This window comes from Equus caballus, chromosome 16 (assembly GCF_041296265.1).
Source record: "Equus caballus isolate H_3958 breed thoroughbred chromosome 16, TB-T2T, whole genome shotgun sequence".
NCBI classification, from domain to species: domain Eukaryota; kingdom Metazoa; phylum Chordata; class Mammalia; order Perissodactyla; family Equidae; genus Equus; species Equus caballus.
This window is the reverse complement of record NC_091699.1, coordinates 2,106,962-2,174,791: the sequence shown is the minus strand read 5'-3', so window position 1 is coordinate 2,174,791 and position 67,830 is coordinate 2,106,962.

Genomic DNA, 67,830 nt, shown 5'->3' with positions numbered 1-67,830 from the left:
ATAGCCAGCAGTTGATATTGGCCTGTCCGGCAGGTGGTTCCAGCGAGTCGAACAGGTGGCTCCGGCGTTCTTGGCAGGTGGTTCCGGTCTGTCCGGTAGGTGTTTCCGGCGTGTCCGGCACGTGCTTCCGGCACGTCTGAGAGGTGGTTCCAGCATGCGCGGCAGGTGATTCCGTAGTGTCCGCCAGGTGGTTGTGGCGTACCCGGCAGTTGATTTTGGCGTGTCCGGCAGGTGTTTCTGGCGAGTCGAGCAGGTGGCTCCGGCATGCTCGGCAGGTGCTTCCGGCGTCTCCGGCAGTTGGTTCTGGTGTGTCTGAGAGCTGGTTCGGGCATGTCCGGCAGATGATTCCGGAGTGTCCGCCAAGTGGTTCTGGCATACCCAGCAGGTGATTTTGGCGTGTCAGGGAGGTGGTACCGGTGAGTCGAGCAGGTGGTTCCGGCGTGCTCAGCAGGTGGTTCAGGCGGTTCTGGCAGGTGGTATCCGTCTGTTCGGGGTGTGGTTCCAGCATCTCCTGAACACGTTTCTGGCACGTCTGAGACGTGGTTCCAGCCGGCCCGACAGGTGTTTCCGCAGTGTCCGCCAAGTGGTTCTGGCGTAGTTGGCAGGTGATTTTGGCATGACTGGCACGTGGTTCCAGCAAGCCCGGCAGGTGATTCCAAAGTGTTCACCAACTGGTTGTGGCGTAGCCGGCAGGTGATTTTTGCGTGATCGGCAGGTGGTTCTGGCGAGTCGAGCAGGTGGTTCCGGCGTGCTCGGCTGGTGCTTCCGGGGTCATTGGCACGGGGTTCTGGCATGTCTGAGAGGTGGTTCCTGCATGCCCGGCAAGTGATTCCGGAGTGTTCGCCAAGTGGTTCTGGCATAGTCGGCAGGTGATTTTGGCATGTCCGGCAGGTGGTTCAGGCGAGTTGAGCAGGTGGTTCCAACGTGCTTGGCAGGTGCTTCCGGCGTCTCCGGCACGTGTTTCTGGCACATCTGACAGGTGGTTCCGGCATGCCCGAAAGGTGATTCCGGTCTGTCCGGTAGGTGGTTCCAGCCTGCACGGCATGTGGTTCTGGTACGTCTCAGAGGTGGTTGCGCATGCCCAACAGGTGATTCCGGACTGTCCGCCACATGGTTCTGGCACGTCTGAGAGGTGGTTCCGGCATGCCCGGCAGGTCATCCCAGAGAGTCCTCCAAGTGGTTCTGGCATAACACGCAGGTGATTTTGGCGTGTCTGGCAGGTTGTTCCGTTGTGCTTGGCAGGTGGTTCAGGCTTGGCCGGCAGGTGGTTCCAGACTGTCCAGGACGTGTTTCCAGCTTCTCCGGCAGGTGGTTCTGGTACGTCTGAGAGGTGGTTCCGGCATGGCTGGCAGGTGATTCCGGACCGTCCCCCAGGTGGTTCTGGCATAGCCAGCATTTAATTTTGGCCTGTCCGGCAGTGGTTCCAGCGAGTCGAACAGGTGGCTCCGGCGTGCTCGGCAGGTGGTTCCGGTCTGTCCGGTAGCTGATTCCGGCGTGCCCGGCACGTGCTTCCGGCACGTCTGAGAGGTGGTTCCGGCATGCGCGACAGGTGGTTTCGGAGTGTCCGCCAGGTGGTTCTGGCGTACCCGGCAGGTGATTTTGGCGTGTCCGGCAGGTGTTTCTGGCGAGTCGAGCAGGTGGCTCCGGCATGCTCGGCAGGTGCTTCCGGCGTCTCCGGCACGTGGTTCTGGTGTGTCTGAGAGCTGGTTCCGGCATGTCCGGCAGATGATTCCGGAGTGTCCGCCAAGTGGTTCTGGCATACCCGGCTGGTGATTTGGGCATGTCAGGTAGGTGGTTCCGGCGAGCCGAGCAGGTGGCTCCGGCGTGCTCGGCAGGTTGTTCAGACGGGTCTGGCAGGTGTTTTCCGTCTGTTCGGGGTGTGGTTCCAGCTTCTCATGCACATGGTTCTGGCACGTCTGAGATGTGGTTCCGGCTGGCCTGACAGGTGTTTCCACAGTGTCCGCCAAGTGGTACTGGCGTAGTTGGCAGGTGATTTTCGCATGACCGGCAGGTGGTTCCAGCAAGCCCGGCAGGTGATTCCGAAGTCTTCCCCAACTGGTTGTGGGGTAGCTGGCAGGTGATTTTTGCGTGTCCGGCAGGTGGTTCTGGCGAGTCGAGCAGGTGGTTCCGGCGTGCTTGGCAGGTGCTTCCGGGGTCATTGGCACGTGGCTCTGGCATATCTGAGAGGTGGTTCCGGCATGCCCGGCAGGTGATTCCGGAGTGTTCGCCAAGTGTTTCCGGCGTAGCCGGCTGGTGATATTGCATGTCCAGCGGTCGTTCCGGCGGGTCGAGCCGCTGGTTCCGGCTTGTCCGGCAGGTGGTCCCGGTCTGTCCGGCAGGTGGTTCTGTGGTGTCCGGCACGAGGTTCAGTCTGAGAGGCTGTGCCGGCATGCCCCTCACGTGATTCCGGCTTGTCCCCGAAGTGGTGCTGGTGTAGCGGGCAGGTGATTTTGGCGTGTCCGGCAGGTGGTTCAGGCGAGTTGAGCAGGTGGTTGCGACGTGCTCGGCAGGTGCTTCCGGCGTCTCCGGCACGTGTTTCTGGCACATCTGACTGGTGGTTCCGGCATGCCCAAAAGTTGATTCCGGTCTGTCCGGTAGGTGGTTCCGGCGTGCACGGCACGTGGTTCTGGTACGTGTCAGTGGTGGTTGCGTATGCCCAACAGGTGATTCCGGACTGTCCGTCACATGCTTCTGGCACGTCTGAGAGGTGGTTCCAACATGCCCGGCAGGTCATTTCGGAGAGTCGTCCAAGTGGTTCTGGCGTAGCCCGCAGGTGATTTTGGCGTGTCCGGCGGGTGGTTCCGCCGTGCTCGGCAGGTGGTTCAGGCATGGCCGTCACGTGGTTCCAGTCTGTCCAGGACGTGTTTCCAGCTTCTCCGGCAGGTGGTTCTGGTACGTCTGAGAGGTGGTTCCGCCATGGCTGGCAGGTGATCCCGGACTGTCCCCCAGGTGGTTCTGGCATAGCCAGCAGTTGATATTGGCCTGTCCGGCAGGTGGTTCCAGCGAGTCGAACAGGTGGCTCCGGCGTTCTTGGCAGGTGGTTCCGGTCTGTCCGGTAGGTGTTTCCGGCGTGTCCGGCACGTGCTTCCGGCACGTCTGAGAGGTGGTTCCGGCATGCGCGGCAGGTGATTCCGTAGTGTCCGCCAGGTGGTTCTGGCGTACCTGGCAGGTGATTTTGGCGTGTCCGGCAGGTGTTTCTGGCGAGTCGAGCAGGTGGCTCCGGCATGCTCGGCAGGTGCTTCCGGCGTCTCCGGCACTTGGTTCTGGTTTGTCTGAGAGCTGGTTCGGGCATGTCCGGCAGATGATTCCGGAGTGTCCGCCAAGTGGTTCTGGCATACCCAGCAGGTGATTTTGGCGTGTCAGGGAGGTGGTACCGGTGAGTCGAGCAGGTGGTTCCGGCGTGCTCAGCAGGTGGTTCAGGCGGTTCTGGCAGGTGGTATCCGTCTGTTCGGGGTGTGGTTCCAGCATCTCATGAACACGTTTCTGGCACGTGTGAGACGTGGTTCCAGCCGGCCCGACAGGTGTTTCCGCAGTGTCCGCCAAGCCGTTCTGGCGTTGTTGGCAGGTGATTTTGGCATGACCGGCAGGTGGTTCCAGCAAGCCCGGCAGGTGATTCCAAAGTGTTCACCAACTGGTTGTGGCGTAGCCAGTAGGTGATTTTTGCGTGATCGGCAGGTGGTTCTGGCGAGTCGAGCAGGTGGTTCCGGCGTGCTCGGCTGGTGCTTCCGGGGTCATTGGCACGGGGTTCTGGCATGTCTGAGAGGTGGTTCCAACATGCCCGGCAAGTGATTCCGGAGTGTTCGCCAAGTGGTTCTGGCATAGTCGGCAGGTGATTTTGGCCTGTCCGGCAGGTGGTTCAGGCGAGTAGAGCAGGTGGTTCCAACGTGCTTGGCAGGTGCTTCCGGCGTCTCCGGCACGTGTTTCTGGCACATCTGACAGGTGGTTCCGGCATGCCCGAAAGGTGATTCCGGTCTGTCCGGTAGGTGGTTCCAGCCTGCACGGCATGTGGTTCTGGTACGTCTCAGAGGTGGTTGCGCATGCCCAACAGGTGATTCCGGACTGTCCGCCACATGGTTCTGGCACGTCTGAGAGGTGGTTCCGGCATGCCCGGCAGGTCAGCCCAGAGAGTCCTCCAAGTGGTTCTGGCATAACACGCAGGTGATTTTGGCATGTCTGGCAGGTTGTTCCGTTGTGCTTGGCAGGTGGTTCAGGCTTGGCCGGCAGCTGGTTCCAGACTGTCCAGGACGTGTTTCCAGCTTCTCCGGCAGGTGGTTCTGGTACGTCTGAGAGGTGGTTCCGCCATGGCTGGCAGGTGATTCCGGACCGTCCCCCAGGTGGTTCTGGCATAGCCAGCAGTTGATATTGGCCTGTCCGGCAGGTGGTTCCAGCGAGTCGAACAGGTGGCTCCGGCGTGCTCGGCAGGTGGTTCCGGTCTGTCCGGTAGGTGATTCCGGCGTGTCCGGCACGTGCTTCCGGGACGTCTGAGAGGTGGTTCCGGAATGCGCGACAGGTGGTTTCGGAGTGTCCGCCAGGTGGTTCTGGCGTACCCGGCAGGTGATTTTGGCGTGTCCGGCAGGTGCTTCTGGCGAGTCGAGCAGGTGGCTCCGGCATGCTCGGCAGGTGCTTCCGGCGTCTCCGGCACGTGGTTCTGGTGTGTCTGAGAGCTGGTTCCGGCATGTCCGGCAGATGATTCCGGAGTGTCCGCCAAGTGGTTCTGGCATACCCGGCTGGTGATTTGGGCATGTCAGGTAGGTGGTTAAGGCGAGTCGAGCAGGTGGCTCCGGCGTGCTCGGCAGGTTGTTCAGACGGGTCTGGCAGGTGTTTTCCGTCTGTTCGGGGTGTGATACCAGCATCTCATGCACATGGTTCTGGCACGTCTGAGATGTGGTTCCGGCCGGCCCGACAGGTGTTTCCACAGTGTCCGCCAAGTGGTACTGGCGTAGTTGGCAGGTGATTTTGGCATGACCGGCAGGTGGTTCCAGCAAGCCCGGCAGGTGATTCCGAAGTGTTCCCCAACTGGTTGTGGCGTAGCCGGCAGGTGATTTTTGCGTGTCCGGCAGGTGGTTCTGGCGAGTCGAGCAGGTGGTTCCGGCGTGCTCGGCAGGTGCTTCCGGGGTCATTGGCACGTGGTTCTGGCATATCTGAGAGGTGGTTCCGGCATGCCCGGCAGGTGATTCCGGAGTGTTCGCCAAGTGTTTCCGGCGTAGCCGGCAGGTGATTTTGCATGTCCAGCGGTCGTTCCGGCGGGTCGAGCCGGTGGTTCCGGCGTGTGCGGCAGGTGGTTCCGGTCTGTCCGGCAGGTGGTTCTGTGGTGTCCGGCACGAGGTTCAGTCTGAGAGGCTGTGCCGGCATGCCCCTCACGTGATTCCGGCTTGTCCCCGAAGTGGTGCTGGTGTAGCGGGCAGGTGATTTTGGCGTGTCCGGCTGGTGGTTCAGGCGAGTTGAGCAGGTGGTTGCGACGTGCTCGGCAGGTGCTTCCGGCGTCTCCGGCACGTGTTTCTGGCACATCTGACTGGTGGTTCCGGCATGCCCGAAAGGTGATTCCGGTCTGTCCGGTAGGTGGTTCCAGCCTGCACGGCATGTGGTTCTGGTACGTCTCAGAGGTGGTTGCGCAGGCCCAACAGGTGATTCCGGACTGTCCGCCACATGGTTCTGGCACGTCTGAGAGGTGGTTCCGGCATGCCCGGCAGGTCATCCCAGAGAGTCCTCCAAGTGGTTCTGGCGTAGCCCGCAGGTGATTTTGGCGTGTCCGGCAGGTGGTTCCGCCGTGCTTGGCAGGTGGTTCAGGCATGGCCGTCACGTGGTTCCAGTCTGTCCAGGACGTGTTTCCAGCTTCTCCGGCAGGTGGTTCTGGTACGTCTGAGAGGTGGTTCCGCCATGGCTGGCAGGTGATCCCGGACTGTCCCCCAGGTGGTTCTGGCATAGCCAGCAGTTGATATTGGCCTGTCCGGCAGGTGGTTCCAGCGAGTCGAACAGGTGGCTCCGGCGTTCTTGGCAGGTGGTTCCAGTCTTTCCGGTAGTTGATTCCGGCGTGTCCGGCACGTGCTTCCGGCCTGCGCGGCAGGTGATTCCGTAGTGTCCGCCAGGTGGTTCTGGCGTACCCGGCAGGTGATTTTGGCATGTCCGGCAGGTGTTTCTGGCGAATCGAGCAGGTGGCTCCGGCATGCTCGGCAGGTGCTTCCGGCGTCTCCGGCACTTGGTTCTGGTGTGTCTGAGAGCTGGTTCCGGCATGTCCGGCAGATGATTCCGGAGTGTCCGCCAAGTGGTTCTGGCATACCCAGCAGGTGATTTTGGCGTGTCAGGGAGGTGGTACCGGTGAGTCGAGCAGGTGGTCCCGGCGTGCTCAGCAGGTAGTTCAGGCGGTCCTGGCAGGTGGTATCCGTCTGTTCGGGGTGTGGTTCCAGCATCTCATGAACACGTTTCTGGCACGTCTGAGATGTGGTTCCAGCCGGCCCGACAGGTGTTTCCGCAGTGTCCGCCAAGCGGTTCTGGCGTAGTTGGCAGGTGATTTTGGCATGACTGGCAGTTGGTTCCAGCAAGCCTGGAAGGTGATTCCAAAGTGTTCACCAACTGGTTGTGGCGTAGCCGGCAGGTGATTTTTGCGTGATCGGCAGGTGGTTCTGGCGAGTCGAGCAGGTGGTTCCGGCGTGCTCGGCTGGTGCTTCCGGGGTCATTGGCACGGGGTTCTGGCATGTCTGAGAGGTGGTTCCTGCATGCCCGGCAAGTGATTCCGGAGTGTTCGCCAAGTGGTTCTGGCATAGTCGGCAGGTGATTTTGGCATGTCCGGCAGGTGGTTCAGGCGAGTTGAGCAGGTGGTTCCAACGTGCTTGGCAGGTGCTTCCGGCGTCTCCGGCACGTGTTTCTGGCACATCTGACAGGTGGTTCCGGCATGCCCGAAAGGTGATTCCGGTCTGTCCGGTAGGTGGTTCCAGCCTGCACGGCATGTGGTTCTGGTACGTCTCAGAGGTGGTTGCGCATGCCCAACAGGTGATTCCGGACTGTCCGCCACATGGTTCTGGCACGTCTGAGCGGTGGTTCCACCATGACTGGCAGGTGATTCCGGACCGTCCCCCAGGTGGTTCTGGCATAGCCAGCAGTTGATATTGGCCTGTCCGGCAGGTGGTTCCAGCGAGTCGAACAGGTGGCTCCGGTGTGCTCGGCAGGTGGTTCCGGTCTGTCCGGTAGTTGATTCCGGCGTGCCCGGCACGTGCTTCCGGCACGTCTGAGAGGTGGTTCCGGCATGCATGACAGGTGGTTTCGGAGTGTCCGCCAGGTGGTTCTCGCGTACCCGGCAGGTGATTTTGGCGTGTCCGGCAGGTGTTTCTGGCGAGTCGAACAGGTGACTCCGGCATGCTCGGCAGGTGCTTCCGGCGTCTCCGGCACGTGGTTCAGGTGTGTCTGAGAGCTGGTTCCGGCATGTCCGGCAGATGATTCCGGAGTGTCCGCCAAGTGGTTCTGGCATACCCGGCTGGTGATTTGGGCATGTCAGGTAGGTGGTTCCGGCGAGTCGAGCCGGTGGTTCCGGCGTGTCCCGCAGGTGGTTCCGGTCTGTCCGGCAGTTGGTTCTGTGGTGTCCGGCACGAGGTTCAGTCTGAGAGGCTGTGCCGGCATGCCCCTCACGTGATTCCGGCTTGTCCCCGAAGTGGTGCTGGTGTAGCGGGCAGGTGATTTTGGCGTGTCCGGCAGGTGGTTCAGGCGAGTTGAGCAGGTGGTTGCGACGTGCTCGGCCGGTGCTTCCGGCGTCTCCGGCACGTGTTTCTGGCACATCTGGCTGGTGGTTCCGGCATGCCCAAATGTTGATTCCGGTCTGTCCGGTAGGTGGTTCCGGCGTGCACGGCACGTGGTTCTGGTACGTGGCAGAGGTGGTTGCGTATGCCCAACAGGTGAATCCGGACTCTCCGCCACGTGGTTCTGGCACGTCTGAGAGGTGGTTCCAACATGCCCGGCAGGTCATTTCGGAGAGTCGTCCAAGTGGTTCTGGCGTAGCCCGCAGGTGATTTTGGCGTGTCCGGCAGGTGGTTCCGCCGTGCTCGGCAGGTGGTTCAGGCATGGCCGTCACGTGGTTCCAGTCTGTCCAGGACGTGTTTCCAGCTTCTCCGGCAGGGGGTTCTGGTACGTCTGAGAGGTGGTTCCGCCATGGCTGGCAGGTGATCCCGGACTGTCCCCCAGGTTTTTCTGGCATAGCCAGCAGTTGATATTGGCCTGTCCGGCAGGTGGTTCCAGCGATTCGAACAGGTGGCTCCGGCGTTCTTGGCAGGTGGTTCCGGTCTGTCCGGTAGGTGTTTCCGGCGTGTCCGGCACGTGCTTCCGGCACGTCTGAGAGGTGGTTCCGGCATGCGCGGCACGTGATTCCGTAGTGTCCGCCAGGTGGTTCTTGCGTACCCGGCAGGTGATTTTGGCGTGTCCAGCAGGTATTTCTGGCGAGTCGAGCAGGTGGCTCCGGCATGCTCGGCAGGTGCTTCCGGCGTCTCCGGCACTTGGTTCTGGTGTGTCTGAGAGCTGGTTCCGGCATGTCCGGCAGATGATTCCGGAGTGTCCGCCAAGTGGTTCTGGCATACCCAGCAGGTGATTTTGGCGTGTCAGGGAGGTGGTACCGGTGAGTCGAGCAGGTGGTTCCGGCGTGCTCAGCAGGTGGTTCAGGCGGTTCTGGCAGGTGGTATCCGTCTGTTCGGCGTGTGGTTCCAGCATCTCATGAACACGTTTCTGGCACGTCTGAGACGTGGTTCCAGCCGGCCCGACAGGTGTTTCCGCAGTGTCCGCCAAGCGGTTCTGGCGTAGTTGGCAGGTGATTTTGGCATGACTGGCAGGTGGTTCCAGCAAGCCTGGCAGGTGATTCCAAAGTGTTCACCAACTGGTTGTGGCGTAGCCGGCAGGTGATTTTTGCGTGATCGGCAGGTGGTTCTGGCGAGTCGAGCAGGTGGTTCTGGCGTGCTCGGCTGGTGCTTCCGGGGTCATTGGCACGGGGTTCTGGCATGTCTGAGAGGTGGTTCCTGCATGCCCGGCAAGTGATTCCGGAGTGTTCGCCAAGTGGTTCTGGCATAGTCGGCAGGTGATTTTGGCATGTCCGGCAGGTGGTTCAGGCGAGTTGAGCAGGTGGGTCCAACGTGCTTGGCAGGTGCTTCCGGCGTCTCCGGCACGTGTTTCTGGCACATCTGACAGGTGGTTCCGGCATGCCCGAAAGGTGATTCCGGTCTGTCCGGTAGGTGGTTCCAGCCTGCACGGCATGTGGTTCTGGTACGTCTCAGAGGTGGTTGCGCATGCCCAACAGGTGATTCCGGACTGTCCGCCACATGGTTCTGGCACGTCTGAGAGGTGGTTCCGGCATGCCCGGCAGGTCATCCCAGAGAGTCCTCCAAGTGGTTCTGGCATGACACGCAGGTGATTTTGGCGTGTCTGGCAGGTTGTTCCGTTGTGCTTGGCAGGTGGTTCAGGCTTGGCCGGCAGGTGGTTCCAGACTGTCCAGGACGTGTTTCCAGCTTCTCCGGCAGGTGGTTCTGGTACGTCTGAGAGGTGGTTCCGCCATGGCTGGCAGGTGATTCCGGACCGTCCCCCAGGTGGTTCTGGCATAGCCAGCAGTTGATATTGGCCTGTCCGGCAGGTGGTTCCAGCGAGTCGAACAGGTGGCTCCGGCGTGCTCGGCAGGTGGTTCCGGTCTGTCCGGTAGGTGATTCCGGCGTGTCCGGCACGTGCTTCCGGGACGTCTGAGAGGTGGTTCCGGAATGCGCGACAGGTGGTTTCGGAGTGTCCGCCAGGTGGTTCTGGCGTACCCGGCAGGTGATTTTGGCGTGTCCGGCAGGTGCTTCTGGCGAGTCGAGCAGGTGGCTCCGGCATGCTCGGCAGGTGCTTCCGGCGTCTCCGGCACGTGGTTCTGGTGTGTCTGAGAGCTGGTTCCGGCATGTCCGGCAGATGATTCCGGAGTGTCCGCCAAGTGGTTCTGGCATACCCGGCTGGTGATTTGGGCATGTCAGGTAGGTGGTTAAGGCGAGTCGAGCAGGTGGCTCCGGCGTGCTCGGCAGGTTGTTCAGACGGGTCTGGCAGGTGTTTTCCGTCTGTTCGGGGTGTGATACCAGCATCTCATGCACATGGTTCTCGCACGTCTGAGATGTGGTTCCGGCCGGCCCGACAGGTGTTTCCACAGTGTCCGCCAAGTGGTACTGGCGTAGTTGGCAGGTGATTTTGGCATGACCGGCAGGTGGTTCCAGCAAGCCCGGCAGGTGATTCCGAAGTGTTCCCCAACTGGTTGTGGCGTAGCCGGCAGGTGATTTTTGCGTGTCCGGCAGGTGGTTCTGGCGAGTCGAGCAGGTGGTTCCGGCGTGCTCGGCAGGTGCTTCCGGGGTCATTGGCACGTGGTTCTGGCATATCTGAGAGGTGGTTCCGGCATGCCCGGCAGGTGATTCCGGAGTGTTCGCCAAGTGTTTCCGGCGTAGCCGGCAGGTGATTTTGCATGTCCAGCGGTCGTTCCGGCGGGTCGAGCCGGTGGTTCCGGCGTGTGCGGCAGGTGGTTCCGGTCTGTCCGGCAGTTGGTTCTGTGGTGTCCGGCACGAGGTTCAGTCTGAGAGGCTGTGCCGGCATGCCCCTCACGTGATTCCGGCTTGTCCCCGAAGTGGTGCTGGTGTAGCGGGCAGGTGATTTTGGCGTGTCCGGCTGGTGGTTCAGGCGAGTTGAGCAGGTGGTTGCGACGTGCTCGGCAGGTGCTTCCGGCGTCTCCGGCACGTGTTTCTGGCACATCTGACTGGTGGTTCCGGCATGCCCGAAAGGTGATTCCGGTCTGTCCGGTAGGTGGTTCCAGCCTGCACGGCATGTGGTTCTGGTACGTCTCAGAGGTGGTTGCGCAGGCCCAACAGGTGATTCCGGACTGTCCGCCACATGGTTCTGGCACGTCTGAGAGGTGGTTCCGGCATGCCCGGCAGGTCATCCCAGAGAGTCGTCCAAGTGGTTCTGGCGTAGCCCGCAGGTGATTTTGGCGTGTCCGGCAGGTGGTTCCGCCGTGCTCGGCAGGTGGTTCAGGCATGGCCGTCACGTGGTTCCCGTCTGTCCAGGACGTGTTTCCAGCTTCTCCGGCAGGTGGTTCTGGTACGTCTGAGAGGTGGTTCCGCCATGGCTGGCAGGTGATCCCGGACTGTCCCCCAGGTGGTTCTGGCATAGCCAGCAGTTGATATTGGCCTGTCCGGCAGGTGGTTCCAGCGAGTCGAACAGGTGGCTCCGGCGTTCTTGGCAGGTGGTTCCGGTCTTTCCGGTAGGTGTTTCCGGCGTGTCCGGCACGTGCTTCCGGCCTGCGCGGCAGGTGATTCCGTAGTGTCCGCCAGGTGGTTCTGGCGTACCTGGCAGGTGATTTTGGCATGTCCGGCAGGTGTTTCTGGCGAATCGAGCAGGTGGCTCCGGCATGCTCGGCAGGTGCTTCCGGCGTCTCCGGCACTTGGTTCTGGTGTGTCTGAGAGCTGGTTCCGGCATGTCCGGCAGATGATTCCGGAGTGTCCGCCAAGTGGTTCTGGCATACCCAGCAGGTGATCTTGGCGTGTCAGGGAGGTGGTACCGGTGAGTCGAGCAGGTGGTCCCGGCGTGCTCAGCAGGTGGTTCAGGCGGTCCTGGCAGGTGGTATCCGTCTGTTCGGGGTGTGGTTCCAGCATCTCATGAACACGTTTCTGGCACGTCTGAGATGTGGTTCCAGCCGGCCCGACAGGTGTTTCCGCAGTGTCCCCCAAGCGGTTCTGGCGTAGTTGGCAGGTGATTTTGGCATGACTGGCAGGTGGTTCCAGCAAGCCTGGCAGGTGATTCCAAAGTGTTCACCAACTGGTTGTGGCGTAGCCGGCAGGTGATTTTTGCGTGATCGGCAGGTGGTTCTGGCGAGTCGAGCAGGTGGTTCCGGCGTGCTCGGCTGGTGCTTCCGGGGTCATTGGCACGGGGTTCTGGCATGTCTGAGAGGTGGTTCCTGCATGCCCGGCAAGTGATTCCGGAGTGTTCGCCAAGTGGTTCTGGCATAGTCGGCAGGTGATTTTGGCCTGTCCGGCAGGTGGTTCAGGCGAGTTGAGCAGGTGGTTCCAACGTGCTTGGCAGGTGCTTCCGGCGTCTCCGGCACGTGTTTCTGGCACATCTGACAGGTGGTTCCGGCATGCCCGAAAGGTGATTCCGGTCTGTCCGGTAGGTGGTTCCAGCCTGCACGGCATGTGGTTCTGGTACGTCTCAGAGGTGGTTGCGCATGCCCAACAGGTGATTCCGGACTGTCCGCCACATGGTTCTGGCACGTCTGAGCGGTGGTTCCACCATGACTGGCAGGTGATTCCGGACCGTCCCCCAGGTGGTTCTGGCATAGCCAGCAGTTGATATTGGCCTGTCCGGCAGGTGGTTCCAGCGAGTCGAACAGGTGGCTCCGGTGTGCTCGGCAGGTGGTTCCGGTCTGTCCGGTAGTTGATTCCGGCGTGTCCGGCACGTGCTTCCGGCACGTCTGAGAGGTGGTTCCGGCATGCATGACAGGTGGTTTCGGAGTGTCCGCCAGGTGGTTCTCGCGTACCCGGCAGGTGATTTTGGCGTGTCCGGCAGGTGTTTCTGGCGAGTCGAACAGGTGACTCCGGCATGCTCGGCAGGTGCTTCCGGCGTCTCCGGCACGTGGTTCAGGTGTGTCTGAGAGCTGGTTCCGGCATGTCCGGCAGATGATTCCGGAGTGTCCGCCAAGTGGTTCTGGCATACCCGGCTGGTGATTTGGGCATGTCAGGTAGGTGGTTCCGGCGAGTCGAGCCGGTGGTTCCGGCGTGTCCCGCAGGTGGTTCCGGTCTGTCCGGCAGTTGGTTCTGTGGTGTCCGGCACGAGGTTCAGTCTGAGAGGCTGTGCCGGCATGCCCCTCACGTGATTCCGGCTTGTCCCCGAAGTGGTGCTGGTGTAGCGGGCAGGTGATTTTGGCGTGTCCGGCAGGTGGTTCAGGCGAGTTGAGCAGGTGGTTGCGACGTGCTCGGCCGGTGCTTCCGGCGTCTCCGGCACGTGTTTCTGGCACATCTGGCTGGTGGTTCCGGCATGCCCAAATGTTGATTCCGGTCTGTCCGGTAGGTGGTTCCGGCGTGCACGGCACGTGGTTCTGGTACGTGGCAGAGGTGGTTGCGTATGCCCAACAGGTGAATCCGGACTGTCCACCACGTGGTTCTGGCACGTCTGAGAGGTGGTTCCAACATGCCCGGCAGGTCATTTCGGAGAGTCGTCCAAGTGGTTCTGGCGTAGCCCGCAGGTGATTTTGGCGTGTCCGGCAGGTGGTTCCGCCGTGCTCGGCAGGTGGTTCAGGCATGGCCGTCACGTGGTTCCAGTCTGTCCAGGACGTGTTTCCAGCTTCTCCGGCAGGGGGTTCTGGTACGTCTGAGAGGTGGTTCCGCCATGGCTGGCAGGTGATCCCGGACTGTCCCCCAGGTTTTTCTGGCATAGCCAGCAGTTGATATTGGCCTGTCCGGCAGGTGGTTCCAGCGATTCGAACAGGTGGCTCCGGCGTTCTTGGCAGGTGGTTCCGGTCTGTCCGGTAGGTGTTTCCGGCGTGTCCGGCACGTGCTTCCGGCACGTCTGAGAGGTGGTTCCGGCATGCGCGGCACGTGATTCCGTAGTGTCCGCCAGGTGGTTCTTGCGTACCCGGCAGGTGATTTTGGCGTGTCCAGCAGGTATTTCTGGCGAGTCGAGCAGGTGGCTCCGGCATGCTCGGCAGGTGCTTCCGGCGTCTCCGGCACTTGGTTCTGGTGTGTCTGAGAGCTGGTTCCGGCATGTCCGGCAGATGATTCCGGAGTGTCCGCCAAGTGGTTCTGGCATACCCAGCAGGTGATTTTGGCGTGTCAGGGAGGTGGTACCGGTGAGTCGAGCAGGTGGTTCCGGCGTGCTCAGCAGGTGGTTCAGGCGGTTCTGGCAGGTGGTATCCGTCTGTTCGGCGTGTGGTTCCAGCATCTCATGAACACGTTTCTGGCACGTCTGAGACGTGGTTCCAGCCGGCCCGATAGGTGTTTCGGCAGTGTCCGCCAAGCGGTTCTGGCGTAGTTGGCAGGTGATTTTGGCATGACTGGCAGGTGGTTCCAGCAAGCCTGGCAGGTGATTCCAAAGTGTTCACCAACTGGTTGTGGCGTAGCCGGCAGGTGATTTTTGCGTGATCGGCAGGTGGTTCTGGCGAGTCGAGCAGGTGGTTCCGGCGTGCTCGGCTGGTGCTTCCGGGGTCATTGGCACGGGGTTCTGGCATGTCTGAGAGGTGGTTCCTGCATGCCCGGCAAGTGATTCCGGAGTGTTCGCCAAGTGGTTCTGGCATAGTCGGCAGGTGATTTTGGCATGTCCGGCAGGTGGTTCAGGCGAGTTGAGCAGGTGGTTCCAACGTGCTTGGCAGGTGCTTCCGGCGTCTCCGGCACGTGTTTCTGGCACATCTGACAGGTGGTTCCGGCATGCCCGAAAGGTGATTCCGGTCTGTCCGGTAGGTGGTTCCAGCCTGCACGGCATGTGGTTCTGGTACGTCTCAGAGGTGGTTGCGCATGCCCAACAGGTGATTCCGGACTGTCCGCCACATGGTTCTGGCACGTCTGAGAGGTGGTTCCGGCATGCCCGGCAGGTCATCCCAGAGAGTCCTCCAAGTGGTTCTGGCATGACACGCAGGTGATTTTGGCGTGTCTGGCAGGTTGTTCCGTTGTGCTTGGCAGGTGGTTCAGGCTTGGCCGGCAGGTGGTTCCAGACTGTCCAGGACGTGTTTCCAGCTTCTCCGGCAGGTGGTTCTGGTACGTCTGAGAGGTGGTTCCGCCATGGCTGGCAGGTGATTCCGGACCGTCCCCCAGGTGGTTCTGGCATAGCCAGCAGTTGATATTGGCCTGTCCGGCAGGTGGTTCCAGCGAGTCGAACAGGTGGCTCCGGCGTGCTCGGCAGGTGGTTCCGGTCTGTCCGGTAGGTGATTCCGGCGTGTCCGGCACGTGCTTCCGGCACGTCTGAGAGGTGGTTCCGGCATGCACGACAGGTGGTTTCGGAGTGTCCGCCAGGTGGTTCTGGCGTACCCGGCAGGTGATTTTGGCGTGTCCGGCAGGTGTTTCTGGCGAGTCGAGCAGGTGGCTCCGGCATGCTCGGCAGGTGCTTCCGGCGTCTCCGGCACGTGGTTCTGGTGTGTCTGAGAGCTGGTTCCGGCATGTCCGGCAGATGATTCCGGAGTGTCCGCCAAGTGGTTCTGGCATACCCGGCTGGTGATTTGGGCATGTCAGGTAGGTGGTTCCGGCGAGTCGAGCATGTGGCTCCGGCGTGCTCGGCACGTTGTTCAGGCGGGTCTGGCAGGTGTTTTCCGTCTGTTCGGGGTGTGGTTCCAGCATCTCATGCACATGGTTCTGGCACGTCTGAGATGTGGTTCCGGCCGGCCCGACAGGTGTTTCCACAGTGTCCGCCAAATGGAACTGGCGTAGTTGGCAGGTGATTTTGGCATGACCGGCAGGTGGTTCCAGCAAGCCCGGCAGGTGATTCCGAAGTGTTCCCCCACTGGTTGTGGCGTAGCCGGCAGGTGATTTTTGCGTGTCCGGCAGGTGGTTCTGGCGAGTCGAGCAGGCGGTTCCGGCGTGCTCGGCAGGTGCTTCCGGGGTCATTGGCACGTGGCTCTGGCATATCTGAGAGGTGGTTCCGGCATGCCCGGCAGGTGATTCCGGAGTGTTCGCCAAGTGTTTCCGGCGTAGCCGGCAGGTGATTTTGCATGTCCAGCGGTCGTTCCGGCGCGTCGAGCCGGTGGTTTCGGCGTGTCCGGCAGGTGGTTCCGGTCTGTCCGGCAGTTGGTTCTGTGGTGTCCGGCACGAGGTTCAGTCTGAGAGGCTGTGCCGGCATGCCCCTCACGTGATTCAGGCTTGTCCCCGAAGTGGTGCTGGTGTAGCGGGCAGGTGATTTTGGCGTGTCCGGCAGGTGGTTCAGGCGAGTTGAGCAGGTGGTTGCGACGTGCTCGGCAGGTGCTTCCGGCGTCTCCGGCACGTGTTTCTGGCACATCTGACTGGTGGTTCCGGCATGCCCAAAAGTTGATTCCGGTCTGTCCGGTAGGTGGTTCCGGCGTGCACGGCACGTGGTTCTGGTACGTGTCAGTGGTGGTTGCGTATGCCCAACAGGTGATTCCGGACTGTCCGCCACATGCTTCTGGCACGTCTGAGAGGTGGTTCCAACATGCCCGGCAGGTCATTTCGGAGAGTCGTCCAAGTGGTTCTGGCGTAGCCCGCAGGTGATTTTGGCGTGTCCGGCGGGTGGTTCCGCCGTGCTCGGCAGGTGGTTCAGGCATGGCCGTCACGTGGTTCCAGTCTGTCCAGGACGTGTTTCCAGCTTCTCCGGCAGGTGGTTCTGGTACGTCTGAGAGGTGGTTCCGCCATGGCTGGCAGGTGATCCCGGACTGTCCCCCAGGTGGTTCTGGCATAGCCAGCAGTTGATATTGGCCTGTCCGGCAGGTGGTTCCAGCGAGTCGAACAGGTGGCTCCGGCGTTCTTGGCAGGTGGTTCCGGTCTGTCCGGTAGGTGTTTCCGGCGTGTCCGGCACGTGCTTCCGGCACGTCTGAGAGGTGGTTCCGGCATGCGCGGCAGGTGATTCCGTAGTGTCCGCCAGGTGGTTCTGGCGTACCCGGCAGGTGATTTTGGCGTGTCCGGCAGGTGTTTCTGGCGAGTCGAGCAGGTGGCTCCGGCATGCTCGGCAGGTGCTTCCGGCGTCTCCGGCACTTGGTTCTGGTGTGTCTGAGAGCTGGTTCCGGCATGTCCGGCAGATGATTCCGGAGTGTCCGCCAAGTGGTTCTGGCATACCCAGCAGGTGATTTTGGCGTGTCAGGGAGGTGGTACCGGTGAGTCGAGCAGGTGGTTCCGGTGTTCTCAGCAGGTGGTTCAGGCGGTTCTGGCAGGTGGTATCCGTCTGTTCGGCGTGTGGTTCCAGCATCTCATGAACACGTTTCTGGCACGTCTGAGACGTGGTTCCAGACGGCCCGAGAGGTGTTTCCGCAGTGTCCGCCAAGCGGTTCTGGCGTAGTTGGCAGGTGATTTTGGCATGACTGGCAGGTGGTTCCAGCAAGCCTGGCAGGTGATTCCAAAGTGTTCACCAACTGGTTGTGGCGTAGCCGGCAGGTGATTTTTGCGTGATCGGCAGGTGGTTCTGGCGAGTCGAGCAGGTGGTTCCGGTGTGCTCGGCTGGTGCTTCCGGGGTCATTGGCACGGGGTTCTGGCATGTCTGAGAGGTGGTTCCTGCATGCCCGGCAAGTGATTCCGGAGTGTTCGCCAAGTGGTTCTGGCATAGTCGGCAGGTGATTTTGGCATGTCCGGCAGGTGGTTCAGGCGAGTTGAGCAGGTGGTTCCAACGTGCTTGGCAGGTGCTTCCGGCGTCTCCGGCACGTGTTTCTGGCACATCTGACAGGTGGTTCCGGCATGCCCGAAAGGTGATTCCGGTCTGTCCGGTAGGTGGTTCCAGCCTGCACGGCATGTGGTTCTGGTACGTCTCAGAGGTGGTTGCGCATGCCCAACAGGTGATTCCGGACTGTCCGCCACATGGTTCTGGCACGTCTGAGAGGTGGTTCCGGCATGCCCGGCAGGTCATCCCAGAGAGTCCTCCAAGTGGTTCTGGCATGACACGCAGGTGATTTTGGCGTGTCTGGCAGGTTGTTCCGTTGTGCTTGGCAGGTGGTTCAGGCTTGGCCGGCAGGTGGTTCCAGACTGTCCAGGACGTGTTTCCAGCTTCTCCGGCAGGTGGTTCTGGTACGTCTGAGAGGTGGTTCCGCCATGGCTGGCAGGTGATTCCGGACCGTCCCCCAGGTGGTTCTGGCATAGCCAGCAGTTGATATTGGCCTGTCCGGCAGGTGGTTCCAGCGAGTCGAACAGGTGGCTCCGGCGTGCTCGGCAGGTGGTTCCGGTCTGTCCGGTAGGTGATTCCGGCGTGTCCGGCACGTGCTTCCGGCACGTCTGAGAGGTGGTTCCGGCATGCACGACAGGTGGTTTCGGAGTGTCCGCCAGGTGGTTCTGGCGTACCCGGCAGGTGATTTTGGCGTGTCCGGCAGGTGTTTCTGGCGAGTCGAGCAGGTGGCTCCGGCATGCTCGGCAGGTGCTTCCGGCGTCTCCGGCACGTGGTTCTGGTGTGTCTGAGAGCTGGTTCCGGCATGTCCGGCAGATGATTCCGGAGTGTCCGCCAAGTGGTTCTGGCATACCCGGCTGGTGATTTGGGCATGTCAGGTAGGTGGTTCCGGCGAGTCGAGCATGTGGCTCCGGCGTGCTCGGCACGTTGTTCAGGCGGGTCTGGCAGGTGTTTTCCGTCTGTTCGGGGTGTGGTTCCAGCATCTCATGCACATGGTTCTGGCACGTCTGAGATGTGGTTCCGGCCGGCCCGACAGGTGTTTCCACAGTGTCCGTCAAATGGAACTGGCGTAGTTGGCAGGTGATTTTGGCATGACCGGCAGGTGGTTCCAGCAAGCCCGGCAGGTGATTCCGAAGTGTTCCCCCACTGGTTGTGGCGTAGCCGGCAGGTGATTTTTGCGTGTCTGGCAGGTGGTTCTGGCGAGTCGAGCAGGCGGTTCCGGCGTGCTCGGCAGGTGCTTCCGGGGTCATTGGCACGTGGCTCTGGCATATCTGAGAGGTGGTTCCGGCATGCCCGGCAGGTGATTCCGGAGTGTTCGCCAAGTGTTTCCGGCGTAGCCGGCAGGTGATTTTGCATGTCCAGCGGTCGTTCCGGCGCGTCGAGCCGGTGGTTTCGGCGTGTCCGGCAGGTGGTTCCGGTCTGTCCGGCAGTTGGTTCTGTGGTGTCCGGCACGAGGTTCAGTCTGAGAGGCTGTGCCGGCATGCCCCTCACGTGATTCAGGCTTGTCCCCGAAGTGGTGCTGGTGTAGCGGGCAGGTGATTTTGGCGTGTCCGGCAGGTGGTTCAGGCGAGTTGAGCAGGTGGTTGCGACGTGCTCGGCAGGTGCTTCCGGCGTCTCCGGCACGTGTTTCTGGCACATCTGACTGGTGGTTCCGGCATGCCCAAAAGTTGATTCTGGTCTGTCCGGTAGGTGGTTCCGGCGTGCACGGCACGTGGTTCTGGTACGTGTCAGTGGTGGTTGCGTATGCCCAACAGGTGATTCCGGACTGTCCGCCACATGCTTCTGGCACGTCTGAGAGGTGGTTCCAACATGCCCGGCAGGTCATTTCGGAGAGTCGTCCAAGTGGTTCTGGCGTAGCCCGCAGGTGATTTTGGCGTGTCCGGCGGGTGGTTCCGCCGTGCTCGGCAGGTGGTTCAGGCATGGCCGTCACGTGGTTCCAGTCTGTCCAGGACGTGTTTCCAGCTTCTCCGGCAGGTGGTTCTGGTACGTCTGAGAGGTGGTTCCGCCATGGCTGGCAGGTGATCCCGGACTGTCCCCCAGGTGGTTCTGGCATAGCCAGCAGTTGATATTGGCCTGTCCGGCAGGTGGTTCCAGCGAGTCGAACAGGTGGCTCCGGCGTTCTTGGCAGGTGGTTCCGGTCTGTCCGGTAGGTGTTTCCGGCGTGTCCGGCACGTGCTTCCGGCACGTCTGAGAGGTGGTTCCGGCATGCCCGGCAGGTCATCCCAGAGAGTCCTCCAAGTGGTTCTGGCGTAGCCCGCAGGTGATTTTGGCGTGTCCGGCAGGTGGTTCCGCCGTGCTCGGCAGGTGGTTCAGGCATGGCCGTCACGTGGTTCCAGTCTGTCCAGGACGTGTTTCCAGCTTCTCCGGCAGGTGGTTCTGGTACGTCTGAGAGGTGGTTCCGCCATGGCTGGCAGGTGATTCCGGACCGTCCCCCAGGTGGTTCTGGCATAGCCAGCAGTTGATATTGGCCTGTCCGGCAGGTGGTTCCAGCGAGTCGAACAGGTGGCTCCGGCGTTCTTGGCAGGTGGTTCCAGTCTTTCCGGTAGGTGTTTCCGGCGTGTCCGGCACGTGCTTCCGGCCTGCGCGGCAGGTGATTCCGTAGTGTCCGCCAGGTGGTTCTGGCGTACCCGGCAGGTGATTTTGGCATGTCCGGCAGGTGTTTCTGGCGAATCGAGCAGGTGGCTCCGGCATGCTCGGCAGGTGCTTCCGGCGTCTCCGGCACTTGGTTCTGGTGTGTCTGAGAGCTGGTTCCGGCATGTCCGGCAGATGATTCCCGAGTGTCAGCCAAGTGGTTCTGGCATACCCAGCAGGTGATTTTGGCGTGTCAGGGAGGTGGTACCGGTGAGTCGAGCAGGTGGTCCCGGCGTGCTCAGCAGGTGGTTCAGGCGGTCCTGGCAGGTGGTATCCGTCTGTTCGGGGTGTGGTTCCAGCATCTCATGAACACGTTTCTGGCACGTCTGAGATGTGGTTCCAGCCGGCCCGACAGGTGTTTCCGCAGTGTCCGCCAAGCGGTTCTGGCGTAGTTTGCAGGTGATTTTGGCATGGCTGGCAGGTGGTTCCAGCAAGCCTGGCAGGTGATTCCAAAGTGTTCACCAACTGGTTGTGGCGTAGCCGGCAGGTGATTTTTGCGTGATCGGCAGGTGGTTCTGGCGAGTCGAGCAGGTGGTTCTGGCGTGCTCGGCTGGTGCTTCCGGGGTCATTGGCACGGGGTTCTGGCATGTCTGAGAGGTGGTTCCTGCATGCCCGGCAAGTGATTCCGGAGTGTTCGCCAAGTGGTTCTGGCATAGTCGGCAGGTGATTTTGGCATGTCCGGCAGGTGGTTCAGGCGAGTTGAGCAGGTGGTTCCAATGTGCTTGGCAGGTGCTTCCGGCGTCTCCGGCACGTGTTTCTGGCACATCTGACAGGTGGTTCCGGCATGCCCGAAAGGTGATTCCGGTCTGTCCGGTAGGTGGTTCCAGCCTGCACGGCATGTGGTTCTGGTACGTCTCAGAGGTGGTTGCGCATGCCCAACAGGTGATTCCGGACTGTCCGCCACATGGTTCTGGCACGTCTGAGAGGTGGTTCCGGCATGCCCGGCAGGTCATCCCAGAGAGTCCTCCAAGTGGTTCTGGCATGACACGCAGGTGATTTTGGCGTGTCTGGCAGGTTGTTCCGTTGTGCTTGGCAGGTGGTTCAGGCTTGGCCGGCAGGTGGTTCCAGACTGTCCAGGACGTGTTTCCAGCTTCTGCGGCAGGTGGTTCTGGTACGTCTGAGAGGTGGTTCCGCCATGGCTGGCAGGTGATTCCGGACCGTCCCCCAGGTGGTTCTGGCATAGCCAGCAGTTGATATTGGCCTGTCCGGCAGGTGGTTCCAGCGAGTCGAACAGGTGGCTCCGGCGTGCTCGGCAGGTGGTTCCGGTCTGTCCGGTAGGTGATTCCGGCGTGTCCGGCACGTGCTTCCGGGACGTCTGAGAGGTGGTTCCGGAATGCGCGACAGGTGGTTTCGGAGTGTCCGCCAGGTGGTTCTGGCGTACCCGGCAGGTGATTTTGGCGTGTCCGGCAGGTGCTTCTGGCGAGTCGAGCAGGTGGCTCCGGCATGCTCGGCAGGTGCTTCCGGCGTCTCCGGCACGTGGTTCTGGTGTGTCTGAGAGCTGGTTCCGGCATGTCCGGCAGATGATTCCGGAGTGTCCGCCAAGTGGTTCTGGCATACCCGGCTGGTGATTTGGGCATGTCAGGTAGGTGGTTAAGGCGAGTCGAGCAGGTGGCTCCGGCGTGCTCGGCAGGTTGTTCACACGGGTCTGGCAGGTGTTTTCCGTCTGTTCGGGGTGTGATACCAGCATCTCATGCACATGGTTCTGGCACGTCTGAGATGTGGTTCCGGCCGGCCCGACAGGTGTTTCCACAGTGTCCGCCAAGTGGTACTGGCGTAGTTGGCAGGTGATTTTGGCATGACCGGCAGGTGGTTCCAGCAAGCCCGGCAGGTGATTCCGAAGTGTTCCCCAACTGGTTGTGGCGTAGCCGGCAGGTGATTTTTGCGTGATCGGCAGGTGGTTCTGGCGAGTCGAGCAGGTGGTTCCGGCGTGCTCGGCTGGTGCTTCCGGGGTCATTGGCACGGGGTTCTGGCATGTCTGAGAGGTGGTTCCTGCATGCCCGGCAAGTGATTCCGGAGTGTTCGCCAAGTGGTTCTGGCATAGTCGGCAGGTGATTTTGGCATGTCCGGCAGGTGGTTCAGGCGAGTTGAGCAGGTGGTTGCGACGTGCTCGGCCGGTGCTTCCGGCGTCTCCGGCACGTGTTTCTGGCACATCTGACTGGTGGTTCCGGCATGCCCAAATGTTGATTCCGGTCTGTCCGGTAGGTGGTTCAGGCGTGCACGGCACGTGGTTCTGGTACGTGGCAGAGGTGGTTGCGTATGCCCAACAGGTGAATCCGGACTATCCGCCACGTGGTTCTGGCACGTCTGAGACGTGGTTCCAACATGCCCGGCAGGTCATTTCGGAGAGTCGTCCAAGTGGTTCTGGCGTAGCCCGCAGGTGATTTTGGCGTGTCCGGCAGGTGGTTCCGCCGTGCTCGGCAGGTGGTTCAGGCATGGCCGTCACGTGGTTCCAGTCTGTCCAGGACGTGTTTCCAGCTTCTCCGGCAGGTGGTTCTGGTACGTCTGAGAGGTGGTTCCGCCATGGCTGGCAGGTGATCCCGGACTGTCCCCCAGGTTTTTCTGGCATAGCCAGCAGTTGATATTGGCTTGTCCGGCAGGTGGTTCCAGCGATTCGAACAGGTGGCTCCGGCGTTCTTGGCAGGTGGTTCCGGTCTGTCCGGTAGGTGTTTCCGGCGTGTCCGGCACGTGCTTCCGGCACGTCTGAGAGGTGGTTCCGGCATGCGCGGCACGTGATTCCGTAGTGTCCGCCAGGTGGTTCTGGCGTACCCGGCAGGTGATTTTGGCGTGTCCAGCAGGTATTTCTGGCGAGTCGAGCAGGTGGCTCCGGCATGCTCGGCAGGTGCTTCCGGCGTCTCCGGCACTTGGTTCTGGTGTGTCTGAGAGCTGGTTCCGGCATGTCCGGCAGATGATTCCGGAGTGTCCGCCAAGTGGTTCTGGCATACCCAGCAGGTGATTTTGGCGTGTCAGGGAGGTGGTACCGGTGAGTCGAGCAGGTGGTTCCGGCGTGCTCAGCAGGTGGTTCAGGCGGTTCTGGCAGGTGGTATCCGTCTGTTCGGCGTGTGGTTCCAGCATCTCATGAACACGTTTCTGGCACGTCTGAGACGTGGTTCCAGCCGGCCCGACAGGTGTTTCCGCAGTGTCCGCCAAGCGGTTCTGGCGTAGTTGGCAGGTGATTTTGGCATGACTGGCAGGTGGTTCCAGCAAGCCTGGCAGGTGATTCCAAAGTGTTCACCAACTGGTTGTGGCGTAGCCGGCAGGTGATTTTTGCGTGATCGGCAGGTGGTTCTGGCGAGTCGAGCAGGTGGTTCTGGCGTGCTCGGCTGGTGCTTCCGGGGTCATTGGCACGGGGTTCTGGCATGTCTGAGAGGTGGTTCCTGCATGCCCGGCAAGTGATTCCGGAGTGTTCGCCAAGTGGTTCTGGCATAGTCGGCAGGTGATTTTGGCATGTCCGGCAGGTGGTTCAGGCGAGTTGAGCAGGTGGTTCCAATGTGCTTGGCAGGTGCTTCCGGCGTCTCCGGCACGTGTTTCTGGCACATCTGACAGGTGGTTCCGGCATGCCCGAAAGGTGATTCCGGTCTGTCCGGTAGGTGGTTCCAGCCTGCACGGCATGTGGTTCTGGTACGTCTCAGAGGTGGTTGCGCATGCCCAACAGGTGATTCCGGACTGTCCGCCACATGGTTCTGGCACGTCTGAGAGGTGGTTCCGGCATGCCCGGCAGGTCAGCCCAGAGAGTCCTCCAAGTGGTTCTGGCATAACACGCAGGTGATTTTGGCGTGTCTGGCAGGTTGTTCCGTTGTGCTTGGCAGGTGGTTCAGGCTTGGCCGGCAGCTGGTTCCAGACTGTCCAGGACGTGTTTCCAGCTTCTCCGGCAGGTGGTTCTGGTACGTCTGAGAGGTGGTTCCGCCATGGCTGGCAGGTGATTCCGGACCGTCCCCCAGGTGGTTCTGGCATAGCCAGCAGTTGATATTGGCCTGTCCGGCAGGTGGTTCCAGCGAGTCGAACAGGTGGCTCCGGCGTGCTCGGCAGGTGGTTCCGGTCTGTCCGGTAGGTGATTCCGGCGTGTCCGGCACGTGCTTCCGGGACGTCTGAGAGGTGGTTCCGGAATGCGCGACAGGTGGTTTCGGAGTGTCCGCCAGGTGGTTCTGGCGTACCCGGCAGGTGATTTTGGCGTGTCCGGCAGGTGCTTCTGGCGAGTCGAGCAGGTGGCTCCGGCATGCTCGGCAGGTGCTTCCGGCGTCTCCGGCACGTGGTTCTGGTGTGTCTGAGAGCTGGTTCCGGCATGTCCGGCAGATGATTCCGGAGTGTCCGCCAAGTGGTTCTGGCATACCAGGCTGGTGATTTGGGCATGTCAGGTAGGTGGTTAAGGCGAGTCGAGCAGGTGGCTCCGGCGTGCTCGGCAGGTTGTTCAGACGGGTCTGGCAGGTGTTTTCCGTCTGTTCGGGGTGTGATACCAGCATCTCATGCACATGGTTCTGGCACGTCTGAGATGTGGTTCCGGCTGGCCTGACAGGTGTTTCCACAGTGTCCGCCAAGTGGTACTGGCTTAGTTGGCAGGTGATTTTGGCATGACCGGCAGGTGGTTCCAGCAAGCCCGGCAGGTGATTCCGAAGTGTTCCCCAACTGGTTGTGGCGTAGCCGGCAGGTGATTTTTGCGTGATCGGCAGGTGGTTCTGGCGAGTCGAGCAGGTGGTTCCGGCGTGCTCGGCTGGTGCTTCCGGGGTCATTGGCACGGGGTTCTGGCATGTCTGAGAGGTGGTTCCTGCATGCCCGGCAAGTGATTCCGGAGTGTTCGCCAAGTGGTTCTGGCATAGTCGGCAGGTGATTTTGGCATGTCCGGCAGGTGGTTCAGGCGAGTTGAGCAGGTGGTTCCAACGTGCTTGGCAGGTGCTTCCGGCGTCTCGGGCACGTGTTTCTGGCACATCTGACAGGTGGTTCCGGCATGCCCGAAAGGTGATTCCGGTCTGTCCGGTAGGTGGTTCCAGCCTGCACAGCATGTGGTTCTGGTACGTCTCAGAGGTGGTTGCGCATGCCCAACAGGTGATTCCGGACTGTCCGCCACATGGTTCTGGCACGTCTGAGCGGTGGTTCCACCATGACTGGCAGGTGATTCCAGACCGTCCCCCAGGTGGTTCTGGCATAGCCAGCAGTTGATATTGGCCTGTCCGGCAGGTGGTTCCAGCGAGTCGAACAGGTGGCTCCGGTGTGCTCGGCAGGTGGTTCCGGTCTGTCCGGTAGTTGATTCCGGCGTGTCCGGCACGTGCTTCCGGCACGTCTGAGAGGTGGTTCCGGCATGCATGACAGGTGGTTTCGGAGTGTCCGCCAGGTGGTTCTCGCGTACCCGGCAGGTGATTTTGGCGTGTCCGGCAGGTGTTTCTGGCGAGTCGAACAGGTGACTCCGGCATGCTCGGCAGGTGCTTCCGGCGTCTCCGGCACGTGGTTCAGGTGTGTCTGAGAGCTGGTTCCGGCATGTCCGGCAGATGATTCCGGAGTGTCCGCCAAGTGGTTCTGGCATACCCGGCTGGTGATTTGGGCATGAAAGGTAGGTGGTTCCGGCGAGTCGAGCCGGTGGTTCCGGCGTGTCCCGCAGGTGGTTCCGGTCTGTCCGGCAGTTGGTTCTGTGGTGTCCGGCACGAGGTTCAGTCTGAGAGGCTGTGCCGGCATGCCCCTCACGTGATTCCGGCTTGTCCCCGAAGTGGTGCTGGTGTAGCGGGCAGGTGATTTTGGCGTGTCCGGCAGGTGGTTCAGGCGAGTTGAGCAGGTGGTTGCGACGTGCTCGGCCGGTGCTTCCGGCGTCTCCGGCACGTGTTTCTGGCACATCTGGCTGGTGGTTCCGGCATGCCCAAATGTTGATTCCGGTCTGTCCGGTAGGTGGTTCCGGCGTGCACGGCACGTGGTTCTGGTACGTGGCAGAGGTGGTTGCGTATGCCCAACAGGTGAATCCGGACTCTCCGCCACGTGGTTCTGGCACGTCTGAGAGGTGGTTCCAACATGCCCGGCAGGTCATTTCGGAGAGTCGTCCAAGTGGTTCTGGCGTAGCCCGCAGGTGATTTTGGCGTGTCCGGCAGGTGGTTCCGCCGTGCTCGGCAGGTGGTTCAGGCATGGCCGTCACGTGGTTCCAGTCTGTCCAGGACGTGTTTCCAGCTTCTCCGGCAGGGGGTTCTGGTACGTCTGAGAGGTGGTTCCGCCATGGCTGGCAGGTGATCCCGGACTGTCCCCCAGGTTTTTCTGGCATAGCCAGCAGTTGATATTGGCCTGTCCGGCAGGTGGTTCCAGCGATTCGAACAGGTGGCTCCGGCGTTCTTGGCAGGTGGTTCCGGTCTGTCCGGTAGGTGTTTCCGGCGTGTCCGGCACGTGCTTCCGGCCTGCGCGGCAGGTGATTCCGTAGTGTCCGCCAGGTGGTTCTGGCGTACCCGGCAGGTGATTTTGGCGTGTCCGGCAGGTGTTTCTGGCGAGTCGAGCAGGTGGCTCCGGCATGCTCGGCAGGTGCTTCCGGCGTCTCCGGCACTTGGTTCTGGTGTGTCTGAGAGCTGGTTCGGGCATGTCCGGCAGATGATTCCGGAGTCTCCGCCAAGTGGTTCTGGCATACCCAGCAGGTGATTTTGGCGTGTCAGGGAGGTGGTACCGGTGAGTCGAGCAGGTGGTTCCGGCGTGCTCAGCAGGTGGTTCAGGCGGTTCTGGCAGGTGGTATCCGTCTGTTCGGGGTGTGGCTCCAGCATCTCATGAACACGTTTCCGGCACGTCTGAGACGTGCTTCCGGCCGGCCCGACAGGTGTTTCCGCAGTGTCCGCCAAGCGGTTCTGGCGTAGTTGGCAGGTGATTTTGGCATGACTGGCAGGTGGTTCCAGCAAGCCTGGCAGGTGATTCCAAAGTGTTCACCAACTGGTTGTGGCGTAGCCAGTAGGTGATTTTTGCGTGATCGGCAGGTGGTTCTGGCGAGTCGAGCAGGTGGTTCCGGCGTGCTCGGCTGGTGCTTCCGGGGTCATTGGCACGGGGTTCTGGCATGTCTGAGAGGTGGTTCCTGCATGCCCGGCAAGTGATTCCGGAGTGTTCGCCAAGTGGTTCTGGCATAGTCGGCAGGTGATTTTGGCATGTCCGGCAGGTGGTTCAGGCGAGTTGAGCAGGTGGTTCCAACGTGCTTGGCAGGTGCTTCCGGCATCTCCGGCACGTGTTTCTGGCACATGTGACAGGTGGTTCCGGCATGCCCGAAAGGTGATTCCGGTCTGTCCGGTAGGTGGTTCCAGCCTGCACGGCATGTGGTTCTGGTACGTCTCAGAGGTGGTGGCGCATGCCCAACAGGTGATTCCGGACTGTCCGCCACATGGTTCTGGCACGTCTGAGAGGTGGTTCCGGCATGCCCGGCAGGTCATCCCAGAGAGTCCTCCAAGTGGTTCTGCCATAAAACGCAGGTGATTTTGGCGTGTCTGGCAGGTTGTTCCGTTGTGCTTGGCAGGTGGTTCAGGCTTGGCCAGCAGGTGGTTCCAGACTGCCCAGGACGTGTTTCCAGCTTCTCCAGCAGGTGGTTCTGGTACGTCTGAGAGGTGGTTCCGCCATGGCTGGCAGGTGATTCCGGACCGTCCCCCAGGTGGTTCTGGCATAGCCAGCAGTTGATATTGGCCTGTCCGGCAGGTGGTTCCAGCGAGTCGAACAGGTGGCTCCGGCGTGCTCGGCAGGTGGTTCCGGTCTGTCCGGTAGGTGATTCCGGCGTGTCCGGCACGTGCTTCCGGCACGTCTGAGAGGTGGTTCCGGCATGCGCGACAGGTGGTTTCGGAGTGTCCGCCAGGTGGTTCTGGCGTACCCGGCAGCTGATTTTGGCGTGTCCAGCAGGTGTTTCTGGCGAGTCGAGCAGGTGGCTCCGGCATGCTCGGCAGGTGCTTCCGGCGTCTCCGGGACGTGGTTCTGGTGTGTCTGAGAGCTGGTTCCGGCATGTCCGGCAGATGATTCCGGAGTGTCCGCCAAGTGGTTCTGGCAGACCCGGCTGGTGATTTGGGCATGTCAGGTAGGTGGTTCCGGCGAGTCGAGCAGGTGGCTCCGGCGTGCTCGGCAGGTTGTTCAGACGGGTCTGGCAGGTGTTTTCCGTCTGTTCGGGGTGTGGTTCCAGCATCTCATGCACATGGTTCTGGCACGTCTGAGATGTGGTTCCGGCCGGCCCGACAGGTGTTTCCACAGTGTCCGCCAAGTGGTACTGGCGTAGTTGGCAGGTGATTTTGGCATGACCGGCAGGTGGTTCCAGCAAGCCCGGCAGGTGATTCCGAAGTGTTCCCCCACTGGTTGTGGCGTAGCCGGCAGGTGATTTTTGCGTGTCCGGCAGGTGGTTCTGGCGAGTCGAGCAGGTGGTTCCGGCGTGCTCGGCAGGTGCTTCCGGGGTCATTGGCACGTGGTTCTGGCATATCTGAGAGGTGGTTCCGGCATGCCCGGCAGGTGATTCCGGAGTGTTTGCCAAGTGTTTCCGGCGTAGCCGGCAGGTGATTTTGCATGTCCAGCGGTCGTTCCGGCGGGTCGAGCCGGTGGTTCCGGCGTTCTTGGCAGGTGGTTCCGGCATGCCCGAAAGGTGATTCCGGTCTGTCCGGTAGGTGGTTCCAGCCTGCACGGCAGGTGGTTCTGGTACGTCTCAGAGGTGGTTGCGCATGCCCCACAGGTGATTCCGGACTGTCCGCCACATGGTTCTGGCACGTCTGAGAGGTGGTTCCGGCATGCCCGGCAGGTCATCCCAGAGAGTCCTCCAAGTGGTTCTGGCATAACACGCAGGTGATTTTGGCGTGTCTGGCAGGTTGTTCCGTTGTGCTTGGCAGGTGGTTCAGGCTTGGCCGGCAGGTGGTTCCAGACTGTCCAGGACGTGTTTCCAGCTTCTCCGGCAGGTGGTTCTGGTACGTCTGAGAGGTGGTTCCGCCATGGCTGGCAGGTGATTCCGGACCGTCCCCCAGGTGGTTCTGGCATAGCCAGCAGTTGATATTGGCCTGTCCGGCAGGTGGTTCCAGCGAGTCGAACAGGTGGCTCCGGCGTGCTCGGCAGGTGGTTCCGGTCTGTCCGGTAGGTGATTCCGGCGTGTCCGGCACGTGCTTCCGGCACGTCTGAGAGGTGGTTCCGGCATGCGCGACAGGTGGTTTCGGAGTGTCCGCCAGGTGGTTCTGGCGTACCCGGCAGGTGATTTTGGCGTGTCCGGCAGGTGTTTCTGGCGAGTCCAGCAGGTGGCTCCGGCATGCTCGGCAGGTGCTTCCGGCGTCTCCGGCACGTGGTTCTGGTGTGTCTGAGAGCTGGTTCCGGCATGTCCGGCAGATGATTCCGGAGTGTCCGCCAAGTGGTTCTGGCAGACCCGGCTGGTGATTTGGGCATGTCAGGTAGGTGGTTCCGGCGAGCCGAGCAGGTGGCTCCAGCGTGCTCGGCAGGTTGTTCAGACGGGTCTGGCAGGTGTTTTCCGTCTGTTCGGGGTGTGGTTCCAGCATCTCATGCACATGGTTCTGGCACGTCTGAGATGTGGTTCCGGCCGGCCCGACAGGTGTTTCCACAGTGTCTGCCAAGTGGTACTGGCGTAGTTGGCAGGTGATTTTGGCATGACCGGCAGGTGGTTCCAGCAAGCCCGGCAGGTGATTCCGAAGTGTTCCCCAACTGGTTGTGGCGTAGCCGGCAGGTGATTTTTGCGTGTCCGGCAGGTGGTTCTGGCGAGTCGAGCAGGTGGTTCCGGCGTGCTCGGCAGGTGCTTCTGGGGTCATTGGCACGTGGCTCTGGCATATCTGAGAGGTGGTTACGGCATGCCCGGCAGGTGATTCCGGAGTGTTCGCCAAGTGTTTCCGGCGTAGCCGGCAGGTGATTTTGCATGTCCAGCGGTCGTTCCGGCGGGTTGAGCCCGTGGTTCCGGCGTGTCCGGCAGGTGGTTCCGGTCTGTCCGGCAGGTGGTTCTGTGGTGTCCGGCACGAGGTTCAGTCTGAGAGGCTGTGCCGGCATGCCCCTCACGTGATTCCGGCTTGTCCCCGAAGTGGTGCTGGTGTAGCGGGCAGGTGATTATGGCGTGTCCGACAGGTGGTTCAGGCGAGTTGAGCAGGTGGTTGCGACGTGCTCGGCAGGTGCTTCCGGCGTCTCCGGCACGTGTTTCTGGCACATCTGACTGGTGGTTCCGGCATGCCCAAAAGTTGATTCCGGTCTGTCCGGTAGGTGGTTCCGGCGTGCACGGCACGTGGTTCTGGTACGTGTCAGAGGTGGTTGCGTATGCCCAACAGGTGATCCCGGACTGTCCGCCACGTGGTTCTGGCACGTCTGAGAGGTGGTTCCAACATGCCCGGCAGGTCATTTCGGAGTGTCGTCCAAGTGGTTCTGGCGTAGCCCGCAGGTGATTTTGGCGTGTCCGGCAGGTGGTTCCGCCGTGCTCGGCAGGTGGTTCAGGCATGGCCGTCACGTGGTTCCAGTCTGTCCAGGACGTGTTTCCAGCTTCTGCGGCAGGTGGTTCTGGTACGTCTGAGAGGTGGTTCCGCCATGGCTGGCAGGTGATCCCGGACTGTCCCCCAGGTGGTTCTGGCATAGCCAGCAGTTGATATTGGCCTGTCCGGCAGGTGGTTCCAGCGAGTCGAAGAGGTGGCTCCGGCGTTCTTGGCAGGTGGTTCCGGTCTGTCCGTTAGGTGTTTCCGGCGTGTCCGGCACGTGCTTCCGGCACGTCTGAGAGGTGGTTCCGGCATCCGTGCCAGGTGATTCCGTAGTGTCCGCCAGGTGGTTCTTGCGTACCCGGCAGGTGATTTTGGCGTGTCCGGCAGGTGTTTCTGGCGAGTCGAGCAGGTGGCTCCGGCATGCTCGGCAGGTGCTTCCGGCTTCTCCGGCACTTGGTTCTGGTGTGTCTGAGAGCTGGTTCCGGCATGTCCGGCAGATGATTCCGGAGTGTCCGCCAAGTGGTTCTGGCATACCCAGCAGGTGATTTTGGCGTGTCAGGGAGGTGGTACCGGTGAGTCGAGCAGGTGGTTCCGGCGTGCGCAGCAGTTGGTTCAGGCGGTTCTGGCAGGTGGTATCCGTCTGTTCGGGGTGTGGTTCCAGCATCTCATGAACACGTTTCTGGCACGTCTGAGATGTGGTTCCAGCCGGCCCGACAGGTGTTTCCGCAGTGCCCGCCAAGCGGTTCTGGCGTAGTTGGCAGCTGATTTTGGCATGACTGGCAGGTGGTTCCAGCAAGCCTAGCAGGTGATTCCAAAGTCTTCACCAACTGGTTGTGGCGTAGCCGGCAGGTGATTTTTGCGTGATCGGCAGGTGGTTCTGGCGAGTCGAGCAGGTGGTTCCGGCGTGCTCGGCTGGTGCTTCCGGGGTCATTGGCACGGGGTTCTGGCATGTCTGAGAGGTGGTTCCTGCATGCCCGGCAAGTGATTCCGGAGTGTTCGCCAAGTGGTTCTGGCATAGTCGGTAGGTGATTTTGGCATGTCCGGCAGGTGGTTCAGGCGAGTTGAGCAGGTGGTTCCAACGTGCTTGGCAGGTGCCTCCGGCGTCTTCGGCACGTGTTTCTGGCACATCTGACAGGTGGTTCCGGCATGCCCGAAAGGTGATTCCGGTCTGTCCGGTAGGTGGTTCCAGCCTGCACGGCAGGTGGTTCTGGTACGTCTCAGAGGTGGTTGCGCATGCCCCACAGGTGATTCCGGACTGTCCGCCACATGGTTCTGGCACGTCTGAGAGGTGGTTCCGGCATGCCCGGCAGGTCATCCCAGAGAGTCCTCCAAGTGGTTCTGGCATGACACGCAGGTGATTTTGGCGTGTCTGGCAGGTTGTTCCGTTGTGCTTGGCAGGTGGTTCAGGCTTGGCCGGCAGGTGGTTCCAGACTGTCCAGGACGTGTTTCCAGCTTCTCCGGCAGGTGGTTCTGGTACGTCTGAGAGGTGGTTCCGCCATGGCTGGCAGGTGATTCCGGACCGTCCCCCAGGTGGTTCTGGCATAGCCAGCAGTTGATATTGGCCTGTCCGGCAGGTGGTTCCAGCGAGTCGAACAGGTGGCTCCGGCGTGCTCGGCAGGTGGTTCCGGTCTGTCCGGTAGGTGATTCCGGCGTGTCCGGCACGTGCTTCCGGCACGTCTGAGAGGTGGTTCCGGCATGCGCGACAGGTGGTTTCGGAGTGTCCGCCAGGTGGTTCTGGCGTACCCGGCAGGTGATTTTGGCGTGTCCGGCAGGTGTTTCTGGCGAGTCCAGCAGGTGGCTCCGGCATGCTCGGCAGGTGCTTCCGGCGTCTCCGGCACGTGGTTCTGGTGTGTCTGAGAGCTGGTTCCGGCATGTCCGGAAGATGATTCCGGAGTGTCCGCCAAGTGGTTCTGGCATACCCGGCTGGTGATTTGGGCATGTCAGGTAGGTGTTTCCGGCGAGCCGAGCAGGTGGCTCCAGCGTGCTCGGCAGGTTGTTCAGACGGGTCTGGCAGGTGTTTTCCGTCTGTTCGGGGTGTGGTTCCAGCATCTCATGCACATGGTTCTGGCACGTCTGAGATGTGGTTCCGGCGGGCCCGACAGGTGTTTCCACAGTGTCTGCCAAGTGGTACTGGCGTAGTTGGCAGGTGATTTTGGCATGACCGGCAGGTGGTTCCAGCAAGCCCGGCAGGTGATTCCGAAGTGTTCCCCAACTGGTTGTGGCGTAGCCGGCAGGTGATTTTTGCGTGTCCGGCAGGTGGTTCTGGCGAGTCGAGCAGGTGGTTCCGGCGTGCTCGGCAGGTGCTTCTGGGGTCATTGGCACGTGGCTCTGGCATATCTGAGAGGTGGTTCCGGCATGCCCGGCAGGTGATTCCGGAGTGTTCGCCAAGTGTTTCCGGCGTAGCCGGCAGGTGATTTTGCATGTCCAGCGGTCGTTCCGGCGGTTCGAGCCCGTGGTTCCGGCGTGTGCGGCAGGTGGTTCCGGTCTGTCCGGCAGGTGGTTCTGTGGTGTACGGCACGAGGTTCAGTCTGAGAGGCTGTGCCGGCATGCCCCTCACGTGATTCCGGCTTGTCCCCGAAGTGGTGCTGGTGTAGCGGGCAGGTGATTTTGGCGTGTCCGGCAGGTGGTTCAGGCGAGTTGAGCAGGTGGTTGCGACGTGCTCGGCAGGTGCTTCCGGCGTCTCCGGCACGTGTTTCTGGCACATCTGACTGGTGGTTCCGGCATGCCCAAAAGTTGATTCCGGTCTGTCCGGTAGGTGGTTCCGGCGTGCACGGCACGTGGTTCTGGTACGTGTCAGAGGTGGTTGCGTATGCCCAACAGGTGATTCCGGACTGTCCGCCACGTGCTTCTGGCACGTCTGAGAGGTGGTTCCAACATGCCCGGCAGGTCATTTCGGAGAGTCGTCCAAGTGGTTCTGGCGTAGCCCGCAGGTGATTTTGGCGTGTCCGGCAGGTGGTTCCGCCGTGCACGGCAGGTGGTTCAGGCATGGCCGTCACGTGGTTCCAGTCTGTCCAGGACGTGTTTCCAGCTTCTGCGGCAGGTGGTTCTGGTACGTCTGAGAGGTGGTTCCGCCATGGCTGGCAGGTGACCCCGGACTGTCCCACAGGTGGTTCTGGCATAGCCAGCAGTTGATATTGGCCTGTCCGGCAGGTGGTTCCAGCGAGTCGAACAGGTGGCTCCGGCCTTCTTGGCAGGTGGTTCCGGTCTGTCCGGTAGGTGTTTCCGGCGTGTCCGGCACGTGCTTCCGGCACGTCTGAGAGGTGGTTCCGGCATGCGCGGCACGTGATTCCGTAGTGTCCGCCAGGTGGTTCTGGCGTACCCGGCAGGTGATTTTGGCGTGTCCAGCAGGTATTTCTGGCGAGTCGAGCAGGTGGCTCCGGCATGCTCGGCAGGTGCTTCCGGCGTCTCCGGCACTTGGTTCTGGTGTGTCTGAGAGCTGGTTCCGGCATGTCCGGCAGATGATTCCGGAGTGTCCGCCAAGTGGTTCTGGCATACCCAGCAGGTGATTTTGGCGTGTCAGGGAGGTGGTACCGGTGAGTCGAGCAGGTGGTTCCGGCGTGCTCAGCAGGTGGTTCAGGCGGTTCTGGCAGGTGGTATCCGTCTGTTCGGCGTGTGGTTCCAGCATCTCATGAACACGTTTCTGGCACGTCTGAGACGTGGTTCCAGCCGGCCCGACAGGTGTTTCCGCAGTGTCCGCCAAGCGGTTCTGGCGTAGTTGGCAGGTGATTTTGGCATGACTGGCAGGTGGTTCCAGCAAGCCTGGCAGGTGATTCCAAAGTGTTCACCAACTGGTTGTGGCGTAGCCGGCAGGTGATTTTTGCGTGATCGGCAGGTGGTTCTGGCGAGTCGAGCAGGTGGTTCTGGCGTGCTCGGCTGGTGCTTCCGGGGTCATTGGCACGGGGTTCTGGCATGTCTGAGAGGTGGTTCCTGCATGCCCGGCAAGTGATTCCGGAGTGTTCGCCAAGTGGTTCTGGCATAGTCGGCAGGTGATTTTGGCATGTCCGGCAGGTGGTTCAGGCGAGTTGAGCAGGTGGTTCCAATGTGCTTGGCAGGTGCTTCCGGCGTCTCCGGCACGTGTTTCTGGCACATCTGACAGGTGGTTCCGGCATGCCCGAAAGGTGATTCCGGTCTGTCCGGTAGGTGGTTCCAGCCTGCACGGCATGTGGTTCTGGTACGTCTCAGAGGTGGTTGCGCATGCCCAACAGGTGATTCCGGACTGTCCGCCACATGGTTCTGGCACGTCTGAGAGGTGGTTCCGGCATGCCCGGCAGGTCAGCCCAGAGAGTCCTCCAAGTGGTTCTGGCATAACACGCAGGTGATTTTGGCGTGTCTGGCAGGTTGTTCCGTTGTGCTTGGCAGGTGGTTCAGGCTTGGCCGGCAGCTGGTTCCAGACTGTCCAGGACGTGTTTCCAGCTTCTCCGGCAGGTGGTTCTGGTACGTCTGAGAGGTGGTTCCGCCATGGCTGGCAGGTGATTCCGGACCGTCCCCCAGGTGGTTCTGGCATAGCCAGCAGTTGATATTGGCCTGTCCGGCAGGTGGTTCCAGCGAGTCGAACAGGTGGCTCCGGCGTGCTCGGCAGGTGGTTCCGGTCTGTCCGGTAGGTGATTCCGGCGTGTCCGGCACGTGCTTCCGGGACGTCTGAGAGGTGGTTCCGGAATGCGCGACAGGTGGTTTCGGAGTGTCCGCCAGGTGGTTCTGGCGTACCCGGCAGGTGATTTTGGCGTGTCCGGCAGGTGCTTCTGGCGAGTCGAGCAGGTGGCTCCGGCATGCTCGGCAGGTGCTTCCGGCGTCTCCGGCACGTGGTTCTGGTGTGTCTGAGAGCTGGTTCCGGCATGTCCGGCAGATGATTCCGGAGTGTCCGCCAAGTGGTTCTGGCATACCAGGCTGGTGATTTGGGCATGTCAGGTAGGTGGTTAAGGCGAGTCGAGCAGGTGGCTCCGGCGTGCTCGGCAGGTTGTTCAGACGGGTCTGGCAGGTGTTTTCCGTCTGTTCGGGGTGTGATACCAGCATCTCATGCACATGGTTCTGGCACGTCTGAGATGTGGTTCCGGCTGGCCTGACAGGTGTTTCCACAGTGTCCGCCAAGTGGTACTGGCGTAGTTGGCAGGTGATTTTGGCATGACCGGCAGGTGGTTCCAGCAAGCCCGGCAGGTGATTCCGAAGTGTTCCCCAACTGGTTGTGGCGTAGCCGGCAGGTGATTTTTGCGTGATCGGCAGGTGGTTCTGGCGAGTCGAGCAGGTGGTTCCGGCGTGCTCGGCTGGTGCTTCCGGGGTCATTGGCACGGGGTTCTGGCATGTCTGAGAGGTGGTTCCTGCATGCCCGGCAAGTGATTCCGGAGTGTTCGCCAAGTGGTTCTGGCATAGTCGGCAGGTGATTTTGGCATGTCCGGCAGGTGGTTCAGGCGAGTTGAGCAGGTGGTTCCAACGTGCTTGGCAGGTGCTTCCGGCGTCTCCGGCACGTGTTTCTGGCACATCTGACAGGTGGTTCCGGCATGCCCGAAAGGTGATTCCGGTCTGTCCGGTAGGTGGTTCCAGCCTGCACAGCATGTGGTTCTGGTACGTCTCAGAGGTGGTTGCGCATGCCCAACAGGTGATTCCGGACTGTCCGCCACATGGTTCTGGCACGTCTGAGCGGTGGTTCCACCATGACTGGCAGGTGATTCCAGACCGTCCCCCAGGTGGTTCTGGCATAGCCAGCAGTTGATATTGGCCTGTCCGGCAGGTGGTTCCAGCGAGTCGAACAGGTGGCTCCGGTGTGCTCGGCAGGTGGTTCCGGTCTGTCCGGTAGTTGATTCCGGCGTGTCCGGCACGTGCTTCCGGCACGTCTGAGAGGTGGTTCCGGCATGCATGACAGGTGGTTTCGGAGTGTCCGCCAGGTGGTTCTCGCGTACCCGGCAGGTGATTTTGGCGTGTCCGGCAGGTGTTTCTGGCGAGTCGAACAGGTGACTCCGGCATGCTCGGCAGGTGCTTCCGGCGTCTCCGGCACGTGGTTCAGGTGTGTCTGAGAGCTGGTTCCGGCATGTCCGGCAGATGATTCCGGAGTGTCCGCCAAGTGGTTCTGGCATACCCGGCTGGTGATTTGGGCATGAAAGGTAGGTGGTTCCGGCGAGTCGAGCCGGTGGTTCCGGCGTGTCCCGCAGGTGGTTCCGGTCTGTCCGGCAGTTGGTTCTGTGGTGTCCGGCACGAGGTTCAGTCTGAGAGGCTGTGCCGGCATGCCCCTCACGTGATTCCGGCTTGTCCCCGAAGTGGTGCTGGTGTAGCGGGCAGGTGATTTTGGCGTGTCCGGCAGGTGGTTCAGGCGAGTTGAGCAGGTGGTTGCGACGTGCTCGGCCGGTGCTTCCGGCGTCTCCGGCACGTGTTTCTGGCACATCTGGCTGGTGGTTCCGGCATGCCCAAATGTTGATTCCGGTCTGTCCGGTAGGTGGTTCCGGCGTGCACGGCACGTGGTTCTGGTACGTGGCAGAGGTGGTTGCGTATGCCCAACAGGTGAATCCGGACTCTCCGCCACGTGGTTCTGGCACGTCTGAGAGGTGGTTCCAACATGCCCGGCAGGTCATTTCGGAGAGTCGTCCAAGTGGTTCTGGCGTAGCCCGCAGGTGATTTTGGCGTGTCCGGCAGGTGGTTCCGCCGTGCTCGGCAGGTGGTTCAGGCATGGCCGTCACGTGGTTCCAGTCTGTCCAGGACGTGTTTCCAGCTTCTCCGGCAGGGGGTTCTGGTACGTCTGAGAGGTGGTTCCGCCATGGCTGGCAGGTGATCCCGGACTGTCCCCCAGGTTTTTCTGGCATAGCCAGCAGTTGATATTGGCCTGTCCGGCAGGTGGTTCCAGCGATTCGAACAGGTGGCTCCGGCGTTCTTGGCAGGTGGTTCCGGTCTGTCCGGAAGGTGTTTCCGGCGTGTCCGGCACGTGCTTCCGGCCTGCGCGGCAGGTGATTCCGTAGTGTCCGCCAGGTGGTTCTGGCGTACCCGGCAGGTGATTTTGGCGTGTCCGGCAGGTGTTTCTGGCGAGTCGAGCAGGTGGCTCCGGCATGCTCGGCAGGTGCTTCCGGCGTCTCCGGCACTTGGTTCTGGTGTGTCTGAGAGCTGGTTCGGGCATGTCCGGCAGATGATTCCGGAGTCTCCGCCAAGTGGTTCTGGCATACCCAGCAGGTGATTTTGGCGTGTCAGGGAGGTGGTACCGGTGAGTCGAGCAGGTGGTTCCGGCGTGCTCAGCAGGTGGTTCAGGCGGTTCTGGCAGGTGGTATCCGTCTGTTCGGGGTGTGGCTCCAGCATCTCATGAACACGTTTCCGGCACGTCTGAGACGTGCTTCCGGCCGGCCCGACAGGTGTTTCCGCAGTGTCCGCCAAGCGGTTCTGGCGTAGTTGGCAGGTGATTTTGGCATGACTGGCAGGTGGTTCCAGCAAGCCTGGCAGGTGATTCCAAAGTGTTCACCAACTGGTTGTGGCGTAGCCAGTAGGTGATTTTTGCGTGATCGGCAGGTGGTTCTGGCGAGTCGAGCAGGTGGTTCCGGCGTGCTCGGCTGGTGCTTCCGGGGTCATTGGCACGGGGTTCTGGCATGTCTGAGAGGTGGTTCCTGCATGCCCGGCAAGTGATTCCGGAGTGTTCGCCAAGTGGTTCTGGCATAGTCGGCAGGTGATTTTGGCATGTCCGGCAGGTGGTTCAGGCGAGTTGAGCAGGTGGTTCCAACGTGCTTGGCAGGTGCTTCCGGCATCTCCGGCACGTGTTTCTGGCACATGTGACAGGTGGTTCCGGCATGCCCGAAAGGTGATTCCGGTCTGTCCGGTAGGTGGTTCCAGCCTGCACGGCATGTGGTTCTGGTACGTCTCAGAGGTGGTGGCGCATGCCCAACAGGTGATTCCGGACTGTCCGCCACATGGTTCTGGCACGTCTGAGAGGTGGTTCCGGCATGCCCGGCAGGTCATCCCAGAGAGTCCTCCAAGTGGTTCTGCCATAAAACGCAGGTGATTTTGGCGTGTCTGGCAGGTTGTTCCGTTGTGCTTGGCAGGTGGTTCAGGCTTGGCCAGCAGGTGGTTCCAGACTGCCCAGGACGTGTTTCCAGCTTCTCCAGCAGGTGGTTCTGGTACGTCTGAGAGGTGGTTCCGCCATGGCTGGCAGGTGATTCCGGACCGTCCCCCAGGTGGTTCTGGCATAGCCAGCAGTTGATATTGGCCTGTCCGGCAGGTGGTTCCAGCGAGTCGAACAGGTGGCTCCGGCGTGCTCGGCAGGTGGTTCCGGTCTGTCCGGTAGGTGATTCCGGCGTGTCCGGCACGTGCTTCCGGCACGTCTGAGAGGTGGTTCCGGCATGCGCGACAGGTGGTTTCGGAGTGTCCGCCAGGTGGTTCTGGCGTACCCGGCAGCTGATTTTGGCGTGTCCAGCAGGTGTTTCTGGCGAGTCGAGCAGGTGGCTCCGGCATGCTCGGCAGGTGCTTCCGGCGTCTCCGGGACGTGGTTCTGGTGTGTCTGAGAGCTGGTTCCGGCATGTCCGGCAGATGATTCCGGAGTGTCCGCCAAGTGGTTCTGGCAGACCCGGCTGGTGATTTGGGCATGTCAGGTAGGTGGTTCCGGCGAGTCGAGCAGGTGGCTCCGGCGTGCTCGGCAGGTTGTTCAGACGGGTCTGGCAGGTGTTTTCCGTCTGTTCGGGGTGTGGTTCCAGCATCTCATGCACATGGTTCTGGCACGTCTGAGATGTGGTTCCGGCCGGCCCGACAGGTGTTTCCACAGTGTCCGCCAAGTGGTACTGGCGTAGTTGGCAGGTGATTTTGGCATGACCGGCAGGTGGTTCCAGCAAGCCCGGCAGGTGATTCCGAAGTGTTCCCCCACTGGTTGTGGCGTAGCCGGCAGGTGATTTTTGCGTGTCCGGCAGGTGGTTCTGGCGAGTCGAGCAGGTGGTTCCGGCGTGCTCGGCAGGTGCTTCCGGGGTCATTGGCACGTGGTTCTGGCATATCTGAGAGGTGGTTCCGGCATGCCCGGCAGGTGATTCCGGAGTGTTTGCCAAGTGTTTCCGGCGTAGCCGGCAGGTGATTTTGCATGTCCAGCGGTCGTTCCGGCGGGTCGAGCCGGTGGTTCCGGCGTTCTTGGCAGGTGGTTCCGGCATGCCCGAAAGGTGATTCCGGTCTGTCCGGTAGGTGGTTCCAGCCTGCACGGCAGGTGGTTCTGGTACGTCTCAGAGGTGGTTGCGCATGCCCCACAGGTGATTCCGGACTGTCCGCCACATGGTTCTGGCACGTCTGAGAGGTGGTTCCGGCATGCCCGGCAGGTCATCCCAGAGAGTCCTCCAAGTGGTTCTGGCATAACACGCAGGTGATTTTGGCGTGTCTGGCAGGTTGTTCCGTTGTGCTTGGCAGGTGGTTCAGGCTTGGCCGGCAGGTGGTTCCAGACTGTCCAGGACGTGTTTCCAGCTTCTCCGGCAGGTGGTTCTGGTACGTCTGAGAGGTGGTTCCGCCATGGCTGGCAGGTGATTCCGGACCGTCCCCCAGGTGGTTCTGGCATAGCCAGCAGTTGATATTGGCCTGTCCGGCAGGTGGTTCCAGCGAGTCGAACAGGTGGCTCCGGCGTGCTCGGCAGGTGGTTCCGGTCTGTCCGGTAGGTGATTCCGGCGTGTCCGGCACGTGCTTCCGGCACGTCTGAGAGGTGGTTCCGGCATGCGCGACAGGTGGTTTCGGAGTGTCCGCCAGGTGGTTCTGGCGTACCCGGCAGGTGATTTTGGCGTGTCCGGCAGGTGTTTCTGGCGAGTCCAGCAGGTGGCTCCGGCATGCTCGGCAGGTGCTTCCGGCGTCTCCGGCACGTGGTTCTGGTGTGTCTGAGAGCTGGTTCCGGCATGTCCGGCAGATGATTCCGGAGTGTCCGCCAAGTGGTTCTGGCAGACCCGGCTGGTGATTTGGGCATGTCAGGTAGGTGGTTCCGGCGAGCCGAGCAGGTGGCTCCAGCGTGCTCGGCAGGTTGTTCAGACGGGTCTGGCAGGTGTTTTCCGTCTGTTCGGGGTGTGGTTCCAGCATCTCATGCACATGGTTCTGGCACGTCTGAGATGTGGTTCCGGCCGGCCCGACAGGTGTTTCCACAGTGTCTGCCAAGTGGTACTGGCGTAGTTGGCAGGTGATTTTGGCATGACCGGCAGGTGGTTCCAGCAAGCCCGGCAGGTGATTCCGAAGTGTTCCCCAACTGGTTGTGGCGTAGCCGGCAGGTGATTTTTGCGTGTCCGGCAGGTGGTTCTGGCGAGTCGAGCAGGTGGTTCCGGCGTGCTCGGCAGGTGCTTCTGGGGTCATTGGCACGTGGCTCTGGCATATCTGAGAGGTGGTTCCGGCATGCCCGGCAGGTGATTCCGGAGTGTTCGCCAAGTGTTTCCGGCGTAGCCGGCAGGTGATTTTGCATGTCCAGCGGTCGTTCCGGCGGGTTGAGCCCGTGGTTCCGGCGTGTCCGGCAGGTGGTTCCGGTCTGTCCGGCAGGTGGTTCTGTGGTGTCCGGCACGAGGTTCAGTCTGAGAGGCTGTGCCGGCATGCCCCTCACGTGATTCCGGCTTGTCCCCGAAGTGGTGCTGGTGTAGCGGGCAGGTGATTATGGCGTGTCCGACAGGTGGTTCAGGCGAGTTGAGCAGGTGGTTGCGACGTGCTCGGCAGGTGCTTCCGGCGTCTCCGGCACGTGTTTCTGGCACATCTGACTGGTGGTTCCGGCATGCCCAAAAGTTGATTCCGGTCTGTCCGGTAGGTGGTTCCGGCGTGCACGGCACGTGGTTCTGGTACGTGTCAGAGGTGGTTGCGTATGCCCAACAGGTGATCCCGGACTGTCCGCCACGTGGTTCTGGCACGTCTGAGAGGTGGTTCCAACATGCCCGGCAGGTAATTTCGGAGTGTCGTCCAAGTGGTTCTGGCGTAGCCCGCAGGTGATTTTGGCGTGTCCGGCAGGTGGTTCCGCCGTGCTCGGCAGGTGGTTCAGGCATGGCCGTCACGTGGTTCCAGTCTGTCCAGGACGTGTTTCCAGCTTCTGCGGCAGGTGGTTCTGGTACGTCTGAGAGGTGGTTCCGCCATGGCTGGCAGGTGATCCCGGACTGTCCCCCAGGTGGTTCTGGCATAGCCAGCAGTTGATATTGGCCTGTCCGGCAGGTGGTTCCAGCGAGTCGAAGAGGTGGCTCCGGCGTTCTTGGCAGGTGGTTCCGGTCTGTCCGTTAGGTGTTTCCGGCGTGTCCGGCACGTGCTTCCGGCACGTCTGAGAGGTGGTTCCGGCATCCGTGCCAGGTGATTCCGTAGTGTCCGCCAGGTGGTTCTTGCGTACCCGGCAGGTGATTTTGGCGTGTCCGGCAGGTGTTTCTGGCGAGTCGAGCAGGTGGCTCCGGCATGCTCGGCAGGTGCTTCCGGCTTCTCCGGCACTTGGTTCTGGTGTGTCTGAGAGCTGGTTCCGGCATGTCCGGCAGATGATTCCGGAGTGTCCGCCAAGTGGTTCTGGCATACCCAGCAGGTGATTTTGGCGTGTCAGGGAGGTGGTACCGGTGAGTCGAGCAGGTGGTTCCGGCGTGCGCAGCAGTTGGTTCAGGCGGTTCTGGCAGGTGGTATCCGTCTGTTCGGGGTGTGGTTCCAGCATCTCATGAACACGTTTCTGGCACGTCTGAGATGTGGTTCCAGCCGGCCCGACAGGTGTTTCCGCAGTGCCCGCCAAGCGGTTCTGGCGTAGTTGGCAGCTGATTTTGGCATGACTGGCAGGTGGTTCCAGCAAGCCTAGCAGGTGATTCCAAAGTCTTCACCAACTGGTTGTGGCGTAGCCGGCAGGTGATTTTTGCGTGATCGGCAGGTGGTTCTGGCGAGTCGAGCAGGTGGTTCCGGCGTGCTCGGCTGGTGCTTCCGGGGTCATTGGCACGGGGTTCTGGCATGTCTGAGAGGTGGTTCCTGCATGCCCGGCAAGTGATTCCGGAGTGTTCGCCAAGTGGTTCTGGCATAGTCGGTAGGTGATTTTGGCATGTCCGGCAGGTGGTTCAGGCGAGTTGAGCAGGTGGTTCCAACGTGCTTGGCAGGTGCCTCCGGCGTCTTCGGCACGTGTTTCTGGCACATCTGACAGGTGGTTCCGGCATGCCCGAAAGGTGATTCCGGTCTGTCCGGTAGGTGGTTCCAGCCTGCACGGCAGGTGGTTCTGGTACGTCTCAGAGGTGGTTGCGCATGCCCCACAGGTGATTCCGGACTGTCCGCCACATGGTTCTGGCACGTCTGAGAGGTGGTTCCGGCATGCCCGGCAGGTCATCCCAGAGAGTCCTCCAAGTGGTTCTGGCATGACACGCAGGTGATTTTGGCGTGTCTGGCAGGTTGTTCCGTTGTGCTTGGCAGGTGGTTCAGGCTTGGCCGGCAGGTGGTTCCAGACTGTCCAGGACGTGTTTCCAGCTTCTCCGGCAGGTGGTTCTGGTACGTCTGAGAGGTGGTTCCGCCATGGCTGGCAGGTGATTCCGGACCGTCCCCCAGGTGGTTCTGGCATAGCCAGCAGTTGATATTGGCCTGTCCGGCAGGTGGTTCCAGCGAGTCGAACAGGTGGCTCCGGCGTGCTCGGCAGGTGGTTCCGGTCTGTCCGGTAGGTGATTCCGGCGTGTCCGGCACGTGCTTCCGGCACGTCTGAGAGGTGGTTCCGGCATGCGCGACAGGTGGTTTCGGAGTGTCCGCCAGGTGGTTCTGGCGTACCCGGCAGGTGATTTTGGCGTGTCCGGCAGGTGTTTCTGGCGAGTCCAGCAGGTGGCTCCGGCATGCTCGGCAGGTGCTTCCGGCGTCTCCGGCACGTGGTTCTGGTGTGTCTGAGAGCTGGTTCCGGCATGTCCGGAAGATGATTCCGGAGTGTCCGCCAAGTGGTTCTGGCATACCCGGCTGGTGATTTGGGCATGTCAGGTAGGTGTTTCCGGCGAGCCGAGCAGGTGGCTCCAGCGTGCTCGGCAGGTTGTTCAGACGGGTCTGGCAGGTGTTTTCCGTCTGTTCGGGGTGTGGTTCCAGCATCTCATGCACATGGTTCTGGCACGTCTGAGATGTGGTTCCGGCGGGCCCGTAGGTGTTTCCACAGTGTCTGCCAAGTGGTACTGGCGTAGTTGGCAGGTGATTTTGGCATGACCGGCAGGTGGTTCCAGCAAGCCCGGCAGGTGATTCCGAAGTGTTCCCCAACTGGTTGTGGCGTAGCCGGCAGGTGATTTTTGCGTGTCCGGCAGGTGGTTCTGGCGAGTCGAGCAGGTGGTTCCGGCGTGCTCGGCAGGTGCTTCTGGGGTCATTGGCACGTGGCTCTGGCATATCTGAGAGGTGGTTCCGGCATGCCCGGCAGGTGATTCCGGAGTGTTCGCCAAGTGTTTCCGGCGTAGCCGGCAGGTGATTTTGCATGTCCAGCGGTCGTTCCGGCGGTTCGAGCCCGTGGTTCCGGCGTGTGCGGCAGGTGGTTCCGGTCTGTCCGGCAGGTGGTTCTGTGGTGTACGGCACGAGGTTCAGTCTGAGAGGCTGTGCCGGCATGCCCCTCACGTGATTCCGGCTTGTCCCCGAAGTGGTGCTGGTGTAGCGGGCAGGTGATTTTGGCGTGTCCGGCAGGTGGTTCAGGCGAGTTGAGCAGGTGGTTGCGACGTGCTCGGCAGGTGCTTCCGGCGTCTCCGGCACGTGTTTCTGGCACATCTGACTGGTGGTTCCGGCATGCCCAAAAGTTGATTCCGGTCTGTCCGGTAGGTGGTTCCGGCGTGCACGGCACGTGGTTCTGGTACGTGTCAGAGGTGGTTGCGTATGCCCAACAGGTGATTCCGGACTGTCCGCCACGTGCTTCTGGCACGTCTGAGAGGTGGTTCCAACATGCCCGGCAGGTCATTTCGGAGAGTCGTCCAAGTGGTTCTGGCGTAGCCCGCAGGTGATTTTGGCGTGTCCGGCAGGTGGTTCCGCCGTGCACGGCAGGTGGTTCAGGCATGGCCGTCACGTGGTTCCAGTCTGTCCAGGACGTGTTTCCAGCTTCTGCGGCAGGTGGTTCTGGTACGTCTGAGAGGTGGTTCCGCCATGGCTGGCAGGTGACCCCGGACTGTCCCACAGGTGGTTCTGGCATAGCCAGCAGTTGATATTGGCCTGTCCGGCAGGTGGTTCCAGCGAGTCGAACAGGTGGCTCCGGCCTTCTTGGCAGGTGGTTCCGGTCTGTCCGGTAGGTGTTTCCGGCGTTTCCGGCACGTGCTTCCGGCACGTCTGAGAGGTGGTTCCGGCATGCGCGGCAGGTGATTCCGTAGTGTCCGCCAGGTGGTTCTTGCGTACCCGGCAGGTGATTTAGGCGTGTCCGGCAGGTGTTTCTGGCGAGTCGAGCAGGTGGCTCCGGCATGCTCGGCAGGTGCTTCCGGCGTCTCCGGCACTTGGTTCTGGTGTGTCTGAGAGCTGGTTCCGGCATGTCCGGCAGATGATTCCGGAGTGTCCGCCAAGTGGTTCTGGCATACCCAGCAGGTGATTTTGGCGTGTCAGGGAGGTGGTACCGGTGAGTCGAGCAGGTGGTTCCGGCGTGCGCAGCAGTTGGTTCAGGCGGTTCTGGCAGGTGGTATCCGTCTGTTCGGGGTGTGGTTCCAGAATCTCATGAACACGTTTCTGGCACGTCTGAGATGTGGTTCCAGCCGGCCCGACAGGTGTTTCCGCAGTGTCCGCCAAGCGGTTCTGGCGTAGTTGGCAGCTGATTTTGGCATGACTGGCAGGTGGTTCCAGCAAGCCTAGCAGGTGATTCCAAAGTCTTCACCAACTGGTTGTGGCGTAGCCGGCAGGTGATTTTTGCGTGATCGGCAGGTGGTTCTGGCGAGTCGAGCAGGTGGTTCCGGCGTGCTCGGCTGGTGCTTCCGGGGTCATTGGCACTGTGTTCAGGCATGTCTGAGAGGCGGTTCCTGCATGCCTGGCAAGTGATTCCGGAGTGTTCGCCAAGTGGTTCTGGCATAGTCGGCAGGTGATTTTTTCATGTCCGGCAGGTGGTTCAGGCGAGTTGAGCAGGTGGTTCCAAAGTGCTTGGCAGGTGCTTCCGGCGTCTCCGGCACGTGTTTCTGGCACATCTGACAGGTGGTTCCGGCATGCCCGAAAGGTGATTCCGGTCTGTCCGGTAGGTGGTTCCAGCCTGCACGGCATGTGGTTCTGGTACGTCTCAGAGGTGGTTGCGCATGCCCAACAGGTGATTCCGGACTGTCCGCCACATGGTTCTGGCACGTCTGAGAGGTGGTTCCGGCATGCCCGGCAGGTCATCCCAGAGAGTCCTCCAAGTGGTTCTGGCATAACACGCAGGTGATTTTGGCGTGTCTGGCAGGTTGTTCCGTTGTGCTTGGCAGGTGGTTCAGGCTTGGCCGGCAGGTGGTTCCAGACTGTCCAGGACGTGTTTCCAGCTTCTCCGGCAGGTGGTTCTGGTACGTCTGAGAGGTGGTTCCGCCATGGCTGGCAGGTGATTCCGGACCGTCCCCCAGGTGGTTCTGGCATAGCCAGCATTTGATATTGGCCTGTCCGGCAGGTGGTTCCAGCGAGTCGAACAGGTGGCTCCGGCGTGCTCGGCAGGTGGTTCTGCTCTGTCCGGTAGGTGATTCCGGCGTGTCCGGCACGTGCTTCCGGCACGTCTGAGAGGTGGTTCCGGCATGCGCGGCAGGTGATTTCGGAGTGTCCGCCAGATGGTTCTGGCGTACCCGGCAGGTGATTTTGGCGTGTCCGGCAGGTGTTTCTGGCGAGTCGAGCAGGTGGCTCAGGCATGCTCGGCAGGTGCTTCCGGCGTCTCCGGCACGTGGTTCTGGTGTGTCTGAGAGCTGGTTCCGTCATGTCCGGCAGATGATTCCGGAGTGTCCGCCAAGTGGTTCTGGCATACCCGGCTGGTGATTTGGGCATGTCAGGTAGGTGGTTCCGGCGAGTCGAGCAGGTGGCTCCGGCGTGCTCGGCAGGTTGTTCAGACGGGTCTGGCAGGTGTTTTCCGTCTGTTCGGGGTGTGGTTCCAGCATCTCATGCACATGGTTCTGGCACGTCTGAGATGTGGTTCCGGCCGGCCCGACAGGTGTTTCCACAGTGTCCGCCAAGTGGTACTGGCGTAGTTGGCAGGTGATTTTGGCATGACCGGCAGGTGGTTCCAGCAAGCCCGGCAGGAGATTCCGAAGTGTTCCCCAACTGGTTGTGGCGTAGCCGGCAGGTGATTTTTGCGTGTCCGGCAGGTGGTTCTGGCGAGTCGAGCAGGTGGTTCCGGCGTGCTCGGCAGGTGCTTCTGGGGTCATTGGCACGTGGTTCTGGCATATCTGAGAGGTGGTTCCGGCATGCCCGGCAGGTGATTCCGGAGTGTTCGCCAAGTGTTTCCGGCGTAGCCGGTAGGTGATTTTGCATGTCCAGCGGTCGTTCCGGCGGGTCGAGCCGGTGGTTCCGGCGTGTCCGGCAGGTGGTTCCGGTCTGTCCGGCAGGTGGTTCTGTGGTGTCCGGCACGAGGTTCAGTCTGAGAGGCTGTGCCGGCATGCCCCTCACGTGATTCCGGCTTGTCCCCGAAGTGGTGCTGGTGTAGCGGGCAGGTGATTTTGGCGTGTCCGGCAGGTGGTTCAGGCGAGTTGAGCAGGTGGTTGCGACGTGCTCGGCAGGTGCTTCCGGCGTCTCCGACACGTGTTTCTGGCACATCTGACTGGTGGTTCCGGCATGGCCAAAAGTTGATTCCGGTCTGTCCGGTAGGTGGTTCCAGCGTGCACGGCACGTGGTTCTGGTACGTCTCAGAGGTGGTTGCGTATGCCCAACAGGTGATTCCGGACTGTCCGCCACGTCCATCCGGCACGTCTGAGAGGTGGTTCCGGCATGCGCGGCAGGTGATTCCGTAGTGTCCGCCAGGTGGTTCTGGCATACCCGGCAGGTGATTTTGGCGTGTCCGGCAGGTGTTTCTGGCGAGTCGAGCAGGAGGCTCATGCATGCTCGGCAGGTGCTTCCGGCGTCTCCGGCACTTGGTTCTGGTGTGTCTGAGAGCTGGTTCCGGCATGTCCGGCAGATGATTCCGGAGTGTTCGCCAAGTGGTTCTGGCATAGTCGGCAGGTGATTTTGGCATGTCCGGCAGGTGGTTCAGGCGAGTTGAGCAGGTGGTTCCAACGTGCTTGGCAGGTGCTTCCGGCGTCTCCGGCACGTGTTTCTGGCACATCTGACAGGTGGTTCCGGCATGCCCGAAAGGTGATTCCGGTCTGTCCGGTAGGTGGTTCCAGCCTGCACGGCATGTGGTTCTGGTACGTCTCAGAGGTGGTTACGCATGCCCAACAGGTGATTCCGGACTGTCCGCCACATGCTTCTGGCACGTCTGAGAGGTGGTTCCGGCATGCCCGGCAGGTCATCCCAGAGTGTCCTCCAAGTGGTTCTGGCATAACACGCAGGTGATTTTGGCGTGTCTGGCAGGTTGTTCCGTTGTGCTTGGCAGGTGGTTCAGGCTTGGCCGGCAGGTGGTTCCAGACTGTCCAGGACGTGTTTCCAGCTTCTCCGGCAGGTGGTACTGGTACGTCTGAGAGGTGGTTCCGCCATGGCTGGCAGGTGATTCCGGACCGTCCCCCAGGTGGTTCTGGCATAGCCAGCATTTGATATTGGCCTGTCCGGCAGGTGGTTCCAGCGAGTCGAACAGGTGGCTCCGGCGTGCTCGGCAGGTGGTTCCGGTCTGTCCGGTAGGTGATTCCGGCGTGTCCGGCACGTGCTTCCGGCACGTCTGAGAGGTGGTTCCGGCATGCGCGACAGGTGATTTCGGAGTGTCCGCCAGGTGGTTCTGGCGTACCCGGCAGGTGATTTTGGCGTGTCCGGCAGGTGTTTCTGGCGAGTCGAGCAGGTGGCTCCGGCATGCTCGGCAGGTGCTTCCGGCGTCTCCGGCAAGTGGTTCTGGTGTGTATGAGAGCTGGTTCCGGCATGTCCGGCAGATGATTGCGGAGTGTCCGCCAAGTGGTTCTGGCATACCCGGCTGGTGATTTTGGCATGTAAGGGCGGTGGTTCCGGCGAGTCGAGCAGGTGGCTCCGGCGTGCTCGGCAGGTGGTTCAGACGGGTCTGGCAGGTGTTTTCCGTCTGTTCGGGGTGTGGTTCCAGCATCTCATGCACATGGTTCTGGCACGTCTGAGATGTGGTTCCGGCCGGCCCGACAGGTGTTTCCACAGTGTCCGCCAAGTGGTACTGGCGTAGTTGGCAGGTGATTTTGGCATTACCGCCAGGTGGTTCCAGCAAGCCCGGCAGGAGATTCCGAAGTTTTCCCCAACTGGTTGTGGCGTAGCCGGCAGGTGATTTTTGCGTGTCCGGCAGGTGGTTCTGGCGAGTCGAGCAGGTGGTTCCGGCGTGCACGGCAGGTGCTTCCGGGGTCATTGGCACGTGGTTCTGGCATATCTGAGAGGTGGTTCCGGCATGCCCGGCAGGTGATTCCAGAGTCTTCGCCAAGTGTTTCCGGCGTAGCCGGCAGGTGATTTTGCATGTCCAGCGGTCGTTCCGGCGGGTCGAGCCGGTGGTTCCGGCGTGTCCGGCAGGTGGTTCCTGTCTGTCCGGCAGATGGTTCTGTGGTGTCCGGCACGAGGTTCAGTCTGAGAGGCTGTGCCGGCATGCCCCTCACGTGATTCCGGCTTGTCCCCGAAGTGGTGCTGGTGTAGCGGGCAGGTGATTTTGGCGTGTCCGGCAGGTGGTTCAGGCGAGTTGAGCAGGTGGTTGCGACGTGCTCGGCAGGTGCTTCCGGCGTCTCCGGCACGTGTTTCTGGCACATCTGACTGGTGGTTCCGGCATGGCCAAAAGTTGATTCCGGTCTGTCCGGTAGGTGGTTCCGGCGTGCACGGCACGTGGTTCTGGTACGTCTCAGAGGTGGTTGCGTATGCCCAACAGGTGATTCCGGACTGTCCGCCACGTGCTTCTGGCACGTCTGAGAGCTGGTTCCAACATGCCCGGCAGATCATTTCGGAGAGTCGTCCAAGTGGTTCTGGCGTAGCCCGCAGGTGATTTTGGCGTGTCCGGCAGGTGGTTCCGCCGTGCTCGGCAGGTGGTTCAGGCATGGCCGTCACGTGGTTCCAGTCTGTCCAGGACGTGTTTCCAGCTTCTCCGGCAGGTGGTTCTGGTACGTCTGAGAGGTGGTTCCGCCATGGCTTGCTGGTGATCCCGGACTGTCCCCCAGGTGGTTCTGGCATAGCCAGCAGTTGATATTGACCTGTCCGGCAGGTGGCTCCAGCGAGTCGAACAGGTGGCTCCGGCGTGATTGGCAGGTGGTTCCGGTCTTTCCGGGAGGGGTTTCCGGCGTGTCTGGCACGTGCTTCCGGCACGCCTGAGAGGTGGTTCCGGCATGTGCGGCAGGTGATTCCGTAGTGTCCGCCAGGTGTTTCTGGCATACCCGGCAGGTGATTTTGGCGTGTCCGGCAGGTGTTTCTGGCGAGTCGAGCAGGTGGCTCCGGCATGCTCGGCAGGTGCTTCCGGCGTCTCCTGCACTTGGTTCTGGTGTGTCTGAGAGCTGGTTCCGGCATGTCCGGCAGATGATTCCGGAGTGTCCGCCAAGTGGTTCTGGCATACCCAGCAGGTGATTTTGGCGTGTCAGGGAGGTGGTACCGGTGAGTCGAGCAGGTGGTTCCGGCGTGCTCAGCAGGTGGTTCAGGCGGTTCTGGCAGGTGGTATCCGTCTGTTCGGGGTGCGGTTCCAGCATCTCATGAACACGTTTCTGGCACCTCCGAGATGTGGTTCCAGCCGGCCCGACAGGTGTTTCCGCAGTGTCCGCCAAGCGGTTCTGGCATAGTTGGCAGGTGATTTTGGCATGAGCGGCAGGTGGTTCCAGCAAGCCTGGCAGGTGATTCCAAAGTGTTCACCAACTGGTTGTGGCGTAGCCGGCAGGTGATTTTTGTGTGGGCGGCAGGTGGTTCTGGCGAGTCGAGCAGGTGGTTCCGGCGTGCTCGGCTGGTGCTTCCAGGGTCATTGGCACGGGGTTCTGGCATGTCTGAGAGGTGGTTCCTGCATGCCCGGCAAGTGATTCCGCAGTGTTCGCCAAGTGGTTCTGGCATAGTCGGCAGGTGATTTTGGCATGTCCGGCAGGTGGTTCAGGCGAGTTGAGCAGGTGGTTCCAACGTGCTTGGCAGGTGCTTCCGGCGTCTCCGGCACGTGTTTCTGGCACATCTGACAGGTGGTTCCGGCATGCCCGAAAGGTGATTCCGGTCTGTCCGGTAGGTGGTTCCAGCCTGCACGGCAGGTGGTTCTGGTACGTCTCAGAGGTGGTTGCGCATGCCCAACAGGTGATTCCGGACTGTCCGCCACATGGTTCTGGCACGTGTGAGAGGTGGTTCCGGCATGCCCGGCAGGTCATCCCAGAGAGTCCTCCAAGTGGTTCTGGCATAACAAGCAGGTGATTTTGGCGTGTCTGGCAGGTTGTTCCGCTGTGCTTGGCAGGTGGTTCAGGCTTGGCCGGCAGGTGGTTCCAGACTGTCCAGGACGTGTTTCCAGCTTCTGCGGCAGGTGGTTTTGGTACGTCTGAGAGGTGGCTCCGCCATTGCTGGCAGGTGATTCCGGACCGTCCCCCAGGTGGTTCTGGCATAGCCAGCAGTTGATATTGGCCTGTCCGTCAGGTGGTTCCAGCGAGTCGAACAGGTGGCTCCGGCGTGCTCGGCAGGTGGTTCCGGTCTGTCCGGTAGGTGATTCCGGCGTGTCCGGCACTTGCTTCCGGCACGTCTGAGAGTTGGTTCCCGCATGCGCGACAGGTGATTTCGGAGTGTCCGCCAGGAGCTTCTGGCGTACCCGGCAGGTGATTTTGGCGTGTCCGGCAGGTGTTTCTGGCGAGTCGAGCAGGTGGCTCCGGGTTGCTCGGCAGTTGCTTCCAGCGTCTCCGGCACGTGGTTCTGGTGTGTCTGAGAGCTGGTTCCGGCATGTCCGGCAGATGATTCCGGAGTGTCCGCCAAGTGGTTCTGGCATACCCGGCTCTTGATTTTGGCATGTCAGGGCGGTGGTTCCGGCGAGTCGAGCAGGTGGCTCCGGCGTGCTCGGCAGGTAGTTCAGACGGGTCTGGCAGGTGTTTTCCCTCTGTTCGGGGTGTGGTTCCAGCATCTCATGCACATGGTTCTGGCACGTCTGAGATGTGGTTCCGGCCGGCCCGACAGGTGTTTCCACAGTGTCCGCCAAGTGGTACTGGTGTAGTTGGCAGGTGATTTTGGCATGACCGGCAGGTGGTTCCAGCAAGCCCGGCAGGTGATTCCAAAGTGTTCCCCAACTGGTTGTGGCGTAGCCGGCAGGTGATTTTTGCGTGTCCGGCAGATGGTTCTGGCGAGTCGAGCAGGTGGTTCCGGCGTGCTCGGCAGGTGCTTCCGGGGTCATTGGCACGTGGTTCTGGCATATCTGAGAGGTGGTTCCGGCATGCCCGGCAGGTGATTCCGGAGTGTTCGCCAAGTGTTTCCGGCGTAGCCGGCTGGTGATTTTGCATGTCCAGCGGTCGTTCCGGCGGGTCGAGCCGGTGGTTCCGGCGTGTCCGGCAGGTGGTTCCGGTCTGTCCGGCAGGTGGTTCTGTGGTGTCCGGCACGAGGTTCAGTCTGAGAGGCTGTGCCGGCATGCCCCTCACGTGATTCCGGCTTGTCCCCGAAGTGGTGCTGGTGTAGCGTGCAGGTGATTTTGGCGTGTCCGGCAGGTGGTTCAGGCGAGTTGAGCAGGTGGTTGCGACGTGCTCGGCAGGTGCTTCCGGCGTCTCCGGCACGTGTTTCTGGCACATCTGACTGGTGGTTCCGGCATGCCCAAAAGTTGATTCCGGTCTGTCCGGTAGGTGGTTCCGGCGTGCACGGCACGTGGTTCTGGTACGTGTCAGAGGTGGTTGCGTATGCCCAACAGGTGATTCCGGACTGTCCGCCACGTCCATCCGGCACGTCTGAGAGTTGGTTCCGGCATGCGCGGCAGGTGATTCCGTAGTGTCCGCCAGGTGGTTCTGGCATACCTCGCAGTTGATTTTGGCGTGTCCGGCAGGTGTTTCTGGCGAGTCGAGCAGGTGGCTCATGCATGCTCGGCGGGTGCTTCCGGCGTCTCCGGCACTTGGTTCTGGTGTGTCTGAGAGCTGGTTCCGGCATGTCCGGCAGATGACTCTGGAGTGTCCGCCAAGTGGTTCTGGCATACCCAGCAGGTGATTTTGGCGTGTCAGGGAGGTGGTACCGGTGAGTCGAGCAGGTGGTTCCGGCGTGCTCAGCAGGTGGTTCAGGCGGTTCTGGCAGGTGGTATCCGTCTGTTCGGGGTGTGGTTCCAGCATCTCATGAACACGTTTCTGGCACGTCAGAGATGTGGTTCCGGCCGGCCCGACAGGTGTTTCCGCAGTGTCCGCCAAGCGGTTATGGCGTAGTTGGCAGGTGATTTTGGCATGACCGGCAGGTGGTTCCAGCAAGCCTGACACGTGATTCCAAAGTGTTCACCAACTGGTTGTGGTGTAGCCGGCAGGTGATTTTTGCGTGATCGGCAGGTGGTTCTGGCGAGTCGAGCAGGTTGTTCCGGCGTGCTCGGCTGGTGCTTCCGGGGTCATTGGCACGGGATTCTGGCATGTCTGAGAGGTGGTTCCTGCATGCCCGGCAAGTGATTCCGGAGTGTTCGCCAAGTGGTTCTGGCATAGTCGGCAGGTGATTTTGGCATGTCCGGCAGGTGGTTCAGGCGAGTTGAGCAGGTGGTTCCAACGTGCTTGGCAGGTGCTTCCGGCGTCTCCGGCACGTGTTTCTGGCACATCTGACAGGTGGTTCCGGCATGCCCGAAAGGTGATTCCGGTCTGTCCGGTAGGTGGTTCCAGCCTGCACGGCATGTGGTTCTGGTACGTCTCAGAGGTGGTTACGCATGCCCAACAGGTGATTCCGGACTGTCCGCCACATGCTTCTGGCACGTCTGAGAGGTGGTTCCGGCATGCCCGGCAGGTCATCCCAGAGTGTCCTCCAAGTGGTTCTGGCATAACACGCAGGTGATTTTGGCGTGTCTGGCAGGTTGTTCCGTTGTGCTTGGCAGGTGGTTCAGGCTTGGCCGGCACCTGGTTCCAGACTGTCCAGGACGTGTTTCCAGCTTCTCCGGCAGGTGGTTCTGGTACGTCTGAGAGGTGGTTCCGCCATGGCTGGCAGGTGATTCCGGACCGTCCCCCAGGTGGTTCTGGCATAGCCAGCAGTTGATATTGGCCTGTCCGGCATGTGGTTCCAGCGAGTCGAACAGGTGGCTCCGGCGTGCTCGGCAGGTGGCTCCGGTCTGTCCGGTAGGTGATTCCGGCGTGTCCGGCACGTGCTTCCGGCACGTCTGAGAGGTGGTTCCGGCATGCGCGACAGGTGATTTCGGAGTGTCCGCCAGGTGGTTCTGGCGTACCCGGCAGGTGATTTTGGCGTGTCCGGCAGGTGTTTCTGGCGAGTCGAGCAGGTGGCTCCGGCATGCTCGGCAGGTGCTTCCGGCGTCTCCGGCACGTGGTTCTGGTGTGTCTGAGAGCTGGTTCCGGCATGTCCGGCAGATGATTCCGGAGTGTCCGCCAAGTGGTTCTGGCATACCCGGCTGGTGGTTTTGGCATGTCAGGGCGGTGGTTCCGGCGAGTCGAGCAGGTGGCTCCGGCATGCTCGGCAGGTTGTTCAGACGGGTCTGGCAGGTGTTTTCCGTCTGTTCGGGGTGTGGTTCCAGCATCTCATGCACATGGTTCTGGCACGTCTGAGATGTGGTTCCGGCCGGCCCGACAGGTGTTTCCACAGTGTCCGCCAAGTGGTACTGGCGTAGTTGGAAGGTGATTTTGGCATTACCGGCAGGTGGTTCCAGCAAGCCCGGCAGGAGATTCCGAAGTGTTCCCCAACTGGTTGTGGCGTAGCCGGCAGGTGATTTTTGCGTGTCCGGCAGGTGGTTCTGGCGAGTCGAGCAGGTGGTTCCGGCGTGCTCGGCAGGTGCTTCCGGGCTCATTGGCACATGGTTCTGGCATATCTGAGAGGTGGTTCCGGCATGCCCGGCAGGTGATTCCGGAGTGTTCGCCAAGTGTTTCCGGCATAGCCGGCAGGTGATTTTGCATGTCCAGCAGTCGTTCCGGCGGGTGGAGCCGGTGGTTCCGGCGTGTCCGGCAGGTGGTTCCGGTCTGTCCGGCAGGTGGTTCTGTGGTGTCCGGCACGAGGTTCAATCTGAGAGGCTGTGCCGGCATGCCCATCACGTGATTCCGGCTTGTCCCCAAAGTGGTGCTGGTGTAGCGGGCAGGTGATTTTGGCGTGTCCGGCAGGTGGTTCAGGCGAGTTGAGCAGGTGGTTGCGACGTGCTCAGCAGGTGCTTCCGGCGTCTCCGGCACGTGTTTCTGGCACATCTGACAGGTGGTTCCGGCATGCCCAAAAGTTGATTCCGGTCTGTCCGGTAGGTGGTTCCGGCGTGCACGGCACGTGGTTCTGGTACGTCTCAGAGGTGGTTGCGTATGCCCAACAGGTGATTCCGGACTGTCCGCCACGTGCTTCTGGCACGTCTGAGAGGTGGTTCCAACATGCCCGGCAGGTCATTTCGGAGAGTCGTCCAAGTGGTTCTGGCATAGCCTGCAGGTGATTTTGGCGTGTCCTGCAGGTGGTTCCGCCGTGCTCGGCAGGTGGTTCAGGCATGGCCGTCACGTGGTTTCAGTCTGTCCAGGACGTGTTTCCAGCTTCTCCAGCAGGTGGTTCTGGTACGTCTGAGAGGTGGTTCCGCCATGGCTGGCAGGTGATCCCGGACTGTCCCCCAGGTTTTTCTGGCATAGCCAGCAGTTGATATTGGCCTGTCCGGCAGGTGGTTCCAGCGAGTCGAACAGGTGGCTCCGGCGTTCTTGGCACGTGGTTCCGGTCGGTCCAGTAGGTGTTTCCGGCGTGTCTGGCACGTGCTTCCAGCACGTCTGAGAGGTGGTTCCGGGATGCGCGGCAGGTGATTCCGTAGTGTCCGCCAGGTGGTTCTGGCGTACCCGGCAGGTGATTTTGGCGTGTCCGGCAGGTGTTTCTGGCGAGTCCAGCAGGTGGCTCCGGCATGCTCGGCAGGTGCTTCCGGCGTCTCTGGCACTTGGTTCTGGTGTATCTGAGAGCTGGTTCCGGCATGTCTGGCAGATGATTCCGGAGTGTCCGCCAAGTGGTTCTGGCATACCCAGCAGGTGATTTTGGCGTGTCAGGGAGGTGGTACCGGTGAGTCGAGCAGGTGGTTCCGGCGTGCTCAGCAGGTGGTTCAGGCGCTTCTGGCAGCTGGTATCCGTCTGTTCGGGGTGTGGTTCCAGCATCTCATGAACACGTTTCTGGCACGTCTGAGATGTGGTTCCGGCCTGCCCCACAGGTGTTTCCGCAGTGTCCGCCAAGCGGTTCGGGCGTAGTTGGCATCTGATTTTGGCATGACCAGCAGGTGGTTCCAGAAAGCCTGGCAGGTGATTCCAAAGTCTTCACCAACTGGTTGTGGTGTAGCCGGCAGGTGATTTTTGCGTGATCGGCAGGTGGTTCTGGCGAGTCGAGCAGGTGGTTCCGGCGTGCTCGGCTGGTGCTTCCGGGGTCATTGGCACGGGGTTCTGGCATGTCTGAGAGGTGGTTCCTGCATGCCCGGCAAGTGATTCCGGAGTGTTCGCCAAGTGGTTCTGGCATAGTCGGCAGGTGATTTTGGCATGTCCGGCAGGTGGTTCAGGCGAGTTGAGCAGGTGGTTCCAACGTGCTTGGCAGGTGCTTCCGGCGTCTCCGGCACGTGTTTCTGGCACATCTGACAGGTGGTTCCGGCATGCCCGAAAGGTGTTTCCGGTCTGTCCGGTAGGTGGTTCCAGCCTGCACGGCATGTGGTTCTGGTACGTCTCAGAGGTGGTTGCGCATGCCCAACAGGTGATTCCGGACTGTCCGCCACATGGTTCTGGCACGTCTGAGAGGTGGTTCCGGCATGCCCGGCACGTCATCCCAGAGAGTCGTCCAAGTGGTTCTGGCATAACACGCAGGTGATTTTGGCGTGTCTGGCAGGTTGTTCCGTTGTGCTTGCCAGGTGGTTCAGGCTTGTCCGGCAGGTGGTTCCAGACTGTCCAGGACGTGTTTCCAGCTTCTCCGGCAGGTGGTTCTGGTACGTCTGAGAGGTGGTTCCGCCATGGCTGGCAGGTGATCCCGGACCGTCCCCCAGGTGGTTCTGGCATAGCCAGCAGTTGATATTGGCCTGTCCGGCAGGTGGTTCCAGCGAGTCGAACAGGTGGCTCCGGCGTGCTCGGCAGGTGGTTCCGGTCTGTCCGGTAGGTGTTTCCGGCGTGTCTGGCACGTGCTTCCGGCACGTCTGAGAGGTGGTTCCGGCATGCGCGGCAGGTGATTCCGTAGTGTCCGCCAGGTGGTTCTGGCATACCCGGCAGGTGATTTTGGCGTGTCCGGCAGGTGTTTCTGGCGAGTCGAGCAGGTGGCTCCGGCATGCTCGGCAGGTGCTTCCGGCGTCTCCGGCACTTGGTTCTGGTGTGTCTGAGAGCTGGTTCCGGCATGTCCGGCAGATGATTCCGGAGTGTCCGCCAAGTGGTTCTGGCATACCCAGCAGGTGATTTTGGCGTGTCAGGGAGGTGGTACCTGTGAGCCGAGCAGGTGCATCCGGCGTGCTCAGCAGGTGGTTCAGGCGGTTCTGGCAGGTGGTATCCGTCTGTTCAGGGTCTGGTTCTAGCATCTCATGAACACGTTTCTGGCACGTCTGAGATGTGGTTCCAGACGGCCCGACAGTTGTTTCCGCAGTGTCCGCCAAGCGGTTCTGGCGTAGTTGGCAGGTGATTTTGGCATGACCGGCAGGTGGTTCCAGCAAGCCTGGCAGGTGATTCCAAAGTGTTCACCAACTGGTTGTGGCGTAGCCGGCAGGTGATTTTTGCGTGATCGGCAGGTGGTTCTGGCGAGTCGAGCAGGTGGTTCCGGCGTGCTCGGCTGGTGCTTCCGGGGTCATTGGCACGGGGTTCTGGCATGTCTGAGAGGTGGTTCCTGCATGCCCGGCAAGTGATTCCGGAGTGTTCGCCAAGTGGTTCTGGCATAGTCGGCAGGTGATTTTGGCATGTCCGGCAGGTGGTTCAGGCGAGTTGAGCAGGTGGTTCCAACGTGCTTGGCAGGTGCTTCCGGCGTCTCCGGCACGTGTTTCTGGCACATCTGACAGGTGGTTCCGGCATGCCCGAAAGGTGTTTCCGGTCTGTCCGGTAGGTGGTTCCAGCCTGCACGGCATGTGGTTCTGGTACGTCTCAGAGGTGGTTGCGCATGCCCAACAGGTGATTCCGGACTGTCCGCCACATGGTTCTGGCACGTCTGAGAGGTGGTTCCGGCATGCCCGGCACGTCATCCCAGAGAGTCGTCCAAGTGGTTCTGGCATAACACGCAGGTGATTTTGGCGTGTCTGGCAGGTTGTTCCGTTGTGCTTGCCAGGTGGTTCAGGCTTGTCCGGCAGGTGGTTCCAGACTGTCCAGGACGTGTTTCCAGCTTCTCCGGCAGGTGGTTCTGGTACGTCTGAGAGGTGGTTCCGCCATGGCTGGCAGGTGATCCCGGACCGTCCCCCAGGTGGTTCTGGCATAGCCAGCAGTTGATATTGGCCTGTCCGGCAGGTGGTTCCAGCGAGTCGAACAGGTGGCTCCGGCGTGCTCGGCAGGTGGTTCCGGTCTGTCCGGTAGGTGTTTCCGGCGTGTCTGGCACGTGCTTCCGGCACGTCTGAGAGGTGGTTCCGGCATGCGCGGCAGGTGATTCCGTAGTGTCCGCCAGGTGGTTCTGGCATACCCGGCAGGTGATTTTGGCGTGTCCGGCAGGTGTTTCTGGCGAGTCGAGCAGGTGGCTCCGGCATGCTCGGCAGGTGCTTCCGGCGTCTCCGGCACTTGGTTCTGGTGTGTCTGAGAGCTGGTTCCGGCATGTCCGGCAGATGATTCCGGAGTGTCCGCCAAGTGGTTCTGGCATACCCAGCAGGTGATTTTGGCGTGTCAGGGAGGTGGTACCTGTGAGCCGAGCAGGTGCATCCGGCGTGCTCAGCAGGTGGTTCAGGCGGTTCTGGCAGGTGGTATCCGTCTGTTCAGGGTCTGGTTCTAGCATCTCATGAACACGTTTCTGGCACGTCTGAGATGTGGTTCCAGACGGCCCGACAGTTGTTTCCGCAGTGTCCGCCAAGCGGTTCTGGCGTAGTTGGCAGGTGATTTTGGCATGACCGGCAGGTGGTTCTAGCAAGCCTGGCAGGTGATTCCAAAGTGTTCACCAACTGGTTGTGGCGTAGCCGGCAGGTGATTTTTGCGTGATCGGCAGGTGGTTCTGGCGAGTCGAGCAGGTGGTTCCGGCGTGCTCGGCTGGTGCTTCCGGGGTCATTGGCACGGTGTTCTGGCATGTCTGAGAGGTGGTTCCTGCATGCCCGGCAAGTGATTCCGGAGTGTTCGCCAAGTGGTTCTGGCATAGTCGGCAGGTGATTTTGGCATGTCCGGCAGGTGGTTCAGGCGAGTTGAGCTGGTGGTTCCAACGTGCTTGCCAGGTGCTTCCGGCGTCTCCGGCACGTGTTTCTGGCACATCTGACAGGTGGTTCCGGCATGCCCGAAAGGTGATTCCGGTCTGTCCGGTAGGTGGTTCCAGCCTGCACGGCATGTGGTTCTGGTACGTCTCAGAGGTGGTTGCGCATGCCCAACAGGTGATTCCGGACTGTCCGCCACATGGTTCTGCCACGTCTGAGAGGTGGTTCCGGCATGCCCGGCAGGTCATCCCAGAGAGTCCTCCAAGTGGTTCTGGCATAACACGCAGGTGATTTTGGCGTGTCTGGTAGGTTGTTCCGTTGTGCTTGGCAGGTGGTTCAGGCTTGGCCGGCAGGTGATTCCAGACTGTCCAGGACGTGTTTCCAGCTTCTCCGGCAGGTGGTTCTGGTACGTCTGAGAGGTGGTTCCGCCATGGCTGGCAGGTGATTCCGGACCGTCCCCCAGGTGGTTCTGGCATAGGCAGCAGTTTATATTGTCCTGTCCGGCAGGTGGTTCCAGCGAGTCGAACAGGTGGCTCCGGCGTGCTCGGCAGGTGGTTCCGGTCTGTCCGGTAGGTGATTCCGGCGTGTCCGGCACGTGCTTCCGGCACGTCTGAGAGGTGGTTCCGGCATGCGCGACAGGTGATTTCGGAGTGTCCCCCAGGTGGTTCTGGCGTACCCGGCAGCTGATTTTGGCGTGTCCGGCAGGTGTTTCTGGCGAGTCGAGCAGGTGGCTCCGGCATGCTCGGCAGATGCTTCGGCGTCTCCGGCACTTGGTTCTGGTGTGTCTGAGAGCTGGTTCCGGCATGTCCGGCAGATGATTCCGGAGTGTCCGCCAAGTGGTTCTGGCATACCCGGCTGGTGATTTTGGCAGGTCAGGGCGGTGGTTCCGGCGAGTGGAGCAGGTGGCTCCGGCGTGCTCGGCAGGTTGTTCAGACGGGTCTGGCAGGTGTTTTCCGTCTGTTCGGGGTGTGGTTCCAGCATCTCATGCACATGGTTCTGGCACGTCTGAGATGTGGTTCCGGCCGGCCCGACAGGTGTTTCCACAATGTCCGCCAAGTGGTACTGGCGTAGTTGGCAGGTGATTTTGGCATGACCGGCAGGTGGTTCCAGCAAGCCCGGCAGGTGATTCCGAAGTGTTCCCCAACTCGTTGTGGCGTAGCTGGCAGGTGATTTTTGCGTGTCCGGCAGGTGGTTCTGGCGAGTCGAGCAGGTGGTTCCAGCGTGCTCGGCAGGTGCTTCCGGGGTCATTGGCACGAGGTTCTGGCATATCTGAGAGGTGGTTCCGGCATGCCCGGCAGGTGATTCCGGAGTGTTCGCCAAGTGTTTCCGGCGTAGCCGGCAGGTGATTTTGCATGTCCAGCGGTCGTTCTGGCGGGTCGAGCCGGTGGTTCCGGCGTGTCCGGCAGGTGGCTCCGGTCTGTCCGGCAGGTGGTTCTGTGGTGTCCGGCACGAGGTTCAGTCTGAGAGGCTGTGCCGGCATGCCCCTCACGTGATTCCGGCTTGTCCCAGAAGTGGTGCTGGTGTAGCGGGCAGGTGATTTTGGCGTGTCCGGCAGGTGGTTCAGGCGAGTTGAGCAGGTGGTTGCGACGTGCTCGGCAGGTGCTTCCGGCGTCTCCGGCACGTGTTTCTGGCACATCTGACTGGTGGTTCCGGCATGCCCAAAAGTTGATTCCGGTCTGTCCGGTAGGTGGTTCCGGCGTGCACGGCACGTGGTTCTGGTACGTCTCAGAGGTGGTTGCGTATGCCCAACAGGTGATACCGGACTGTCCGCCACGTGCTTCTGGCACGTCTGAGAGGTGGTTCCAACATGCCCGGCAGGTCATTTCGGAGAGTCGTCCAAGTGGTTCTGGCGTAGCCCGCAGGTGATTTTGGCGTGTCCGGCGGGTGGTTCCGCCGTGCTCGGCAGGTGGTTCAGGCATGGCCGTCACGTGGTTCCAGTCTGTCCAGGACGTGTTTCCAGCTTCTCCGGCAGGGGGTTCTGGTACGTCTGAGAGGTGGTTCCGCCATGGCTGGCAGGTGATCCCGGACTGTCCCCCAGGTGGTTCTGGCATAGCCAGCAGTTGATATTGGCCTGTCCGGCAGGTGGTTCCAGCGAGTCGAACAGGTGGCTCCGGCGTGCTCGGCAGGTGGTTCCGGTCTGTCCGGTAGGTGTTTCCGGCGTGTCTGGCACGTGCTTCCGGCACGTCTGAGAGGTGGTTCCGGCATGCGCGGCAGGTGATTCCGTAGTGTCCGCCAGGTGGTTCTGGCATACCCGGCAGGTGATTTTGGCGTGTCCGGCAGGTGTTTCTGGCGAGTCGAGCAGGTGGCTCATTGGAAGAGATGTTCATACTAGGCTGTAAGAACACTGTGCAGGGTGAGTTGTTTCTTAGCTTCCCAAAGAGCAGGAAGCAAGATGCTGTGGGGCCCAACTCGCCCTTTGGAAAGAAGCCTGCACGTTGTGCCTTTCAGCTCTAGGGCAAAGTAGCACACCCAGAGCAGAAGTCCTACTTCAGCCAGATCAGGCCTGCAAAGAAACTGCGTTTCACAGGCCTTTGGAAGAGATGTTCCCACTAGGCTCTAAGAGCACTGTGCAGAGCGAGTTGTTTCCTAGCTTCCCAAAGAGCTGGAAGCAAGATGCTGTGGGGCCTAACTCGCCCTTTTCAAAGAAGCCTGCACGTTGTGCCTTTCAGCTCTAGGGCAAAGTAGCACACCCAGAGCAGAAGTCCTACTTCAGCCAGATCAGGCCTGCAAAGAAACTGCGTTTCACAGGCCTTTGGAAGAGATGTTCCCACTAGGCTGTAAGAGCACTGTGCAGAGCGAGTTGTTTCTTAGCTTCCCAAAGAGCTGGAAGCAAGATGCTGTGGGGCCCAACTCGCCCTTTGGAAAGAAGCCTGCACGTTGTGCCTTTCAGCTCTAGGGCAAAGTAGCACACCCAGAGCAGAAGTCCTACTTCAGCCAGATCAGGCCTGCAAAGAAACTGCGTTTCACAGGCCTTTGGAAGAGATGTTCCCGGTAGGCTGTAAGAGCACTGTGCAGAGCTAGTTGTTTCTTAGCTTCCCAAAGAGCTGGAAGCAAGATGCTTTGGGGCCCAACTCGCCCTTTGTAGAGAAGCCTGCACGTTGTGCCTTTCAGCTCTAGGGCAAAGTAGCACCCCCAGAGCAGAAGTCCTACTTCAGCCAGATCAGGCCTGCAAAGAAACTGCATTTCACAGGCCTTTGGAAGAGATGTTCCCGGTAGGCTGTAAGAGCACTGTGCAGAGCGAGTTGTTTCTTAGCTTCCCAAAGAGCTGGAAGCAAGATGCTGTGGGGCCCAACTCGCCCTTTGGAAAGAAGCCTGCACGTTGTGCCTTTCAGCTCTAGGGCAAAGTAGCACACCCAGAGCAGAAGTCCTACTTGAGCCAGATCAGGCCTGCAAAGAAACTGCATTTCACAGGCCTTTGGAAGAGATGTTCCCAGTAGGCTGTAAGAGCACTGTGCAGAGCTAGTTGTTTCTTAGCTTCCCAAAGAGCTGGAAGCAAGATGCTGTGGGGCCCAACTCGCCCTTTGGAAAGAAGCCTGCACGTTGTGCCTTTCAGCTCTAGGGCAAAGTAGCACACCCAGAGCAGAAGTCCTACTTCAGCCAGATCAGGCCTGCAAAGAAACTGCGTTTCACAGGCCTTTGGAAGAGATGTTCCCACTAGGATGTAAGAGCACTGTGCAGAGCGAGTTGTTTCTTAGCTTCCCAAAGAGCTGGAAGCAAGATGCTGTGGGGCCAACTCGCCCTTTGGAAAGAAGCCTGCACGTTGTGCTTTTCAGCTCTAGGGCAAAGTAGCACACCCAGAGCAGAAGTCCTACTTCAGCCAGATCAGGTCTGCAAAGAAACTGCGTTTCACAGGCCTTTGGAAGAGATGTTCCCCTAGGCTGTAAGAGCACTGTGCAGAGCGAGTTGTTTCTTAGCTTCCCAAAGAGCTGGAAGCAAGATGCTGTGGGGCCCAACTCGCCCTTTGGAAAGAAGCCTACACGTTGTGCCTTTCAGCTCTAGGGCAAAGTAGCACACCCAGAGCAGAAGTCCTACTTCAGCCAGATCAGGCCTGCAAAGAAACTGCGTTTCACAGGCCTTTGGAAGAGATGTTCCCGGTAGGCTGTAAGAGCACTGTGCAGAGCGAGTTGTTTCTTAGCTTCCCAAAGAGCTGGAAGCAAGATGCTGTGGGGCCCAACTCGACCTTTTGTACAGAAACGTGCACGTTGTGCCTTTCAGGTCTAGGGCAAAGTAGCACACCCAGAGCAGAAGTCCTACTTCAGCCAGATCAGGCCTGCAAAGAAACTGCGTTTCACAGGCCTTTGGAAGAGATGTTCCCACTAGGCTGTAAGAGCACTGTGCAGAGCGAGTTGTTTCTTAGCTTCCCAAAGAGCTGGAAGCAAGATGCTGTGGGGCCCAACTCGACCTTTGTACAGAAGCGTGCACGTTGTGCCTTTCAGGTCTAGGGCAAAGTAGCACACCCAGAGCAGAAGTCCTACTTCAGCCAGATCAGGCCTGCAAAGAAACTGCGTTTCACAGGCCTTTGGAAGAGATGTTCCCGGTAGGCTGTAAGAGCACTGTGCAGAGAGAGTTGTTTCTTAGCTTCCCAAAGAGCTGGAAGCAAGATGCTGTGGGGCCCAACTCGCCCTTTGTAGAGAAGCCTGCACGTTGTGCCTTTCAGCTCTAGGGCAAAGTAGCACACCCAGAGCAGAAGTCCTACTTCAGCCAGATCAGGCCTGCAAAGAAACTGCGTTTCACAGGCCTTTGGAAGAGATGTTCCCGGTAGGCTGTAAGAGCACTGTGCAGAGCGAGTTGTTTCTTAGCTTCCCAAAGAGCTGGAAGCAAGATGCTGTGGGGCCCAACTCGCCCTTTGGAAAGAAGCCTGCACGTTGTGCCTTTCAGCTCTAGGGCAAAGTAGCACACCCAGAGCAGAAGTCCTACTTCAGCCAGATCAGGCCTGCAAAGAAACTGCGTTTCACAGGCCTTTGGAAGAGATGTTCCCGGTAGGCTGTAAGAGCACTGTGCAGAGCGAGTTGTTTCTTAGCTTCCCAAAGAGCTGGAAGCAAGATGCTGTGGGGCCCAACTCCCCCTTTGGAAAGAAGATTGCACGTTGTGCCTTTCAGCTCTAGGGCAAAGTAGCACTCCCAGAGCAGAAGTCCTACTTCAGCCAGATCAGGCCTGCAAAGAAACTGCGTTTCACAGGCCTTTGGAAGAGATGTTCCCGGAAGGCTGTAAGAGCACTGTGCAGAGCGAGTAGTTTCTTAGCTTCCCAAAGAGCTGGAAGCAAGATGCTGTGGGGCCCAACTCGCCCTTTGGAAAGAAGCCTGCACGTTGTGCCTTTCAGCTCTAGGGCAAAGTAGCACACCCAGAGCAGAAGTCCTACTTCAGCCAGATCAGGCCTGCAAAGAAACTTCGTTTCACAGGCCTCTGGAAGAGATGTTCCCGGTAGGCTGTAAGAGCACTGTGCAGAGCGAGTTGTTTCTTAGCTTCCCAAAGAGCTGGAAGCAAGATGCTGTGGGGCCCAACTCGCCCTTTGTAGAGAAGCCTGCACGTTGTGCCTTTCAGCTCTAGGGCAAAGTAGCACACCCAGAGCAGAAGTCCTACTTCAGCCAGATCAGGCCTGCAAAGAAACTGCGTTTCACAGGCCTTTGTAAGAGATGCTCCCGGTAGGCTGTAAGAGCACTGTGCAGAGCGAGTTGTTTCTTAGCTTCCCAAAGAGCTGGAAGCAAGATGCTGTGGGGCCCAACTCGCCCTTTGGAAAGAAGCCTACACGTTGTGCCTTTCAGCTCTAGGGCAAAGTAGCACACCCAGAGCAGAAGTCCTACTTCAGCCAGATCAGGCCTGCAAAGAAACTGCGTTTCACAGGCCTTTGGAAGAGATGTTCCCGGTAGGCTGTAAGAGCACTGTGCAGAGCGAGTTGTTTCTTAGCTTCCCAAAGAGCTGGAAGCAAGATGCTGTGGGGCCCAACTCGACCTTTTGTACAGAAACGTGCACGTTGTGCCTTTCAGGTCTAGGGCAAAGTAGCACACCCAGAGCAGAAGTCCTACTTCAGCCAGATCAGGCCTGCAAAGAAACTGCGTTTCACAGGCCTTTGGAAGAGATGTTCCCACTAGGCTGTAAGAGCACTGTGCAGAGCGAGTTGTTTCTTAGCTTCCCAAAGAGCTGGAAGCAAGATGCTGTGGGGCCCAACTCGACCTTTGTACAGAAGCGTGCACGTTGTGCCTTTCAGGTCTAGGGCAAAGTAGCACACCCAGAGCAGAAGTCCTACTTCAGCCAGATCAGGCCTGCAAAGAAACTGCGTTTCACAGGCCTTTGGAAGAGATGTTCCCGGTAGGCTGTAAGAGCACTGTGCAGAGAGAGTTGTTTCTTAGCTTCCCAAAGAGCTGGAAGCAAGATGCTGTGGGGCCCAACTCGCCCTTTGTAGAGAAGCCTGCACGTTGTGCCTTTCAGCTCTAGGGCAAAGTAGCACACCCAGAGCAGAAGTCCTACTTCAGCCAGATCAGGCCTGCAAAGAAACTGCGTTTCACAGGCCTTTGGAAGAGATGTTCCCGGTAGGCTGTAAGAGCACTGTGCAGAGCGAGTTGTTTCTTAGCTTCCCAAAGAGCTGGAAGCAAGATGCTGTGGGGCCCAACTCGCCCTTTGGAAAGAAGCCTGCACGTTGTGCCTTTCAGCTCTAGGGCAAAGTAGCACACCCAGAGCAGAAGTCCTACTTCAGCCAGATCAGGCCTGCAAAGAAACTGCGTTTCACAGGCCTTTGGAAGAGATGTTCCCGGTAGGCTGTAAGAGCACTGTGCAGAGCGAGTTGTTTCTTAGCTTCCCAAAGAGCTGGAAGCAAGATGCTGTGGGGCCCAACTCCCCCTTTGGAAAGAAGATTGCACGTTGTGCCTTTCAGCTCTAGGGCAAAGTAGCACTCCCAGAGCAGAAGTCCTACTTCAGCCAGATCAGGCCTGCAAAGAAACTGCGTTTCACAGGCCTTTGGAAGAGATGTTCCCGGAAGGCTGTAAGAGCACTGTGCAGAGCGAGTAGTTTCTTAGCTTCCCAAAGAGCTGGAAGCAAGATGCTGTGGGGCCCAACTCGCCCTTTGGAAAGAAGCCTGCACGTTGTGCCTTTCAGCTCTAGGGCAAAGTAGCACACCCAGAGCAGAAGTCCTACTTCAGCCAGATCAGGCCTGCAAAGAAACTTCGTTTCACAGGCCTCTGGAAGAGATGTTCCCGGTAGGCTGTAAGAGCACTGTGCAGAGCGAGTTGTTTCTTAGCTTCCCAAAGAGCTGGAAGCAAGATGCTGTGGGGCCCAACTCGCCCTTTGTAGAGAAGCCTGCACGTTGTGCCTTTCAGCTCTAGGGCAAAGTAGCACACCCAGAGCAGAAGTCCTACTTCAGCCAGATCAGGCCTGCAAAGAAACTGCGTTTCACAGGCCTTTGTAAGAGATGCTCCCGGTAGGCTGTAAGAGCACTGTGCAGAGCGAGTTGTTTCTTAGCTTCCCAAAGAGCTGGAAGCAATATGCTGTGGGGCCCAACTCGCCCTTTGGAAAGAAGCCTGCACGTTGTGCCTTTCAGCTCTAGGGCAAAGTAGCACACCCAGAGCAGAAGTCCTACTTCAGCCAGATCAGGCCTGCAAAGAAACTGCGTTTCACAGGCCCTTGGAAGAGATGTTCCCGGTAGGCTGTAAGAGCACTGTGCAGAGCGAGTTGTTTCTTAGCTTCCCAAAGAGCTGGAAGCAAGATGCTGTGGGGCCCAACTCGCCCTTTGGAAAGAAGCCTGCACGTTGTGCCTTTCAGCTCTAGGGCAAAGTAGCACACCCAGAGCAGAAGTCCTACTTCAGCCAGATCAGGCCTGCAAAGAAACTGCGTTTCACAGGCCTTTGGAAGAGATGTTCCCGGTAGGCTGTAAGAGCACTGTGCAGAGCTAGTTGTTTCTTAGCTTCCCAAAGAGCTGGAAGCAAGATGCTGTGGGGCCCAACTCGCCCTTTGTAGAGAAGCCTGCACGTTGTGCCTTTCAGCTCTAGGGCAAAGTAGCACCCCCAGAGCAGAAGTCCTACTTCAGCCAGATCAGGCCTGCAAAGAAACTGCATTTCACAGGCCTTTGGAAGAGATGTTCCCGGTAGGCTGTAAGAGCACTGTGCAGAGCGAGTTGTTTCTTAGCTTCCCAAAGAGCTGGAAGCAAGATGCTGTGAGGCCCAACTCGCCCTTTGGAAAGAAGCCTGCACGTTGTGCCTTTCAGCTCTAGGGCAAAGTAGCACACCCAGAGCAGAAGTCCTACTTGAGCCAGATCAGGCCTGCAAAGAAACTGCGTTTCACAGGCCTTTGGAAGAGATGTTCCCAGTAGGCTGTAAGAGCACTGTGCAGAGCTAGTTGTTTCTTAGCTTCCCAAAGAGCTGGAAGCAAGATGCTGTGGGGCCCAACTCGCCCTTTGGAAAGAAGCCTGCACGTTGTGCCTTTCAGCTCTAGGGCAAAGTAGCACACCCAGAGCAGAAGTCCTACTTCAGCCAGATCAGGCCTGCAAAGAAACTGCGTTTCACAGGCCTTTGGAAGAGATGTTCCCACTAGGATGTAAGAGCACTGTGCAGAGCGAGTTGTTTCTTAGCTTCCCAAAGAGCTGGAGGCAAGATGCTGTGGGGCCCAACTCGCCCTTTGGAAAGAAGCCTGCACGTTGTGCTTTTCAGCTCTAGGGCAAAGTAGCACACCCAGAGCAGAAGTCCTACTTCAGCCAGATCAGGCCTGCAAAGAAACTGCGTTTCACAGGCCTTTGGAAGAGATGTTCCCCTAGGCTGTAAGAGCACTGTGCAGAGCGAGTTGTTTCTTAGCTTCCCAAAGAGCTGGAAGCAAGACGCTGTGGGGCCCAACTCGCCCTTTGGAAAGAAGCCTACACGTTGTGCCTTTCAGCTCTAGGGCAAAGTAGCACACCCAGAGCAGAAGTCCTACTTCAGCCAGATCAGGCCTGCAAAGAAACTGCGTTTCACAGGCCTTTGGAAGAGATGTTCCCGGTAGGCTGTAAGAGCACTGTGCAGAGCGAGTTGTTTCTTAGCTTCCCAAAGAGCTGGAAGCAAGATGCTGTGGGGCCCAACTCGACCTTTTGTACAGAAACGTGCACGTTGTGCCTTTCAGGTCTAGGGCAAAGTAGCACACCCAGAGCAGAAGTCCTACTTCAGCCAGATCAGGCCTGCAAAGAAACTGCGTTTCACAGGCCTTTGGAAGAGATGTTCCCACTAGGCTGTAAGAGCACTGTGCAGAGCGAGTTGTTTCTTAGCTTCCCAAAGAGCTGGAAGCAAGATGCTGTGGGGCCCAACTCGACCTTTATACAGAAGCGTGCACGTTGTGCCTTTCGGGTCTAGG